We start from the raw sequence: 72,089 nt of genomic DNA, 5'->3' as shown, positions 1-72,089 counted from the left end.
TTCTGTAAATGGAGCTACTTTGGCTTCTGCTCTTATATCCTCATTTCTTCATTTGTCCCACAGTGTGTATCCTACAACCCATCTCAGGCACTTTATCTTCATCACCTCTAGCTTTCTCAATTGCTCTACCTTTACAGACCAGGTTTCTGTACCATACAGTAGTACTGTTTGCAGTACTGCTTTGTACACCTTATTTTTCAGCTTATATGGCATTCTTCTGGCACATATTACACTTGACACTTTGTGCCAGGTGGCTGTAGCAGTTTTAATTCTAGCTTTGACCTCCTCATTCAAACTTCCCTTCTTCCCAACCACCCCTCCCAGATATATGAAGCTGTTAACCTGCTCCACTATTTTCTATCTCAATTCTCAGTTTTGTCTTAATTCCACCATTTGCTGCCATTAAAACTGTCTTATCTGTACTCAGTTTCATCCCATATGCCTTCTGTTTTGCATTCCATTTCCCTATCCTTTAATAAATTTCTTGCTCAGAGTCTGCCTGTAATGCCACATTGTCTGCATATAGTAACTTTGTTGATTTGTCCCCTCCGGCCTGTTTGATAATGTAGTCCATCACCAGTATGAACAGCAGTGGGATCAGAGCTGAACCCTGGTGCACACCCACTCCCACTGGGAACTCCTCTGTGAGACCAAACACTGTTCGTACTTGAGTTATTGGGTCCTTGTACATAGCCTGCACTAATTCTACCAATGTTTCTGGGACTTCAAACCACCACAGGACTGCCCAAATCAGCTTTCTTGGGACCTTGTCATATGCTTTCTCCAAGTCTAGGAATGTCCATTTGGACTCTATCCTCATCTCTAGCTTCTTCTCAACTGTCTGTCTCACTGCAAACATCGGGTCAGTTGTGTTTTATCCTGATATGAATCTGAACTGCTCACCTCCTGCCTTACTTTCTACAACTCTGAGTATTCATTTGTCATCCTCTTCAGAACTTTCATGCAATGTGACAGGAGTTTAATACCTCTGTACTGCCTGCAGTTGTGAATGTCCCCTCTATTCTTGAACATTGGCACTAGTATGCTTATTCTCCAGTCATCTGGGATATGTCTTTCTCTCCACACTGTTATGAATATCCTCAGGAGCCATTTTCCCCTATCTCACCCAGCATCTTTATTATATCTGCTATGACCCCATCTTATCCTGCTGCTTTCCCTAACTTCATTTTCATTGGTGCTATTCTTACTTCTTCTATGGTGGGCTCCTCCTCTTCTCTTATTGTCAGCTGTGTCTGGGGCAGTACAGCTTCTGTGGGGTTTTCTTCATTCAGATGCTGCTGAAAGTATTCCTTCCATTTGCCTTTGATGTCCTGTGGATTGGTGAGCAGGTTGTTGCTGCCATCTTTTATGAAGGATGCCAGACTATCTTCTTTATCTTTTTGTCTTTCTATTGCAACCTAATATAGTTTCTTTGTGAAATCTGTTGACTTACTTTCCAGAAGCTGGTAGAGTGCCTTTGATGCTTTGTTCTTTGCTATTGCAGCTGTCCTCTTAGCCTCTTTGTTAGCTAACCATTATTCCTCCTAGCCTGGTCCATCCTTTCTACCATTCTTCCTGTACACCTTCTTTCTTTTGATGACTTCCTGGACTTCTGCATTCCACCACCAGCTTTCCTTATTTTATTTATTTATTTATTGGCATTTGATTACCAGGAAAGTCCACTGGGCCAAGGTAAGCCCATTTTCAGTGTAGGCCCAGGAAAAAAGCTCCAGGTTATAATCAGACTTACATAACAGTTTCCAGAAAAGAAGTTTCAAGGGAAAATCAAGAACATTACAAGAAGGAAAAAGAAAATAAAACTTACAAAATGAACGTACGTGAAAATTATACAAAAATAGATAAAGGTGATAAAACATTAAACTAACAGCAAATTTAAATATGGTCAAAGTACAGACAATAATATCATGACACAATACAAGCAAGACAAAATGGTTAAATATTATACACATTAAAGCACCAAGGTGTGCATATAATTCATGGCATTGCATAGGATAAAAAATAAAAACATATATAAGTAACACATAGATATGAAGGCATAAGAGGAAATGTTCAACACATAGTAGAGAAGGATGGAAGAAAGAAAAAGAGAAAAAAGGGAAGAAGAGAGGCAGGAGAGGGGAATAGAAGTGGGATGGACAGTAAAAAATGAGAAAGAGGCAGGAGAGAAGGAAGAAGAATGAAATAAAATGAAAGCAAAAGAGGGGGGGGAAAGGGAAAAGGGATTAGGGAGTTAAGAGAAAGCAGGAGGTGGAATTAAGTAGTTAAAGTTCATTAGAAATTATCAAGAAAACATAGTAATGGAGCAGGAGCTAGAATATAAACAGATTTGGGTTCATTTAGTAGATTATGTAATGGCAGAGGAAGGAACTGAGCAGTTACACATCCAATTGGAGAGGAGATGATTATGCAGCACAGTTTTGAAGTTGTAAGCACTTTGTTGTAAGTGGATAAAGGAAGACAGGTTATTCCATTTTCTGGCATTGTTCCAAGAGTATAACAACTGCCTGCAGATAATTTAGGTTTATGAACTTGAAGATGTTGTTGATTCCAGAGGTCTAATGGGGTTGTAAAGGGTGAGTAAGAAGTGAAGTGCAGGGCAGTCCTGTGGTTTATAAATAAGTTTAGGAGTAACTGTGAGCTGAAGGTGTAATAGTTGGGGAATTCAAGCCACTGTAATTTTTTAGGGCAATACAGTGGTGAGTAGAATGGCGACTGTGGCAAATTTAGCAATCTTGTTATAGCATGTTTCTAATTTTGATTTCAAGGAAGACTGCAAGTTGGTTAGTAAAGGCACACCATATGTTAGACAGTGTAATAGGTAATACAGTGTTAATAATTGTTTAGTAGGGAAAAAGAGGAACTTCTTGTGTCTATAGAGCAACACTAGTGTTTTATGGGTCTTACTTATAATATTTTGAATGTGCAGATCTAATTTGAGGTTTTCATCAATTATTAGCCCCTAACAATTTAGTGTGGGTTACTAGCTCAATTTTTGTAGAGTTAAGAGAGAGACTATATCAAGGTCAGCTTTATTGATAGGAGAATTTCTCTTAGGTGGGAAGATAATATGTTTAGTTTTTTGGAATTTAAAGAAAGGTGGTTATTGTGAAGCCAAGTCTTCACAGTGGAAAATGCTGCTTGAGTATTTTTCTGTAATAATTTTGTATTGGCTTCTGAGCAGACTATAGTGGAGTTCAATTGTCTGCATACTGGTCTAGGGAGCCCTGCAGGATAGCTTGGTGGAAATTGTTGATAAAAATGCTAAACAGTAGAGGGCCTAAAACTGAACCTTGAGATACACCTGTAGGGATGTGAAAGTAAGGGAAAATGGAATTTTGCCATTTAACATCATGCTCTCGGTTCAAGGGATAGCTTTTAAACCAATTAAGTGACTGGGGAGCTAGTCCTATGGTTGAGAGCTGAGAGAGGAGGATAGAGTGAGAGATGGTATCAAATGCTTTTGATAGGTCTAAGAAAAGGGCAGATACAACGTGTCCTGAGTCTCAGGTTTGTTGATCATGTCTAAGAAGTATATTAGTGCAGTGGATGTGCTGTGACCTGGGCGGAACCCATGATGTGTTGGGGAGAAGATTTTGTTTTTTAGAAGGCAGCCTAAGAGTTGATTTTGCACACATTTGTCAAGGATTTTCGAGATGGGGGAAGTATAGCAATGGGTTGGAAGTTGGAGATATCAGTTGATGGACCACCTTTATAAAGAGGAAGGATGATTGCTTTTTTCCAAAGGCAAGGGGCATAGGATTCTTGGATAGATCTGTTAATCAGAATGCTAATGGGATAGGCCACTGCATCAACAGTGATTTTAAGAAACTTAGCAGGAATTCTATTGGCTGAGTTTGGGCAGGGTTGTAATTTCTGAATGAGTTTTTTGATGAAAGTGGTGGAGATGGGAGAGAGATTGAATTCTGACTGGGAAGATTGTTGTGCATAGTTAGGAGGAGGAGTGTTGATGCTTGGAGTAGCATGATTCAAACTATTTGAGGTATTATGGAAGTTCTGCAGTAAGGAGTGTTGCAAGGAAGAGGGAGAATAAAAGCTTGTAGGAATAGTATTATTTGGGAGAAGTAAAGAAAAAGTAGCAGTAATGTTAGCAACGGTGTCAATAAAGTTGGAGATAAAGATGCTAGTTACTTGTTCAGGAGGCATGTCAGGGTGTGGTCAAGGACTGGGTTTGGTGCCAGGGTTTAACAGATTATTGATGGAAGACCAGAGCATTTTATGGTTATTTTTCTGTTTGTTTGCTGGTTCCAGAAGTACCACTGTTTGTCTTTAGAGATGAGTTTTTTAGCTGGGTTTTGGAGCTGTTTGTAATGAATGAGGTCAGATGGATTATTAGATTTAAGCCAAAGTTTCCATACTTTGTCCGTATTAGTCATAATTTCTTTGGTGGCTTTTGTTAACCAGAGGGCATGATTGATTTTGATTCTTTTGGTTCTAGTAGGAGCTAGACTATCCAAGATATTTAGAAAGGTATTATTAAAGTATAGCAGAACATCATCCAATGGAAGAGTTTTAAGACTATTCCAGTTAAAATTTTCAGGAGGCTAATAAATGTGTGGGGGTTGAATTTTGAAATATTTTGGACAAGTTTAATATTGTGGACTTTAGAGATGGATAAACAGGCATGGATAGCATATGCAGGAAGATCGTCCCTAGTGGAGTTGGACATGGTGCCGGAAGCTATGTACTTGGAGGGTCTGAGACTAGAATCCAGTCTAAGATGGCTCCTTCATTGGTTCTGTTGTTGTACCTAGTAGCAGTAGTGATAAGTTGGGTGAAGTGAAACAAATTTATTCTGGAGAGTGCTTGTTTGGAGGAAATGGAAGCCCAATCAATATTCATGTCACTAAGGATAATTGTTTCATTTTTCTATAGTATAAGAAAAACAAGATATCTACTAAAACTGCTTTGTTATCTCCAGGAGGGAGGGGGCATCTATAAGACAAAGTTTTTTTAGAGCAACTGATTTCCAGAAAGGAGATCAGAATCTCAGCATTTTGGAATTGAGGGATAAAATCTTTAAATCACGAGATGTTGAAGGCATTGGGGTAGATGATGGCAACACCACCTTCTTTTTTATTATGGCTATCTGCCCAAATTACTCTAAAGTTTAGTGGGAGAAACTCAGACTCTTGTATAGAGGATTTTATCCAGGTTTCTGTGGCAGCTAGGGTATTGGTTTTGTTTTGAGAGAGTCAGGCATGCAACTCAGAGGTTTTATTGCAGATACTTTGAAAATTTAGAGTAGTTATGTGAAGTGTTTTAGAACATTTAGGGGAGTTAACATTTTGAGGGGAAGAAAGTGCTGGAGGGCCCAGGGTTAGAGTGGATGTCTTCAGAACAGATAAGGGAAGAAAGGGTATGGAAAAGATGGAGTATGATATGTGAAAGTTTAGAGATTATACAGTAGAGAAAGAGTAATGAGAGTTGGGTGTATAATGTAAGGAATAGTTTGTGGAGAGAATATGTGTTTTTGCACAAAGAAGATAATTTGTATGCTATAGGTTAGGGCTAATGTTGGAGTAGAAATCATGTGGGGAAAATGTAAAGCTAGTTAAATAGTTTGTTTTGGGAATTAAAGAATGAGGGTTTAGTCAAGTTGTTTGTAAAAGATGTAGGAGCAATACAGAGAGAAGAAATAGGAGTAATGTTTGTGGAAAGAGGGTAGACATTATGAGAGAGAGAAAGGTGTAAGGGCAGGAAGTGAAGATTGTCTGTTAGAAAGGAAGTGTAGAGGAAGAAGTGGAGGAAGGTGATTCGCTGATGAGCATACATGAGGTAGTGGTTAACAGAGTATAAATGTAATGAAAGAGGGTGCGGGTAGGAATGAGGGTAGGGTAGGGGAAAGGAGTGAGCCTGAGTGTAGAGAGGGAGAATGGAGTGGGTTGAACTCACCTTGAACAGAGTGAATGCAAACACAGTCTAAAAGCAGTTATAAAAATCCACAGAAGCTAATGTCTGCAGTAGTAGCTCTAACTGTGAAAGTTTGACTAGCTATTACACCTAAAATAGTTATGCAACAACTTGGTGGTTATACAGTTTATGAACTGCAGATAATAAGAAAAAAACAACTGCTGTGTACTTAAGCAAAATACTGCCCTGTGTAAAATAGGGAAGCCTGAGCTGGTTTAGGGAGAGGAATCCAATTTAAAGGAATGCTAACAGCTGTCATTCTGGGGTTGTGCACACCAATACTGTCTAAACAAATGTAACACAGGTACAGAACAGATAATATTATGGCACCTACACTTTAATTACACAGTACAGCACTTTTCAGATTAAATATTTTAAGGTTATTGAGTTTTAGTTTACTGTGGTTTGCTGTATCTGTGAGATGATCCCTTAGCTGTGCATGCAAGTAGGAAAAGAGAGCATGGGAGTGGGCTTAAGTGAAATGAAAAAGAGGTTAGATAGATGGAAGTGTTAATGAGAAGACAAAACACTAAATTCATACACAATTCAATCCAACAGATAATGCACCGTAAACATAGGTAACATATGCAGTACACAAATCAAATGTAAGAGTAGTAAACTGTGTAATACTACCTAATAAACATTAGTAATACTACCTAATAAACATTATAAAATAAATACAGTATAGGGTATAGTGAAAACAGAACTAGAATCAATACTAGTTACTAACAAATTACAGAGTGAAATATTTGCCCTAGGTATCAATATTATGTATCGAAAATATGTACCTTTTTTCCATAACCGGCTTGGCCAGACATCTGTTCTGTAGTCTTCACACAAGTTTTGAGGTGCGGCCTTTCTTTATCAACTCCACCTATTTCCTCCTCTTCTTGAGGTGCTATAGCCATGAGTAATTCCTTGAACTGCTGTGCTTTCACTCCAGTCAGTTTCCAGGTCATCAGCCTGATCTCTGTTGAACTTAGGGCCTTCTCTGACCACTGCTTGCAGCTGATTGTGGCAACCAGTGGCTTCAATGGGGATGACTTTGCAATCACTGATTCTACCTCAGTGCTCTTTCCTTACTAGGAGGAAGTCTACATGAGCTACATGTTGGCCACTCTTATATGTGACCTTGTGACTGTCTCTCTTTCTGAATCATGTCTTGCCTACCATCTGGCCATTTGCCAGACAAAAGTCTAGAATGGCCTCTCCTTCTTTATTCCTGTTGTCCCACCCATGTGAACCCAGGTAGTCCTCATATCCTGTTGTGTCTGTCCCAGTGTATGCATTCAGGTCACCCATTAACACCAGTTCATGCTGTCATGCTTTATCTAGTAGGTCCTGCAACTGCTGTCTGAATGCACTGTTTTCTTCACTATCATAACCTTGCTGTGGGGCATATGCTAAGATTATGAATACTGCCCTATCATTAGGCTGGAGTCTGATTTTCATGAGTATGTTACTAATTCTGACATTCCTTCACAGCCTTCTGAAGCCTCTCCCTCACTAGAATTACCATACAACTTTAAATCTCTGCACAAGAAATGATCTTTGTTGTCTGTTGATCTGTTGTCCATTTGGCAAATAGGCTAAATTAAGGGACACAATTTGTATAGACATATTAGTAAGAAAACAGACTTCTAGCATGTGTACTATCATCATCAGCTAATTCCATAGCATAGTATCATAGTTTCTGGTATTTTAAGTAAACATTTTGACATATATGAAGCTTATGAATTAAAATGTAATCCACAAAGTATCTAATGTTGGAATGCAAGTCTATAGTTAACTTCCCACCATCCCAAACTATCAATGCAGATACAAATCTTACTGAAATTTATGTCTAAAGAAATTGAAGTCTTTGCACATACTGTATAACCATGCTGGATACAGAAGGCTGAAGTGGTTCTTGCGATGGTAAAGACTCTTTGCAAGTGTGGTGATGGAGTCACCTCCTTAGTGTCAACTACATATAAGATTTGACAGACAATTGTCCCTTCAATAAATCCAACAAGTACCGTTTGTTGAAATAGATTCATATATTCATGGGTCTATGCTAAGGGTGTAGTCTAAATGGCCATGGGGAAGGCTAGTCATGTCATACAACAAATAACAGTCTGTTAATTCCTGCTAATGAGTAAATTATTACCACTATTCTAGGCACAAAATTAAGATCTCCATCCATTCATTAACTCTGCTTTAGAAGAAAGTAAGGAACCTGCAATGAAAGTTTATACCAAAACTGGGGATAAGTTGAGTCAAGTACCTGTCAAGACAGCAAGTACTGTTGAGACAGGGTGGAGGTTAAGTTCTTTGGAGTGAGCGTTAATTATACTGCTGGCTTTATGGAAGTGGATGAGATTGAAAAGAACACATGTGTGCATTGTCTAGAAGCCTAAGCACAGATCTCCCACATATAAGCCTATATGAAACTGAATTTAGGGAGAGGTTTTTCAGTCATTTAGGATAACTTAGGTCACTTATGCCAATAACATTCTTGGTTAGGTATCTTTGAAGCCTTTCAAGTGAGATTACGTAATTACTAAGGTAAGTGATAAATGAGGTGTATACTCGGTGATGGTTCTGATAAGGGAAGAATAAAGCAGGATGATGGCATCTCTGGATCCTGAAGAGGCACCTCAAAAAATAAGTTAGGCCCGATAGAAGGATTTCCTAATTATAGATGAGATGCAGTGATAAAAGAGAGTTTTTATCCACAAAGGTATGAAGATGTCTAATAACAATCAGTTTTGAGGGGAGGGGTGTCAGTTATATGATATGGAAATATTATGTTTTCCAAAGGAAACCATGCTGCATTTTTTGGCATTCAGGCTGAGACCATGACAGGCACACCAGTCATTAAGTAGACCAAGCTCTCTCTGGAAGATTTGAGAATCCTTGCAGAAATTGATAGCTACACACAGTTTGCAATCATCAGCACACTTGATTAAAAACAGCCCCTTGACTATTGCCTTCACATTTAAGAAGTAGATGGCAAAAAATAAGAGGATTCCATGACTGAATCCTGTAAGATGCTGCTAGGGACATTCTTTTGGTATTACAAAGAATCACCAACCATAATTACATGCTTCTATTAGTGAGACAGTTGTCTATTCCATAGACTTCATAGGGGTAAATTTTGAGTTGGCAGGATTTATCAATTACACCACTGTGAGAGATAGTATCAAAGGCTTTTGCATAATCATTTTATGCCATGCAGGTGGACCGATCTTCAGCCAGGGGTCTTGGTAACCTTTTAAAATAAGGTAACACGTTTGAGAAGACATGATCTGTGTTTCCATGATCTGTGTTTCATGAACTTAAACAGTTCTGAGTGAAACAAGGACTACCAATGTCATTTTTAATTAGTTCAACAATTATTCATTCAGTGGTTTGATTTTAATGCAGCTTGTTCGATTTTAAAATTGTTCCTTTACTTTAAATTTGTGTTTTGATGGAGTTAGAAAAATGCTTTCTTAGGGCCAACAGACATTTGTGTTATATTCTTTGACTGCAAAGGGACTAACTCTAGAATTGTTTAATGAGCTGAGAAGTAGCATTTTGTTTTTAAGGTAAATAGAACAAGGTAAGGGTTATTCTGTTAAAGATGTTCTGTGACTATTTTGGATTTCTTGGTTTATGGTTTGTATGTCTGTTTCTTGTCACTTTCTTTTTTTTTGTGGTTTGATTATTTTAAATTTATGGTTTTGCTTTAAATTTTATCTTATCCTAGCACTAAAAAATGTTCCTGATTTGGGTTAGTTAGCAAACATTTGTGTTGCTTTCTTCAGCTGAAAAAAGGGTTAACTAATTTTTCCAAACTGTCTGCTCTGTTCCTGTTATGCTTTGAAACCCAGTGACTCATGAGTTGCATACCTTCTAAGTAAATCTCAGTTTTAAAACCTCGTCCCCATCTTATGTCATATGCATGTAATGGTCAGTGCTACAAGATAAAATTGGGACTGATTAAATGTCAGTTACCTTCCCTTTCATAGTCTGGAAATTGCTGCAGAGGGTTAAGGTGTTGTGAAAAGTGACTCCTGTGGTACAGGGTTTGTTTCCCTCAGCCCTCATGTGCCTACTGTGTGACCTTGTTGCTCCAAGACTGCCCCTGAAAAAGGACTGTGTCCATTGGGCCTATCTGGTTAACAAATTGATACAATTATTATTATATCTTCCCACATACTAGGTGCTCACGTCATACACACTTCAATTGTTACAGCATTAACCCCCTCCACACCCTTTCCTACTTACTTTTTAAATCTGTAACAACCGGGATGAGACTACGAATTACTGGAGACTATGTAAACCACATCTCAGGCACCAGATTCAGATTAGTACTACTGTTTTACTCATGGTGAGAGGAGAAAAAGCACAGGAGTATTGATTTATAACTGTTATGGACTGGTGTGCTGTTTGTGCAAGAGAACCCTGATTAGTCTGGCTCCCATTACAATGGAAGCCTCTACTATTTAAATTTGTGATTGTTGCACAGCTTGGCACTTCATTGTGCTGAGATGCTGAACAGAAAACACATACATCTAACAAAGGAAGACTACAACAAGACTCCAGCCACCCTACAACATTTGGGACAAGTGCATTTATCACCAGAGAGACTGTGACCTGCTACTCAGGAACACACTTGCAATCAGTGCTACAGTTTTGCTTCTAGAGAGAAGAGCAGCAGAGCGACACTGATTCCTAGCTGTGCATAGCTTCTGTGAGACCGTTAATAATACATAGCAGGCAATAGGGAAATCACTACTGTTGCTTATTCTTGGCAATCCTTGCTTAATTTCCTCAATAATTCCACCAAATGAAGCCAGTTCTGCTCCTATCATCATGGACTCACAGTTTACCTATATTTCTTCCCTTGAAAATCTGCTGGCTGTAAAAGTCTTGTGTTTTCTGACAACTGTTTACTTTTGCACCACTCTGACTCTATATTTGAGAGATGTAAATACTTATTTAAATGGGTTAAATAAGGAACAAATAAACTCACTGAAAACAAAAACGGAACACCACTGCAGCCAGAACGATGTAAAAGAAAAGAAACGCAATTTATTTCAAGACCAAAACAGCGTTTTCGCTTCCAGAAAGCCAGAAGCTTCATCAGCAGTTGAAAGGATTAAAACCAAATGCATTTAAAACAAAGTAACTGGCGCTTGTTGACGACATCACCACAAGCGCCACAATGTTGCTTAAAGGGGCAACGATGAAACTTAAAAGGGCAACAATAACAAGGAGAGCGGGTGAAAACGAATACATAGTATGCCCTGTAAAACTTATATAAAAGAATAAAAACATTCTAAATGAAATGTGAAGCTAAAAAGTTGTATATAGTAAATATCAATAAACAAGAGCAACTAAATGTACTACTGCATCGGGTCACCTAACAGGAGCAAGCAATATGAAAAAAGCTACATATCAAAGGAAATCAATATGTTAAGGTTGCTATTACTTTAAACTATAGATGGAATAGAACATTCAATGGGCTTAACCCTAGCAAAGCAATATATGCAACATTATTCACTGTCCTTGGAGTTGACCAATGGGATAGGTTGGTACGCCACTAAGAGTAAAAAAGTATTATCTAAGGTAGCTCTTATATTTAAAAATAGCAGCAATATTACAGTTTTCGTTTAGCCCAGGAAATGAAAAGGCGTCCAGTTGGAGTTGCCATTCGAGCTCACGAGTTTCAACAATGAGAGATTGTGGGCCACCTCTGATATCCATGCTGATATGGTCAATGCCCATGAACAGGAAGCTGTGGCCGCTGTTATTAAGAATATGTTTTGACAATGCGTTGTCGCTTTTCTTATTGTTGATAGCATAGATGTGTTGGTATATACGGTCACAGAAGCGTCTATCCGTTTTACCAACATAGAAAGCTGCGCAGCATTGGCAAAAATCTACTTCTACTATGGCCTTCGTTTTACAATTAATTTTGTGATTGATGAAATATTTCCTCTCCCCAATGATGAAAGAGTTACCTACTCGAAGGTATCTGCACCATTTGCAACACCCACAAGTAGATGTGCCCTTTATTCTCGTCAAGTGATCACATTTCGTGTTTCTCTGTACAATATCTTTAAGGTTATTACCCCTCCTATACGTGAAGATAGGAGATAAACCTAGCCTATCGTGTAGCCCCGAATTCATGATGAAAAACCAGTTCTTCCTCATAATGGAACAAATATGCCTTGAGTTTGTGTTGAAGGCAGTAATAAAACTGGCCGAGAAGTCAGGGTCCTTATTGGTGTCCACAACAATAGTATCCTGCCCACAAGATGGGTCCAAAGGCAATGGATCCAATGTGTCTAATGGTCTTCCACTTGGCGAGGGGGGAGATCTAGAGGAGAGAAGAGGTGTAAGAAAACCCTCCAAGCGTTTAGAGGAGACTTCCACAGTCAAATCAATGACCAAGTCTACCGGGTATCCTCTGTTTAAGAAGAAGTCTTTAAGTAAGGCACATTCTTTTTTGAAGGCTTCATCGGTGCTGCACATACGGGCTGCCCTCACTAGTTGTCCCTTCACGATCGACCTCTTCTGTTTCCAAGGGTGACAACTTGAAAAATGCAAGAAGGAATTGCAGTAGGTGGTTTTCCTAAAAATGGAAGAACAAAAATTGTTGTTGAAATTGTCCTTTACCAGTTGTACATCCAAGTAGTCGATGACAGAGGAAGAGAAATGGTGTGTGAATCTTAAAAATTCAGTTGTGGAATTCATATATGAAATGAGTTCCAGAGCTTCCTCTTCACCTCCTTCAAAAGGATGAAAATGTCGTCCAAAAATCGTGTGTAGATTTTTGAACAACTGAGAAAAATAGGAGAATTAAATAGGAAAAATTTCTCCCAGTAGGCTACAAATAGATTCACAACACAACTGCCACACGGGGAACCCATTGCAATTCCTTTCTTTTGCAAGAAGTATTGATTGTTGAAAATGAAGAAATTAGAGGATAAGACAATGTCAAGCAAGACAGTGACAATATGAATGTCATTACTGGGAGCCCCAAGTTCCTGTAGCATGAGTTCAATCCATTCAACCGCTTCTACGTGAGGGATGGAGGTGTACAAATCCACCACGTCTATAGTCAGGAAATTAAGATCAGCGTTGAATTGCACATCATTAATCGAGTTGAGGAATGCCCAAGAGTCTTTACAAATCTGCGGGATAGATTTCAAATATCTACCAATGATGTTATCAATGATACGGGCACAGGGGTGCGTGATAGAACTTCTTCCGTCAACTAGTGCCCGCATAGGTGGATCTGAAAGGCTCTTGTGAATTTTGGGGATCCCAAACATAACTGGTACTTTAGGCATGGTGATGTCAACAAAATTGTAAGTATCAATGTCAATTCTGCCTTCCAGGAAAAGATCCCTGAAATACCCTCTAATTCTTTTATATGCAGTGGACAGCTCGTTCAAGGATGAAGTGGCATAGGCAGGGGAATCGAGTACCCTCAGCATTCTCCTGGTGTAATCTTCCTTGTCGAAGATAACTAGACCACCTCCCTTATCTGGTTTAATGACTCGGACAGCTTTATCGCAGAGATTGTTCAAGCTTGCGACTTGATCCTGGGATATATTCCTTGTTGAACTTGAGTTGCGATTGTGGAAAAATAAGTGTCTCAGGTCAAGTTCACAGGCGCTTTCAAAGATGTGAAGACCAGGATGTAAAGGAGGGTTGAATTAACTAGTTAATTTCAATTTGTTGTCCAGTGCAGAAGATTCACTATTGAAAAAAACTTTTAAGTTTAATTTCCGCATAAAATTTAAGATCCACCAGTGTTTTAGCTAATTTAAATTGGTGGTCGGGTACAAAATTTAACCCTTTTGCCAAAAGTTCAACCAGTTCTTGGTCAATCAAGGTATTAGAGAAATTGTAAATGTGGAAGTCGCCTTTAAGATTAGAAATGACATGAGGCAGGTTGTCGTCACCAGAAATGCAGCCTATGTGGGGTGGAATTTCATCAATTAATTCCACCTCTTGTACCTCTGGTTCCAGTTGCCCTTCTTCCCTAAAAAAGGCCTCTGTTGATTATTGTAGTTGTGTGCTTTATTTTGGTTTTTAAGCCTATTACTTCTTCTAGGCCCTTGCACAGGACTAGCCGGACTATTAGTGTCTGTGATGTCCTCATCACAGAGAGGCTCTTCCAGCATTTCGTTATCACATCTGTTATGTGCTGGGTCATCCCTTTCTGCATAGATATTTTATCTAGTAACCTTTTTTACCAGATTCGGGTATGCACAGTGCGTCTGGTAAGCCAACCTGTCTCTTGTTAACTTTTTGCCCTTGTTAACTTTAAGTTTGGACAGTAGGGCATCAATGCTGGTAAAAATATGGCCATAGTCATATTTATACCTAACAAAGTTAATATCAACTTTAATCGCGTTGTCCAAGTTGGATGTTTCTTCCAATAAAATTGTAATTTGTTTGGAATAGTTTTTAATCATTAATTCTAGGAGTTCTGCGCCCTGTCTATTGAACAGAGACTCCAATTCGGAAACAAAAGCAGCATCCGAAAAAAGGCCAGTAGGAGAAAAAGAACTCCTTAATCCTTTAGGAATAACAGCTTCAGCCAAACATTGTTTAAAATATGCAACTTCTAATTGCAATTTTTTCAGTTTCAGTAGTTTACCATCTAGAAATCTCAGCTTCTCTGCTATGTTATCAGAAATGTTACCTGAGTCAGATGGGTCCGTCACCGATGGCCCTGCTCCAGAAAAATCACCAAAAGAAAGAGGTGCTAAGTTGTTGGCCCATTCGGACAATGAGGGCACATCCATGAGTGGTCCGTGACCCGAAATCTGTTGACTGCTAGGCATAGCAGGTAGCTGTCTAGGCGCTGGATTCGTAGAATTGCTGCCATTTCCTGCAGGCATGGAAGGCAAAGCAGCATTGTTAGCAAGCACTTATTTAAATGGGGAACTCATTTCTTAACAACATCCAGTGTCCATAAACAACAGTAAAATAACCTACTAATATATACTGACATTATAAAACAACCTCTGCCTAAACTTTCCAAGGTCTTAGATAGCAAATGTCAACACTCCAGGGACTCATGCATACCTCTAGCCACGACTGCTCTCACATGCAGCTCTAATCAGCAAAACTGCAAGCATGCTCTTCTATGGACTTATAATCCTATGAAAAGTCACAAGGTGCGTGTTACTGTCAATTTCACAGAGACCAGCACTGCACTCACCACACTGGACAAGGCTAGTGTTACAGTAAGGTAGCCTCCTGGTACTAGCATTAAAAATAACAACAGGATATAATCTCAGATAATCTCAGTGTAATTGTAAAATTGTAAAAGCACATTCTCAAAGTCAGTAATAGTTTAATAAGTGAAAAAGTAGCCTTAAATTTAGGATAGTGTTAAAACAGGTTTGATAAGTGCTTTCCCCTCAAATGAGACTTTATGAGACAAAATTCAAACTTGCCAATGTGGCTATATATATGGGTTACCAGTGAACTGAGCATAGGGAAGGAGGTGGTTCTGATCGGGGTTTGCTGATTGTTAATGAAACTTTATTAGATCTAATTTCAAACTAGGCAATGTGCCTATTTTACATTAGTTAAAAATGAATTATAAGAGCAACTGTTTGATATTTTGAGGCCTTCTTCTACTTTGGAATCATACATATTTGTATAGTTATGGAAATATGATTCCAGTACAGATATAGCTCTCCATCCGTGTCACAGTTCAGCACCTATCATGCATTCAGATCAACTGGGAATTGTAGGGGTATATCCATGTTTGTCAGTGAAGCTATTGCTTCTTGCCAAATCATGCATTATATCATAGTAGAAATTAGAGAGGTCCATGTAAGTCTCAATAAAACTGCCTATATACCATATCTTATCTAGACATCCCCTTCTATGTCCTTCTCTGAATACGGGCCTCCACTGTAAATGGGCTCCTGAGCCCAGTGGACCCCCCCGGTCATCAAACTGAAATAAATAAATAAATAAATAAGTCAGAACAAAAGCTTTGGGTCAGACTGAATACACTTACTGTGAGTGACATTAACAACCCACTATAAACTGTCATGCCTATACAACTAGCAACAAAGACACTTAAAGATGCCTCAGTTGTTTTAATTCTAATTCCCTTGATCAAATTGTCCTGCTCCTCACCCGGGATGATAATCTTCCTGGCCTTGTCCCTATCAACTTCTCTCCTTCCTTTACTGCTCATAATATCACTACCTCTTTAATAAAATCTAACCACCTAGCAGTAATCTTCTCACTTGAAACACTCCTTGAAACCAAAATAACCACAGAGTACTTTGCCATTACTCTAGACCAAAACATCCTACTATTTAGAGACTACCTTGATGACTAAAACAGTGCAATACTCCTAATGAAACAGTACGAAATGGACATATGTGTCAAGGAGTCTGTTCCATCTGCCATAAGAATAATGTCAATTAAAAAAAAAAGTCCACATGACAGAATCAGAACTCTCTACTATCCAGATCTTTGCCTCATATTTTTGGTCTGTTCCTTATAAAATGTGTGGTTTTCTGGAAAATCACTGAGGATTGAAGGCATTGAATGACATTTATGTTTCAGACTACATATTCTTCAGAAAATACATACCTCACAAAATTATTTTGGATCAGGTTATATCTGCGCTGTCCAAAAGGAAAAATACTAGATCTGTGGAACCTGATAATCTCCCTAGATTTTCCTAACAGGTGTCACTCACAGCTAAACCAAACTCATCTTAAACCTTCTCCTTTTAACTATTTCCATTGGGTATATCCCTGAAGCATAGAGAATGGCTATAGCAGTACAATTACATCAAGATGGTTGTACAAGAAACTACAGAAGCTATAAAACCATTAACATCAGTAGTATCATCTATAAAATGTTGGAAGGCAAAATGACAAGCAGATAAATAATGGTCTAAGATGACTTACAAACCCAGGTCCTAAACTAATTTGGATTTTTAAAACATAGATCATGCCTAGAAAACCTACCTAATTTCTTTAAAGTTGTCAGTAAGCCCTCAGTGAGATCCTGGCAGTTCGTACAGTTTCCTTGACATTACCAAGGCCTTTGGCACATAGCTAAACTATCCCAACTTAACACAAACTCATATTTAGTCTGGGAATAGCCAATTGTCTCTCCAAAAGAATCCATGCTGTTGACATAGGGATACTTCCTCTAGCCAGAGGAATGTCACCAGCAAAGGTCCACAGGACTCTGTCCTGGATCCCCTTGTTTTTGGTGAATACTTCTCAGAAGTGAAGGCAGATGTCAAGGAACTGTGTTTATCAATGTTTGTTAGTGATTCCAAACTAGATGCAATTGTCAGATCCATCTCAAAAACCCAAGTACTTCATTAAGGCCAGGACTATACCTGTTCATGATGTATCAGTAATGGGATCACCTCAAGTGTAAAAACATGCAATTTAGATACCTTGGGGAAATATACCACCACCACCACCACCACCTCTTACCACATTACTGGATACCTACTTTGATAATAATTATTCTTATAATAACTGCAACTCAGTTATGGTTATTACCTTGTCCAGATGATTGGTAGGGATATCTCCTCTAGGTCCTATGCAGTCTTGGTCCTTCTGTACTCATCCATTATTTGTACTTGAATACAGTGTCCCTTTGAAATATAGAGTGTCAGTGGCACAAAAGGTAGCATACTCACCTTTGGTGCAGAAGGTTGTGTGTTCATTTCCCACACCAGGTAAATTAATTGCTGACATTGTAGTACAGCATAAGGAAGGGTGATGCACTCCTAACTTTGACGTCCTTCAGATGAGATGTTAAACCAAGGCCCCATCAGCCTGAGTTGGTGGTAATTCAGGGGATGTAAAAGATCCTACAGCAATCAAAAATAATGTACATTCTATATACAAAATACACAACTTATTTATAAGTGATTCATATGTTTTCAGCAACAAATATTTTTAGACTTTCAACTCCCCCCACTCTTTCTTCCATAAGCAAAATCATATTCTTTTTCAAAATTTCTGAAAATACCCATTTTCCATTATATTTTATCTCATTCATTCATACCATATAATCCTTATTATACAAAACAATTTCTCATCTAATCTATCTACATATTTTTATTTCATATTTTCATAATATCCATATTCTATTGTGTACATATCTATACAATTAACATTTTCAGTCCTTTTAAACAGTCTTTCTCACATATTTCTTTTCACAACTGATTCACTCTTTCACATTTCAGAAAAACATGTTCACTAGTCTCTAGTTCTCCACAATGCATACAAATTTTATCTTTTTTGATTCATATGGCATATTTGTTTTTACCAGTAGCTTATTTATACAAAGCCTTCGTAATAAATCTGTACATTCTACATATTTTACATATTTTTGCATCTTTTCATTCTTGCTTGTACTGCTTTCACTTCTTTATCTACTGTTTCCAGGGATACACATAATAACATTTTCCATTATATTTTCATATCATGTTTTCCTATTCTTGTCTCTGTTTCCTAAATCATTCTTTCAGAGTAATATTTTTCCTGATATAATTTCCTTTCCATACAAGTGATCCCTTTACTTCAAATATTGATTTATATTTTTCCTTTATAATCTTTATAACAAATTTCCTTTTTCTTGTATTTCTATTAATGCTTTATATAAATTTAATGACACTATATATATTATATATATATATATATATATATATATATATATATATGTGTGTGTGTGTGTGTGTGTGTGTGTGTGTGTGTGTGTGTATATATATATATATATATATATATATATATATATATATATATATATATATATATATATATATATACATACTCAATTGGGATTACTAAACCCAAACCTCCTTTTCTGATAAAATATAGAATTCCTCTTTTCAACCTAGATCCCCATATGAATGTAGATAACACATTAATAATTATTTTTCACATTCTGTTGATATCATAAAAACACTTGCAAGTTGGGTCATCTTAGCTAATATCACAGAATTAATTAAATATACTTTTTCTTGTATGAAAGTTTAAAAGTTCTCCAGAATATACACATACTTTTTATTTTAAGTATGATATCATTCCACTGTGTGACTCTCTGTTATTCACTACCAAACTTTATTCCCAAAAGTTCGACTTGTTTTTTATTAAATTGAATACCTTTTATTTTTCCAGAGAACCCCAGTCCTTTACTTTTTTTTCCATTAATACTTAGAACTGTAGTTCTTTGTTAAGTGTCTGAATAGCTATACTCATCCATTTTTGTTTTTATTTTTCACAACTAATACTAAATTGTCTGTATAAGAGAACATCACTGGAATCTGAATTCCCTCTGGCAAACAATATTTACTTTCCTCTAATGTCCAATTTAGCTCAGAAACTACCACATTCATAATCAATGCAAATAGCATACTGCTTACTGGATACCCTTGCTTAATACCACTCTGTTTCTATTTCTATGGTCTCACTTAACCAACCATTTACCATTATTCTGATTTTATTTTTGCTATATACAGAATTCAACACATTGATTATTTTTTCACTTATGTTATTTTCTGTCAAGATGTTCCATAATGCTTCATGCTGGATCTTATCAAATGATTTACTTATGTCACCTACTAGTATTTTCAATTCTGTTTCCCTGTTCATTACATCATCAACCAGTTCTCTTATTAACATTAACAGTTCTTGACCTCCTTTTTCTTTTATTCCAACTATTGCTTCAGTCAGTAATTTGTTAACCTTATTTATTATTCTGCTTTTATTATTTTCATAAAGCTCTTATAATCCACATTATTTAATACTAAAGGTCTCCAATTTGTATGTCTGTTTTTCTCCCTTTTTCTATAGAAATTTCACTGCACCTATACATATTATTTCATCATTTACACCCTTTTCCAACCATGCATTCAATATCTGTAAAAAATACTCCTTTTGCCATTCTTGCATGTCCTTATACGTTACATATTCAAGTCCAGCTAAATCTGTGGCTGCTTCTACATTTACTGTTTTCAATACATTTTTAAATTCTGTCATTGTAATCTTTTCTTCCATTCTCATATTACTTCCCTCAGTTAATTTCATAGTGTCACCTATGGAAAATGTTTTAAGAATATGTCTTTTAATTGTCTGCTTCATTTTTTGTGTGTATTCACTATACATAATTCATAATTCCTTAAATCTCTTATTATTCTTATTTTTTCTTTAACCATTTTACTTGCATATGGTGCTACTTTTTCCTTTCTTCCTTGTAGAAATATATTTGTTTAAATAACATTTTTTTATTTTTTTCTTGGTTCATTTCATATAATATTCTTTCTTTTTCTAGAAACTCTTCTTTATTGTCTACTATACATCTAAAGACTTGATTACTAATTTCTTTACATTTGTCACTATCTTGTATTCTTTTTTACCTCTGCCATTCTGATATCTCTTTTTTATATTTTATTTTAAACGGATCTACCAGTTAGTCTAGTCTTTATAAAATCCTTTCATGTTTATAAGATCCAGCCATAACTGATGAATTATTTCCTTCACTGGCTCATTTAGGTCTGATTTGTTAATTCTTTTTATCCCTCTGCCTATTCTTATGTAACCTATTATTTCTTGAATTTCTATCCAGACTGCTGCATGATCTGAGGAACTTGTAATTTTTAACTCCTTGATGTAATATATTTAAGGTCTCTGGTAATATAAAATAATCAGTTTCAGTTCTCACATTACTCCTTCTTTATGTCCAGTGTTTACTTTTCCATAAAAACATTTTACAGCTTTTGATCATATCAGAAATAATTTTTACATCCCCGTTTTCTGCCTATGTCTTAGATCACAATTAAAGACTCCCACTAGTATTACTTGCATATTTACACTCACATAATCAAGTATTTTCTTAAACATGATCGCTCTCTTTGTTTTGGTATAGTTTATGCATAGAGTCCAATTATCCTATATAGTTAATTCCTCCATCTTATATCTAATATTACTATTCTTCCTAATACTACTAGAGTATAATCCAGAATCTCTATGCATTCTTTACATTCTTTACATAGAATGGTTATACCTGAACATTTTTCATCTCCTATGTTCCATATAACCTTGCCTTCCCATAACCCATTAACTTGCATTCTTTCTTCTTCTGTTGTTATTCTTATATTTATTAGTAATATGATGTCTAACCTTCTGCACCATTCCAAAATTCCTAGTCTCCATTGAACATTCTTTAAATTATTTATATTAATGGCTAGGATTCTCACCTTGTGAAAAAGTGTTTGTTAATTTTATCCTTTCCCTTTCTTATTTCCTGTAATATCTGTATTTTTGAATTTGCATTTTCTGTCTTTCACTCTTTTTCCAATATAACTTCTTTTACTTTTGACTTTTATCCATTTATCATCTTCTTCATCACTTGAATTACTTACTTCTTCCTCTATCTCCCCATCTTTATTTTTCATTTCCTTTATATTTTCATTTACTTCCATTCCTATATCAATCTCAATCATTTTTTTTTCTTGTTGTTTCCTTTTGTATTATCTAGTAACACATCCTCCCTATTTTGTTCTGCTATTGTTACCTGTATATCCTTTTCTGTAGCATTAAAGCCCATCCATGAATTCCCTATTTTTTCACACTTTATACATTTTTTATCACAGTTTTTGCTTCATGACCTATTTTACCACTAATTAAATACTTCCTTTTATCTTTACCAAACAAAAAAACATGTCATTGGTTGTCTCCAGTATCCAACCAATTCCTTATTCCCTTCCACATTAATTATACTCAGCAAATGCATTATTTTGTCATTTTGCATTTTCAATATAACACCACATTCCCAACTCCAAGTCCATAAACCTCTGTTATCATATATTTTTGTAATGTCCAAAACATCTCTACACACAGTTCTCAAATAGTCTTTTAACTTATCTCTTTCAATTTCAGTTCAAAATTGTATAAATATTCTTTTTTTTTGGCTTCTCTGTTAAATGCCTGCACCCCATACATGTTCCAAGGATTTTCATCCATTCTTTTTTCACACAGTTTTAATAATTTCTCTATATATTATGCCTCTTCAAAGAAAATGTCACAAAAAGTATCTTTATTAATACATATAAAAGCTCTTATCTGTCTGCTTGACACCCAGTGGTGAAATGAGTGTCCCAAACTTCATACCTATCCAGTTCCTTCTCTCTCTTACCACTTATTCTTACCCAATGTTTTCTTCTTACTTCTGCCTTTTTCTATTCTCATCTTTCACCTTCTTTCACTGTCTGTGCATAGGATTACTTCCTGCACTTGTTCTTCTTGGATTTTCATCTCTCCACACAGTGCTGCCTTCTTGCTCTCTGGCTCACTCTGTTCAAATAATTCTTTTAAGTAGGCATTCTGCAATTCTCCCAACTGGAGGGTTGTAACAATATGCTTCAGTGTTGCAGACTTGCATACAAACAAATTTTGTTAAAAAAGCACTTCCAAATCTGACATGTCTACCTCAATTCCCTCATTTTACCTCTTAATGAATATTGCAGTACTCTCTTTACTCTCCTCTCCATCCACCTCACTCTGTTTCACTTTTGACTCCTCCTCCACCACATTTAACATCTCAGCTGTTCAATTAACAGCTTCTTTCACCTTACGCACACAAAAAACACTTGCATTTTCCTCCATCTTCAGATGTTCTGCTTCTCCAAGTCGCTTCTGTGCCCGGACCGGAAGGCAGGAAGTGTAACACAGAATTGTGTCCCCATATGCTCTGAAAAGAATAGGGGAAGTTCCTTGATGCCATGGCCAAATTTCCCCTAGTAGTATAAATACCACCTCAGGTCTCCCCTGAAAAGAGGTTACTAGTCTAATACAACTAACCTGGTCAACAAAGGATAAATATATAAAATATTTCATAGAACGTCTTGATGAGCATGAAAGAATCCAAAGGGTTTAGACCAGCAAGATTTCTAGACTACACAATTTAAGTTACTCCAAAAGACTAAAACTCTACTGTCTCATATGGACTCTTAAGGTATAATCTCTGTTTAGTCTTTCAGTCAGTGAAGTCCTTACCCTTTTCGACCACCTTTGCAGAACCAACAGTCTGTCTAGCACTGTTGTTTGTCTTTCGGCTTTTTTCCAGTAAGGGGTCGCCACAGCGGAACTCTGGTCCGCTAATGATTGGCAGTAGATTTTTACGAAACACCGAGGTGCCAGCTCGACGCCCAACCTTCAACAAAGGCACGCCCATTTATGCAGGCATGCCTTTCGAACACTACCCAACCATGGGGAGAACATGCAGACTCCACACAGAAGGCACTCCCAAGCCACACCGAGAATCGAATGGGAGAACCTCTTGCTGTGAGGTAACAATGCTACTGCCGTACCACCATGGCATCTGTCTAGCACTAATAACTGTAAAACCAATAACACCTGCTGTTGTGACAGATTCATAACCCAACATATTGAATAAACTCATGATGATAGGGCGTGGCTAGGATGCTGAACTGATAGCTGCACTTCATTTCAGCTCTCTTACCTCAATACAATTCCTGACAGGAATTTTACAAAATAATATTTAATTTGAAGAAATTTTTATTACTAACTTATTTCTAATAACTCTGAGCATCTATAAGAAAAATGTTATTGTCAGAACTTGAATAATTCCTGTCAAATTAATTACTGGAAAATCAGCACCAATATCAACTTTACAGCATGAGTCATCTAAGGAATACAGCACAAGACTCTTCTCTCAAAAAAGACCTGCAGTCTCTCATTACAAATATACAGGATCTTACAATAAAATCGACAAGATGGACAATAAAATAGATACTTTTAAAGAAAAGTGCTCACAACAACTGGAACAGCTTCAAGAAATGTTTAAACAGCAGAAAGGACAGATATCACTTCTTGAACAGTCATTAAGTGACATTGACACTAGAGTCCAAATAGAAGAACAACAAACTGAATTCTTACTTCAACAGAATAAATATTTACTAGAAAAGCTTGATGATATGGAAAATCTAACAAGAAGAAATAATATTAGAATATATGGTCTACCAGAAAAATCTGAAGGGGACAATATGATAAACTTTCTTACCACCTGGATACCAGATGTAACAAAATTACCTGAAGCTCTTTCATATGGTATAGAACGGGCGCATAGATCACTAGCAGCTTCTGGAAATGCTTCTTCTCCGGGTAAGAACAAGCCGAGATCTATAATTGTGAGACTTTTTTCTACACAAGATAAAGATCTTATATTAAGAAATGCTTGGGCAAATTCTCCCATCAAATACAATGATTCATTAATAAGATTTGACAATGATTATTCTACAAAGGTGGTTTCAAAAAGAAAATAATTTCTACCAATAAAAAAAAACTTGAAGAAAAAGCAACTGAAAGTCCATCTTTTATTCCCAGCAAGACTGAAAGTTTTTCTACCAAATGGAATAAAAATCTTTGAAACAGTAGATACAGCAATAAAATACCTTACCAACAACATCCTAACACATGAAGAATCTATGGACTGGACAATAAGTACACCGAAGAGAAATGCTGAAGTAAATAATTGGAAAACTGTTGAGCAAAAGAAAAAAAAACTAAAGGACAAATAATCTTACATATGTTATATTCTGTAAAAATCTAAATAATAATACTAACAACAAAAGAAAAGTTCTTACTGTCTTCAAGTTACACCAAAACAGGTACTGTTTTCAATTATATTTTAAATGTCAAAATTAGCATAAATGTAAATACATTTATCTCAAATCACATCAATATACTAAGCATAATTTAAACATTACTCTATTTTTCATTATGATACATCTATTATTTTCATATTCTTAATCAGAGTAATCAATGCATAATAATGTTCCCAAATAGTTATTTATTTATTTATTTATTTATTTTCTCTCTTTGTGTTTTGTTGTTTTTATTTTTTCTCTTCTTTTTATAAAATCTTCATTAACTTATAATATTTTAATCAGTATATGGTTATATTGCTTAATAGGTATAGCAATGGCTGCTATATAACTTATTATCAGTTACATCCCTGACAGCATTACTTTTTATAAGTTAAAAGTGTCCCTGTTTGGATAAACGCTAATGCTGGGCAGAAATGTGTTGCTTTTGAAATGAAGTATTTCAGTTAGGATGTATCATAAGACTACTTTAAATAATCTTAAAAGATGTTCTGCCTTTGACCCATATGCACATACTGATATAGTTCACTGAAAAAATATGTTTTAAGTGATATTTTGAGGCCATAAGTCAGGTGTGTTGTGGCTCCGGACATCCAGAGTTGAAAGATGCTTGTGACTAGCTTAGATATCCTGTTGTCTTTTCTTTTGTAGAGAAATAAGGCATAGTATGTTTAAAATGCAAAGTTTGATAGTTGTGAACACTACTCCGTAAACTAGAGTGCTCGCATGCACACTACAAGAGTTTGTCACCAAGTAAAAGAAGGGAAAAGAAAAAAGAAAAAACACATACCTTTTCCCACTTGGTTCTCGAGACAATTGAACAGCCACAAACATCACTAGAAACTTGAGTTACTTATTGCTTGTCGCATTTACTTGTGTACGCCATCCCCTGACTCTTTCTAATTGATGTCTAGTCAGAAAATAAGCTAGGATCACATTTAAAGATACAGAAACCTAAATTCCTTCTAAGGAAATGTAAATAATATAAAAGGTTCATATAAATATACACAGATATATATTTTTGAAGCACTTTCAGTTTATGGCTACTGATGTCTTCTAGCACCTTGATAGATAAGGATATATATCTGCTTGTCTTTCTGTCAGTTTAGATTTCCAGACATTTTAGCTATCCCTTACTATGTTTTATACAGCAGAGTTTAAAGAGCAGAAATTAATCATCAGCAAATAAAATCACTGCTGTTTTACAAATTCTCTAAAGAAACTAGTAAATGTCAAGCAAATGACAGGTTTATTTTAAGGAAAATTGCCATTTCCCACACTGGTGCTCCTACAAAATACTACTAATGTCCTGCTACCAAAATATGCCCTCACGTGGACAAATGGGATGCAACAAGAAGGTTAAATGTACATTTAGCAAATCAAACATTTAAATAACAGTATAATATACTAGATAGAGAAAGTAAAAGCAATAATTATATAAACAACTATAATAAGTAACATAACAACAGTGGATTTAACCCAATGTGTCAATTATACAATATTTATATCCCATCAAATCTAATTTGAGTAGAAGAGGGAGAGGCTTAGCCCACACCCTAATTTATTACTAAGTTACCATGCGTTATGAACATACATTGTGGCAGGTACTCAACGAGCTATCCATCCTTAGATGGCTCATGCTGTTCCTGTTTGATCATCTGAATAATGACTGCGGTTGTACTCTTCTTATTATATTACCTAGCTGTGGCTTCACCCTTCTTATAATATTACCTGGCTTTTTACATTATCAAGAATGACACAATACTAGTGTATGCGGGTATATCATGTTACTGTTAGTGTAAACAAAAATGCTTGACAATGCAACTGTAATTCTTAAACCTTTCTGCAGACAAATGTATTGTCTAGCAGTTGAGAGCCTGATTGTTCCTAATCAGCAGACCTGTATTTTCATGTTCCAATATGACTACATGAAAAGATGCCAATATTAGTCTGCAAGTTTAGTAAGCAGTAAATTCATTGGGGATTAATTTGAGGGGACACTTATATTATAGCTAAAGCACTTGACATTTGATAAATGTATCCTCTCAATGATGTGTTCTATCTAGTCATTAACTATAAAACAACTTTTCTGAGAAATATTGTTGTAATGCCAGTTAATGATTTTAATTAAATATTTCTATATACAGTCATAAAGCAATTACCAGGATAAATAATACTCTTGCAGTGCATGGATCTCCATAGCTATCATCTGATGTTAGAGGAAAAACAAGCTTCTTAAACACCTTTTTGACATAATAAAGGTGTTACCCCATAGTTTAAATACATTTTGTCTATTTACTGCAAAATGGGTTAGGAATTTTAACCTGTAACATTTTCATACATAATAGTTTAAATCTTAGCAGCTTCCATTATTTTGATATGTTCTCCAGTATACTTTTATTCAGTCATAAGATTAAATTACTGGTGTTAAGTAAGTCAAAATTATATCTCCAGCACTTATTGTCAGCAGATAAACTCACTGGTTAAGTGTCAGTCTAAGCTGTAAGAGTTAATATGTGATATACATAGATGTTTGCTTTAAAAATGTGGTCAAGTGCACTGCAGTTTTACCTCTGTACTGTGTCAGTTTTGATTATACAAAGTCCCTCTGAAAGTTGATAGAAGTGTTAACAACAAAACACTCAATCAAGTAACAACATTATAAGTAGTCTCTTGGATAAGGGAGATGTCTAAATTGTGATCTTGTTGTCTCCAGCCATGGGAATTGTCTTTGAAAAGCTGAAAAATGCAATCAGAGGAACATATTTAATGTCTACTAAAGAAATATTAATATACTTGTACATTGTATTGCATTTCAGTTTATGTTAAACATGAAATATGATGTGGTTTCAGAACTATTCATGTTTTTATTCCAATATGACTTTGCAAATATTAATTTAAACACTGGTTTCGGACTTGAGTAGTCTAAAACAATTGCACAACAATGGTATTTTATTATACAGTAATGTCAGTAAATAGTTTTCAACAGATGTATGAAATATACAGTTATAGATTTTAAAATGATGTTTATTAATACCCTAAATTATTTTGAAATGATACTACCTTAATCTAAATATTTGTACCTTTTGAAACCTGATTAGAAATAAGTATTATTGAATTACAATAAGATGAGTAAAGAATATATGTATATATTTTAGCTGATTAGATTATCTTAATATATTATTCAATTATCTTTATTTAAAAACTAAGAGGATAAGAGAAACTGATCCAAATATTATTTGTGAGGGTAGAAAGTTTGTTTGGTTAGATTCACTAACCAAACAGAGGTATATTACCTCATAGCGATAGGGAATGGTTTTTAAGGTTAAGAATTACAAGTTTGGAAGTTCTTTGTTTTTTTTTTTATTCTATCGCTTTGGTGCCACTCAGAAACATGCAAAAATCATACAAGAAAAACTTTTTGAATTCTGTATCCAAGATGGAACTAAGAATAAACAATATTTACATAAACTCACACATAAAACAAACTCAAAACTAGGAAATGAAATGTTTATCCATAAATGTTAATGGTCTTAATAATATTAATAAAAGGAGAAGCCTATTCAAGTACATAAACTTACATAAACCACAAATAGTCTTTTTACAAGAGACACACTTATTAGATAGAGATATAAACAACTTAAATATTAATAATTACACAGTACTAATAAACTCTCAATACAAAACAAAAAAAAAGAGGAGTAGGTATACTACTTTGCAACTCAACTATAACACCTAAAATAATTACTACTCATCAAGATACATCAGGTATGTTTTGTCTAGTTTAAATAGAGTTAAATAAGAGAATCTATACATTAGTAAATCTATATTGGATCCCAGGACTATGATTAAAAATAGTTAAACAGCATTTTGAAGAGATAATTCATTTAACTAAGGGTAGCTTGATATTGGCAGGAGACTTCAACTGTATAATGAATGAAAAAGATACAGATTCTAAATCCAAAAGAAGAAAACAACCTATCTCTAAAGCACTATCAAAATTTATAGATACATTGTATTTAAAAGATATAAATGAATTTGCAGAACCAGACTCACTAATCTTCACATTTTATTCTCATAGATATAAAACTAACTCTAGAATTGATAGAATATATGTTGCCAATGACCTAATAACAAAAATTGACAAAGTCAAAATCATAAATTGTCCCTTATCTGATCATAATGCTGTAGTCTTTGAGATAGAGCTTACACCATTTTATTCAAATCCCATTACTAGGATACCTTCCTATATCACAAAATTGACAGATTTCAAAGAATTTTATGAAGAAACAATCAAAGACTTTCTAGAAATAAATTACACAGAAGAAATTTCAGAAATATACGTCTGGGATTCATTAAAAGCAGTTACATATGGGAAGATATTATCCTGGTACATAAATAAAAGGAAGTTATGGAATAAAGATATGCTAGACTTACAAAACAAAGCAGATAAATTGAAACTGGAAATACAAAAGGGTAATGCTACTCAAGTTCAATAACTTACACAAATCAATAAGAAGTATACAGAATTGCTACATCATAAGATTATGATTAACTTAGAAAAGATAAAAATAAACTCATACTCTACTAATTCAGCACACCTGAGATACTTAACTAATAGAACAAAAAAAATAATTAAATCTAAGCAAATAAAATAAATATTTATTCCTAATACTAACAAAAGAGTTACGGAACTAAATGATATTTTAGAAGCATTCAGACTCCAATTTAACATTGATAATTCCATAAATACTCAAGATACCCCTACTAAGGATATAAAAAATACTTAGAAAACAATATTCATATTAAATTAACACAAGAACAAATAGACATTATAAACAAACCAATCAATATGACAGAATTAAAATCACAAATTAAAAAGCTCAAGACAAATAAAGCACCTGGCCCAGACAATATGCTACCAGAAATGTATAAATTAATACCCAATCAAGCCATATCTTTATTATTAAAAGTATATGATATAGCCAATAAAGATTTGAATATACCACCCTCTTGGAAATATTCATTGATATCCCCAATTATCAAACCAGATAAAGATGAGAAGCAGTGTTCCTCATATAGGCCAATATCATTACTCAATATAGACTATAAGATGTTTATGGCTATATACGCAGATAGGATCAAACACTTTCTTCCTTTCTTAATTCACAAAGATCAAACAGGTTTTATTAAAGAAAGAAATACTTCAGATAATATTAAAAGAATACTAACATTAATAGATTATAGCAAACATAAAGTCCTAGATTTAAATGTAATCTCATTAGATATTAATAAAGCTTTTGATTCGGTTAACTGGAACTTTCTTTCACTAGTTTTAAAAGAATATAACTTTCCTTCTAATTTTAATAATCTTATCCAAATACTATATGAAAAATCTACTGCATATGTTAAACTGGGATCATATAGATCAGGCCCTATAACAATCAAAAGGGAACTAAACAAGGTTGCCCTTTATCACCATTGTTATTTGCATTACTCATAGAACCCTTTGCAAATCAAATCAGATCAAACAATAACATAAAGGGCATTTGTATTAATAAAATGTTAAACCTTAAAATCCAACTCTTTGCTGATGACATACTATTAACTCTCTCAGATGCAAATGAGTCTTTGAATGCTCTATTTAACTCCATGAATAAATTTCAAAATATTTCAGGCTTAAAATTTAATGAAAACAAAACTAAAATTATGCCCTGTAATTGTAAAAAAAATAATAATATAAACAAAAGATTTTCCAAATATATAGTAACAGAAAGTAAATTATTATATCTGGGAATAAATCTACTCAATGAATTAACAGATTCTCTAATATTTAACTATAATAAAATACTAGACAAAATAGAACAAACAATTGGTTACTGGAATAAATATATCTTTTCAACAGCAGACAGATTATATCTTATTAAAATAATCATATTTCCCAAAATATTATACTTAATACAAAATTTTTCATTGCCACCTCCCAAATATATTATTCAAAGATACAATAAACTAATTTTAAATTTTCTATGGTTTCCAAATAAACCCCGTATAGCCTTAAATAAACATTTGCCAGATTGGGAAGATGGTGGAATTAATTTACCGGATATTGATTTATATATTACCTCATCTGTTATTAAAAACATAACACTATGGTTAAATAATTCATACACACCTATATGGAAACAAGCCCATGAGCAGATTTACATAGAAATCAATTATAATCACATACAAGACAACTTAACAGTAATACCATCACCCCTTATATGGATGTTAAAAGATTATTTTTTTAGGGAAAAGGAATAATATCAATAAATTTCCATCAAACTATGTAAGCTCTACACTTTCAGTGTTCAAAACATATATAAACAAAATACCAAATATTAATTATTGGATTTTTCTTATTTTCCCTATAGCTTTTACACCAAATATTCTAGATACATTCCAAATATCTAAAATAAATATACTTAAAGAAGAAACATTACTCTTCTGGCATCAACTTATAGAGAAAGGGAAAATTCTAACAAAGGAACAGATAATTTATAATTATAATTATAATATAAATAAAGACAATTGGCTATTTTTACAAAATCTAAGGCATTTTCTTATAAATAAAATAGAACAAATGCAACCTTCAGTTAGACATGAAGCTCCAAAACTCATTGAATACCTTATTCTTATCACAAAACAGCCTTATCAGGGTACAGGTTATTTGTCTAATATCTATAAAATTGTTAAAAAAACTATCATGAAAAATCATACTGGGATTATTATATTTAATAAACAACCATCCTCCAGTTGAAGAAGAAAAAAGTAATATTCTAAAATCTTCCAAATTTTCTACGTTATCAAAATACTGGCAATTATTCACTTGGAGATATCTACACAGAAGTTTCTATATACCACATAGGTTAGCCAAAATGTATTCTATTGAAGATCAATGTTGGAGATGCCATACTAAGATAAAAGCAGATTGGCAGCATGTTTTTTTATGAATGTATATGTCTCAATATGTACTGGAAATCCATTAACTATTTTTTTCAGACTGTTTATAATGATAATTTTCAATTAACAAAGTCTTTAATTTTATTCAACTCTCCTATTCCAAACTGTGTACCAAAAAAAGACACTAAAATCCTATGGTCACTATTGACAATTTCATGTAAAATCATAACTATACACTGGAAAAATGAGGCTTCGCCTACGTTCAAGGAATTTGAGACTTTAACAACAACAGTTGCTCACATGGAAATATTAACAGTGAAAAACAGAACTAAAAGATCTGCTTCTTACTATTACTCTTGGATGAAAGTACTGGAAATACTCGAAAAGATCGAAGACAATATATCATCTTATGTTTCTAACTTTATATAATATAGAATTTCAATGTTATTTGCATAGACACCAATGTAAATAGTTATATAATGGTTTGAAGTTAGTAATGTTTTAGAATTGTAAATATGTTATTTATCTTTATTTCATGTAATGTTTAAGACATCTGATTTGAAATAATAAAAAAAATATTTAGTGAAAAAAAATAAACTCATGATGCACAGCAAACAAAGTACCACCCTATCTAATTTGAAAAACAAGGCTTGGCGATTGGAAGGTAGACCATAAATTCATGCTTTGGGTATGTTGAAATAACTTCTATACCAAAGTTAACTAATATAGTCTAAATGACAAGATGTGCCATGGCTAACTTTTATAGTAGTCATTTAGCTGTAAGCGTATCATGAATATATGAGACTATGAACCCATGTTAGGTGACGCTACTGAGGCCAATGTATCTATAACTTACAGGATCAGTAGTAGGGCCACCTTTATGCAGTGTACCACACTATTTGTCCACTCATCAGGGACATAACCAAAGGGCAGATACAAATTATACAGGTTAAGGGACACCTTTATGCATTGTACCACAACGTTTGTTCTCCAGTCAATAGGGACATAACCAAAGGGGAGATATAAATTAAACAGGTTAAGGGCCACCTTTATACAGTGTACCGCAACATTCATTCTCCACTCATCAGGGAGATAGCCAAAGGGCAGATACAAATTAAACAGGTTAAGGGGTGATCGGGTCAGGTCATTTGATATGCATGAAAGATATATGGGATTATTGTTCTCTGGACTCAGTGAACTAATGTTTTTGGACTTAGGACAGAAAAGGATAAGTCAATAGAGCTTTTAGGAGGGGTAGTATAACAGGGATGAGGAACACTATGCTTACTAGAAGCATTGAACTGATAACCGAATATTTTAGCTAGAATACTATCAATAGCCTCAGGAGTTACAGTAATAAATCCCATCTGTAGTTGGCTCCATATACCACTGCATATTATTTATAAGGCTTCTGATATAACCAAAGAAGGTTTTTTGTAATTATTTTTGGGGAAGATAGTGACCCTAAGTTCATATCTGACTTTGCACTACTTCATGGTACCTTTGAGGGGTTTGCTTACTTATTTTAATTCCCTTTGATACTGCATCATTGATGTTTTTGTAGCTAACTAAGAGGTTATTCCTCTTATTATAAAGCTTGTTTTTTTATATGATTTCCAGTATAATAATGTACTCTTGAATTTACCAGTATATTTATGCAGGTATGGACACTAAAATCTGCAAGTGCATGGAGAAAGATCAGTATGAGTGTTATACAATTCAGAGTTGTAATGGGGTCCTGCAAATCAAAGAATTGTGTGCTTCCCACTCAGAAGATGTCTGCTTTGGAAACAGCAGTAGCACTCATTAGAGGTATTCTGTTAGATCTGGTAAATAATGTTGAATGTTTACTTCACCAAAATAATCTTCAATGTGATTACTTGAAAGACTTATCAGGGCAAGGGAGGTGGGATAATATCCCTATATTGGGCTTTTCAGACAATGATAAGGGATAGGATACTGTGCATTTTTTGCAGGAAAAGATTCCAGACTTTCTGCAATCACCAGTACTGTAAGAATGAGTAATTATCTGGGCATCTAGGACTTGGAAAGTGAAAACTGGCTACATCTTAAGTGAAGCCATAATCCATAATGTTGAGATGTTTAAATTGCTATCACAAACAACAAGTACTGAGAGCCATTTGGTCACGGGCCCTATCACTTTTTTCAAAGAAGCACATGGATGATCAATATACTGTGGCAAACGAGTACTGAGTCTTTGTAGCATAACAGAAGGGTATCTATTTTCATTTACTGTACCCTGCATGGCTATGTCTTATTTCAGGAAGTCCACTATGAAGCACAGGGACAGTGACTCTGTTAAATTTGTTATAGCAGAAGAACTTGGTATCCCAGTCAGAGATGGAGTCTATGCAGCTTACAACCTAAAGGGAAACATCCAATATGACTTTGTAGAAACAAATATGCTGAGTTAGAGATATAAGTAGTGAAAGTTTCATAACCATCCTTCATGAAGGAAAGTATAGATTCTAAACACATTTCCATGTTGTCCTGCTTTGGATGCAGTAATGAGCTGTAGTTTTATACAGAGGTCCACCTCTCCCCTAAATATCTTATTTATGCAATTATTTGTTACAGAATCATGTTTTAAATATAAGTAGTTTTAAGCCACTCTTTTGTTGAAAGTGGTAAATCATGTGTAGGACCATTTGTCCAGATAATAGTAAGACTGACCAACTGCTGGTACTACTTAGATGGGAGATGTTGTTTATTAAAGTCTTGGTATCAAAAGGTCCTAATATATATCCTCATGATAACATTACATAGTTAGTGGAAATAATTTCTGTCCTTTCCTAACATAGCCATTCCAGGTGGACAATACACACAGCCATGACAAGGTGTCACATTTTTGTGGGCCTAGCAGCCCCCTCTCCTCATGAGGCTGAAGTTGCTGGGATCATAGGATCATAGGATCATAGGAAAGGACTTGGCTATTGGCCCTGGGGCCCTTACAAGCCTAGCCAAGATTAGTGCCCAAGTCAGCATCTGTTGCTTCTGTCCAGCAGGGATGCAACTGAGATACCAGGGGTGAATTTTCTGTCTCCCATTGATTCATCCAGGTTAAGCTTAAAAAGGAAAAATAAGCATCCCGCATTCATGGGTGATGCAGGCAGGTGCAAGGAGGTCCACTTGTACCACCCTGGATTTTGACTTTACTTGCTGAGGGACTGTCACATTTACTTTTTAATTAAAAAAATACTGTTTTTGTTTTTAAGGGTGCTCTTCTTTAAGAATGGTCTGGCTGCACACAGCTATCATGTCATGTCAGTGCATGTATTGACTTACAGATGTCCTGTTCTTCCTTTCTGCCCACGTGTGGAATTTTAAATACAAGAAGACGTTCAGCTCTTGTGTTGCTGCTTCCACATAAGCAACTAAAGATGCCCAATTTATGGTCCTGTTCTTCACTGGAGAATGATGGTGGATGGGGTGCACATGGAATTGCCATGCTGACCTCACCAATGACTCAAAGTTATGAAAAGTTAAGAAAGCGCTATTTTAATACACTGACATTTTCAACTAAGAAACTTGCAAATTTCTACTATACATTCTGTTGTACCCAAGAAGCGATTACATCGGCTGCTTAAGTTCATTTTCTCCATTCTGGTCTCTTAGACACCCATGTACTAATCAAGCCCAGGTCATATGAGCTGTACTCACCTGTTCAAAACTCTTTTATTTGGTAGAGGTACATCAGTAACCATTATGTTATTAAAGAAATTTTTAATAGCAAGTTCTGCTACATTTTTCACAGTTTCCAAGACAATACTTTCAGCCAAATCTAATTACTGTATTATTCACAAAACAACATTAAATACTCCCATAGAAATACATGCACACACACATAGATTCCAAAACAAATAGTGAATAATACACATGCAGTTACATGCTATGACGTATTTTAACAGTGCTGGTATGGTCAGTAATCAAATCAAACAGTCCCGACAGCAAATCTCAAAATGTTAATGGATGATCACATATACTGAGGATGTGTAAAAATATTTAAAACATGTCAGCAAAATGCATATGCATTGTTTTATTATAATATGTGCAGTCTACAAATGTAATGTTCTATTATAAGCCAGAAATGTTAAAAAGTATAAAATCTACAGAAAAGCTTTAAAAACAGTATAGCATCTCTCTCTCTCTCTCTCTCTCTCTCTCTCTCTCTCTCTCTCTCTCTATATATATATATATATATATATATATATATATATATATATATTTTGTAAATAAGTTGATATAATATACAGTTAGGATATTAGTTTGTACTTCTTTTCTCTTGCCTTGTTTTTGTTTGTCTTTTCTTTCTGTTATTTATGGGCTCCACATCGGTTTTATATCTCTTTGTTCTGTATGTGACATACTGTCATGTTTAGGCATATCCTTTATGCAAAGATACTTGGCATTTAAGCTATGCATCAGAACAAATTGTCTTGCTGGCATTAAGATATGCCGTGTAGTTTTTATTCAGTCTCACTGTGCAGAATTCAACAAATGTCAAGAATTCTGCAGAAAATAAAAGTGTAGTTTATGTGTGTTAATGACTTTTCAAAGGCTGATTGATCAGAAAGGAATGACAATGTAATATTGAACTGAAATGTAAATCATGCTATATGAAGCGCTCCATACCAAACAACAAAATGTATTCGTTGTGTCTCCTGAACAGAAACGTGATCCCTTTATAAGGCAATGACACCACAGAACTGGAAAGTAGAAAAGAAAGAAAGCAGAAACAGTAACATCATTACATTAGTAATCTGAACAACCACTGAGGTGACCTCTGTTTTAGAAGTGTAACAGCCTGCACTATCTATAGTAATATCTGACTTGGGCTGATTATAATGGTAAATGATTTGTAAAGAAAGGAAATTAAGGAGCACTGACTTAGAAGCTTAATAGCTCTTTCAATGATATTCACAGGGCAATCAAAGGCAAACTTCAGAAATGGTATGTCTCACTAAATGTTTGTATCCCAAGGTCATTCTCTTAAAAAGGTAAATAAAGGGCATTAAGTCAAACTGATCAAATTGAGATCAAATGTATGATCTTTGTTGATCTTTATGTTAACACCAGTTTGGTGTTGTCATTATGTGTACAGGGTTAGTAAATCTAACAAACACATGGGTGCATATTTTAGTATAGTATAATCTTTAGTCTTAATAACCATCCTTGCATAGAGAGTTTCAGTTATTTATTTTTATTTCATTACTTGTAGGCCCTATCCAATGTACAGTGGAAACTCAGGAAGAAATGCTGTAGAATCACAGCTATTGGAATAAAGACATTGGCATCATATAGAGACAGCATTTCTCTTCAGTCTAACAACCATAACTAATTAAACAGAGGGAAGCCAGGCACTTATGTGACTGACAAGTGCTCAGCACTGAATGTACAATCAAAAATGTGAGAAAACTAGCTTCTGCATCTCAATATTGAGATTACAGTGTCATGAGGATTGTTCCTTTCTCTAAAACATGGTAATCTCAGAGATGGTATCTATAAGTAACAGGAGTATGAGGGTACAACTTTCCCATGCTGAGCTGCAGCGGATTGCCCCCTTCAAAAATGCTTTTTTGACTGATTTGGGTTTTTTTTCAAGTATTGTTTGTGATAAGCTGTTTCCAACACTTTGTGATTGCAGTTTGAGAGTCAGTCATAAAACAGTATAAGTTTCATTAAGAAGTCTAAACAGAAACATCATATGCCAACACTATTATACAAAACAAATGAACAAGACTGATTAAGCGTACACATCCAATAGAGGAAAAGTCAGCATGAAAGCAGGTGCAGTCTGTACAGTGTGAAATATACAGATAGTCAGTAGAACTAAAGGTATGTGTCCATTAAATATACATTACTTATCATGTCGTGGACTTTACCTGTCTTAGTAATAATACAAACAAAGGAAGACAAATGAGGCGGAGAACAGGACTGAGAAGGCAAGGTGTAATAAAAGAGAAGGTTAGGAGTGAGGAAAGAGAAGATAAGATTACATTTGCACATCGAGGCTAGCATAGGTAAGTAAGAGGTACAGCACATAACAACTTTATGACCTTACTGGCTAAGTGGCATATGTGACCTGCTTAAAATCAGGTTTAGAAGCTTGGAAGTATTCTAATTAAGCTCCTTGGATCCCAAGTATAGAATCTTCTCATCTATTGTTAGTTTTCCTTTGCACAAAATAGTCATTTGTGGAGTAGTGAATTCTTGAAAAGAGTATATCATGTTAATATCCTGCTTAATGTAGGGCATTTTGTGACACATACAGAAATTTATGTGCCAGTTTGAGCCACTTCATATAAGATTATGCAGCTCCAACAAAACATATGCAAGGCCTCACAATGGCAGGACATAATAGGCCTGAGAAAAAATGAGCAATTTCTCAAGACAAGATTTTCTCAGCAAGTTGGTAGAAAAGCATTATTTATTTATTTATTTATTTGTTTATTTATATTTGTTGACCGGGAGTGTCCAACTGGACGTAGGTCCATTTTCAGCGGAGGCCCGGGGAAAAAAGCTCCACAGTTAAAATAAACAGACAGTAGTTACATTGGATTACATAGCGATTAACAATTTACATAGCAATTACTTACAACATATTTACAGATGAAGAACATAGTACATCAGTAGGCAACTAGAATCTTTATCTGTGAAGTACATAACAGACATTAACAAATGTTACAAGAAGAAGTTCCTGCTGTATAATAAGTACTGGCTTATGAGCATCTGAGCTTGCTATAATCAAGGTAGTTAGTGGGGTGGAAAGAAAGGTAGTGGTTGGATGGGGAGGGTGATATTAGAGTGTTTCTACTCAACTGAGATGAGTCATAGGCAGTTAGTAGGCTTACAGTTTAGGGGTCCATTGAGGAACAAAGCCCAAATTCCCTATTGTTTCAAAGCACTGTATGGTTAATCACACAGCATGCAAATGAGAATGTCAAACCCTGTACCACAGGAACTACAGCTCACAGCCTTCACCCTCTTTGTCAACTGCCAGGATATGAGGGATCTCACACCTTACAGAATGCAAAGTTTTTGATAAAGTTTGGCAACGTTTACCTTAAGCTATAGATCATATGAAAGCTCATGTGTCATATTAAGTTGCAGTAGTATGGGAAATGTTACCAATTCTATCACAGAATTAATTATTAGGGTAAGTGAGTAGGAAAACTGGAGGTGGTATAGTAGAAGGGGACCTCTGCTCCAAAAATCACACATTTGTTTTTTTTATTTTTGCATTTAAATACAGGCTAGATATTGACAGCAAACTTCAACAGCACTTAAACTGTTCTGAAGCTCCATGTGTAACAAATGAAGCCAATCACAGTGAAGTAGAATCATTAGTGTATGAAGTGAATTTTGGTACCACCATAGTCTGGTAGCAGCACTCTGATTTAAATATATATATATATATATATATATATATATATATATATATATATATATATATATTTATATATATTTTATATATATATATAAAAATATATATTATATATAAATATATATATATATATATATATATATATATATATATATATATATATATATCCATTGAATCACAGCAGCTACACTTCTATCGGTAAATACTGCGCTGAGTAAAACGGTAAATAAAACAATAAAAATGAAAACTTCAACGTCAGTAACCATGCGAGTTAGCAAAATCACTCAAAAAGAATAATCCAAGATGAACATCGTTAACAAACAAAACATAAATCGTTTATTGTTAACAACGTTCATCTTGGATTATTCTTTTTGAGTGATTTTGCTAACTCACATGGTTACTGACGCTGAAGTTTTCATTTTTATTGTTTTATATATATATATATATATATATATATACACACACACACACATATATATATATATATATATATATATATATGAGTCTACGTCAACCCACCAAAATTAAGTTTCTCCGAAATATAATTTCACAACCCCATTTTTCTGAAAGTGCATTTATCCAAAAATGCACTTCTGGGAAAAACCAGCTCAACGAAAACTAACCAAAGTTGTTGTAGATTGCAACACAGTGGGGATAAGGGAATATTCCCTTTTCCTCACTGTAGTGTGATCTCAGAGTGAGAATATATAAGTAGTGGGAGTGTGGGGGGGTACAAGTGGGCTTGCCCCCTGTATAACTGTGTTTAATGCTGTCATGTGTTTTTTTTATTTTTTTTTATGGTTTTTATTGATCCTTTTTTTGTGAAAGTGCATTTTCAGATAAATGCACTTTCAGAAAAATGGCGTCACGAAATTACATTTTGGAGAAACATAATTTCGATGGGTCGAGGTAGACCCATATATATATATATATATATATATATATATATATATATATATATATATATATATATATATATAGTTCTACTTTCAAATCTCAAAATACTGAAATATTGAATTTCAGCATCTTTAGACAACAATCACAAAAATTCAGTTGTTTGCAACTGCAAAATAAAATGAATCTGGGAATTTCAACTGTGTAGTAATTGTGGTGCAGTCTTTTGCAAATTTTATGTTGTACCTTTAAGGTGCACTTGTTTCTGAGATGTAGGTATGGCGGCTGATGTATTATGTGCGGAGGCTTCAGGTAGGGTTTTGGATAGAAATGTTTTATGTTTTAATTTGTTGGGTAGTGTTGGGAGTAGTTTGAGATAGGTAGGTGAAAGTTTGTATATGTTAATTTTGAAAGTGGTGACTTTTGTAGATGTGTAGTGTGTGTGTGTGTTTCTCGTGGGTATGGCTTTGAATGTTTGTAATGAATGGGGCATTATGGTAGTTTTTTGTGTTTTTTTTATGGTAGTATAACCTCAGAATTAATATATATACTTTTTGGGGGGTGCAAGGGAACCTTGCCCCCCTGCTTACACGTAGATTTCTAGGGTTTTGTTAGTGAGTGTGTTGTTTTGTTTTGCAATGGTGTAGGGAAGATGGTTGTGTTTGTATTTTATTTCTATGTTGGAGGGTACAAGTGAAAACAGAACATGTTATACTGAAAATTCTGTATATGAACTTTCATTATAGTGACGATAGAGTTTCTAGTGTTTGGCTATAGTGGATTCTCGTAATTGTCGTCTCGAGATACTGAAATTCGGTATTTCATTATTTCGAGATTTGAAAGTAGAATTTTATATATACATATATATATATATATATATATATATATATATATATATATATATATTTACAAACATGAAGAGTAAGAAACACAGGAACTTTGTCATTTTCCTATCTGCCCACTTTAATTCTGCCACTAGATAATTTTTAGTGATATGCTGACTTTAAATAGATGGCCGAGAGGGAGGTGAGGATTGATTGTGTCAAAGACCTTGGGCCAACCAAGAAATGCACAGAAACTTTGCCAGACAGAGTTCAGTGAGTAATAATTCTGTATCAGTAAAAAAGCAAGTGTTTATAATTCCAATAAACTTGGCCAAACCCATGCTGGGAGTTACCAAAAACAGTCAAGTTACCATGTTGAAAGGCCTGCAGGTGTCCATGCTTGTAGCAGTTTGGAGATTCGCATACAGAATTTATGAGAATACATTTGTTCATAACAGCTAAAGATCTACTTTTGCACACAGGAATAATTAGTGATATGTCATCGTATTTGTCAAGTTTGCCTCCACCAAAGTAACACATCCTAAAGTTCTGTGCAGTCTCCTGACTTCCTGTTATCGTATCCCATCTATTGAAGGAGCTGTAATCTAAAGAAAGTGAGGTGCAGATTATCATCTGTAAGAGAGCATGGTCTTAACTTTAGTAACAACTTTCTAATGTACATCAAACACAATCACCAGTTCATGAACCCAGAAAGATGTAAACCTTTATTTCACAATATAATACAGGCTTATACAAAATAAAATGCATTTCAGTAAATATAATTCCACAAGCTTTCATGCATATGTCACCTTTTCAAGTAGTTCAAGCAGAGCTACACTCCTAGAATCTCTTTATAAATGACTAGCAAGCCACAACATCTACAAAATGAATGGAGGTCCTAACAGTAATAGGGCTTCATCATCATGTATAGAAAGGGTTTTTAGGGTCTTTCTGTGCTTTTATTTTTATTTTATTTTGTTTTATTTTATATGTGCATTGTTTCAGGATATAAAGATTTTTTTGGCTGTGGGGGGGTCTGAACCGACCTTTGTGTTTGTTATATCTTGGTGTAAGCACTGGTCATGGTTTTACTCTTGCTAAGGCCAAGTCTTCTTTTTAACTAACTTTCTAATGTAACCAGCCCAGATTAAGATGAATGCTAAGCAAGAGGATTTCTGATTTGCAGACTGACTATACTGCAACAGTTAACGAGTACAGTGTCTGACCTGGGAATGATTCTGTTAAACTACTGACTATGCAGTTTACCACTCTCAGCCAGCTCTATGTTGAGATAGACCTTACATTCTGACAAAATGAAATAACTAATTGGTACTAGGATACTAAAACAACACTGACTCTATGGGATTTAGAAGCATACCTATCACAATCATGCTAAGGTTACCTTGGTTATGGCTTATACAGCAATGGGGCCTTAAGGTAATTATCAATTAGCTAGCTGAAATATTGTGGCCAAGCCAATAATAATTTGAAAACCCACCCATGGAAATTGCAGGCCCAGTGGAGATGGATAGACTATCACAAATACAGCTAGGAATTGCGCAAAGAGAAGTAGCAAACAAGTGGCAGAGATACACCTAAATGCATGTACTTGCACTACAAATAAATGGTACAAGAATGCCTAGAAGCAAAATGAAATGGTCTACATCAATATTTATGTCTATTTTTATTACTTTAAATGGGGTATGGCAGAGAGGGATAAGGCTGCGAGCTGTTGTTCCTGTTGCAAAAGGTTTGATTCCCTCATCACTCATTTGCCTACTGTATGACCTTGAGCAAGTCACTTAACCAATTGTGTCCAGTGGGTTTATCTGGCTTATCTGGTCAACAAATGAGGTTTATTATTATAAACATAATTATAAAGGGCTATCTAAGAAAGTAGGATTAGGAGTACCACGAACATGTAAAAACAAACATTAAACTGTAGCTTCCATCTGTCTGAGTTGATGAAAGCACGAAAACCACCAAAAAAGAGAGCAGGAACTGGATGCACACCGGTTTATTCTGGTACCTCGGCTTCCACAGCCTTCAAAGGAATAACCATTTCCCAACACATGCATCATTATATACAAATTTTCTTAATTAATTAATTGGATAATCATACAATGCATCATTCACAAAAATAAAAGGGCCATACAAGGAGATGTTAAGACACAAGCACTAGGGAATATTTTAACATAATAAAATATATGGTGCATAGTACAAAATTTAACATTTTTAGTACTACATCATATCTCAAATAGTCAAGTTATTTTCCAAATTTAAACCTTTAGGTTTCAAGGTACCAAAATTTAGAATAAACATACTTTCCAATTTTAACAACTTACATAGAAAATTCCCAGTATTATAACTATCAGGTCTAGCCAATGCACAAAAAAACAAGGAATCCAGCTTCCCATTGTGTAATTTATTAAAATGTTCGGAAACTGGACTTTCCATCCTGCCATTTCTAATGTCACCCATGTGTTCCATAATTCTTAACTTAAGCTGGCGTTTGGTTTGCCCTATATAATATTTAGGTGGAGTGCACCCACAGCCCACTATATAAACCACCCCACAAGATCTGCAATTGAAAGTATCCAAAGCTTGATATTTTATGCCATTAATGCAACTCCCTCTTAAATTCATTACCTTTGGACAAATTCTACATTTTCCACATTTGAACATACCTTTAATAGATGGGAGCCCACTCAACATATTTGGCCTAATTTTAGATTTAAATTTTAACTTTTCTTTTAAATTTGCATATCTACCATATGAAAAACATACTCTATTTGGAAACAAATGGCCAATTTCGTCATTATGACAAACGATAGGCCAAAGAAAATCTACTATGTCCTTTAGAATAGGAGAAAAAGAAGAATACTTATTAACCAAAAAAATTCTATTCTCTTCATTCAAAATGAGTTTATTCTCCCTAAAGTCATAGATTGTATCCGTCTTTCTTATGACAGAGTCAGGATTAAGCAATCTATTACTACTATTCTTTATAGAAACCTCAGAATAGCCTCTTTCCAAAAGCCTATTTGCAACCATCCTAAATTCAAAGTTTAACAAATTAGTCTCAGAAGTGTGCTCCAAAGTGCGTTTAAACTCACCATAAGGTAGTGCTTCAATCAGATGTCTTGGATGCGCACTATTGGCATGCAAAAAATTATTAGTTGCAGTAACTTTCCTGTATGGTCTATATTGCACTCTATTATTAGAATCCACATATAAAGAAATGTCTAAAAACTGAATAGTACTTTTATTCAGAACATAAGTGAATTCAAGACCAAATCTGTTCTTATGTAAACTCGCAATAAAACCTTCAAATTCAGTAATACTGCCAGTGCACACAAAAATCAAATCGTCAATATATCTATAGTAGAGTGCAACATTATTCTGAAAGAACTCCAGCCTATACAGAAAAGTAATCTCAAAAAAGGACATAAATAATATCGCATAGCTAGGAGCAAAATTCGCACCCATTGCGGTGCCTTCTTTTTGCAGAAATATCTTGTCTTCACAACAAAAATAGTTGTGGGTTAATGCATATTCTAACAAAGAAATAATAAATGAAGTACGTGGGCCCTCCCCCAATATACTATAAATATTTATTAATTCTGAGTTGATGAAAGCTCAGGTGGATGTAAAAGGTCCCACAAAACCTACTGGAAAGTGTAGGGGGTCCTTTATTTACATACAAAAATAACTCTTATTTTCAAAATAATTACATATTTACAAATATTTATGAGTGTACAAATATATATATATATATATACACACACACACACATATATATATATATATATATATGTATATATATATATATATATATATATATATATATATATATATATATATATATATATATATACACATATACAAATCTGTTTACAAAATCATCATTTTTCATCAAAAAGTTTCATCCCTGTTAGAACCCCTGTCCTTTTTTCATAACCTCCATCTGATTTTTACTTAATATTGCTGCTAACATCCATTTACCATTAAGCAAAATTTCATTTACTCTTTTATTCCATGTAAGCCATATAACATAAAAAAATCTATTCGTATAACATATTATTTACAGCTATTCTTTTAATATATATATTTAATTATATCCATGTTTATTTTATCCATGTCTTTTATATCTTCAGAAAATCTTATTTACATAGTTTTCTCCATAACTTTTTTACTCTTTTACATTTCAAAAACACATGATCCATGGTTTCTTCTTCTTGACAATGTAATCATATTCTACCACTTTTCTTCTTACATGGCATATTTCTAAATTCTTCTCTTTCTTCTTCTTTTTCTTTACTCATTTTTGCAATCCCTCCATAAACATCCAGTTTTTGTTACATTTATACCATTTCAATTCACATTTTTTTGCATCATGTCTCATTTCCCCACATATATAAAATGTTCTTTTGTCACACATGTTTTGGGTTGTCCACAGTATTTTACAACACCCTTATTCCCCTCCACATTTATCATGTTTGGTATATGTATATTTTTCCCTTCCTATTTTTAACACAATATTACTGTCCCAGCCAGCAGTCCATACACCCCTTTTGTCATCATCTTTTGCAATGTCCAGTATTTCTTTACATAAATTATTTAAATGCCTTTCAAAGTCTCCCTTTCTACCTCTGTTCAAAATTGTACATGAATTTTCTTTTTTGATTCTCTGTTAAATGTTCTTATTGCATAAAGATTCCATGGGTTACAGTCTTTCTCTTTTCATATTCTCCGAGAAAAATTTCCATTGAAAAACAGTCTCAGATATAATGTCACAAAATGTCTCTTTGTTATAAGAGTAAATGCTCTTACATCATGTGATTTTATACTCAAAGGAGCTATTAAATTTTCCCACACTTCATAACTGTCCATTTTTTTGTCTTCTTTACTTTAAATCCTTAGCACATTCTTCCGTTTTTCATTTTCTTCTGCCTTCTTTTCTGCTACTCCACTTTTGCCTTCTTTTAGTTTCTCTGCATATCTTTTCTTTTCCATCTCACCACTATTCTTCAGGAGTCTCTCTGCATCCTCCTTTTGTATTTTCTCATTAATGTCTACCAAGGAAACATCTCCTTTCTGGCTCACTCTGCACCGCCATTTCTTTAAGTAGATCATCTCACAGCCTTCCCAGCTGGAGGACTGTAATTATGCATCCATCATTTGCTGACTCATCTCCATCAAACAGGTTTCTTTGAAATATGTCCTCAGAATCCTGTATATATTCTCCAGTCTCAATATTTGTTTTCTCCTTCATTTCTTTCATCACTCTATCATCTCCTCCTTTCTTCATCTGCCTCCCTGTTTCTCCAAGCCGACACTGTTCCTGGAATACAAACAGGACATGCTCATCCAAAATGGGTCCCACTAGCAGCAATGAGAAGTAGCGGAAGTTCCATAATACCTGGACCAAATTTCCCCTAGTAGTATACATATCATTTCACATCTCCCCTGAAAAGAGACTACTACCCTAGTGAGACTAACTTGGTCAACAAAGGATAAATAAAATAAATAATATTAAGAAACAGACAAGAACCCAATAATGTAAAATTATTTTATACAACAAATATCAGATGAGTCAGAGGGATAAAAAACAGCTGTGAGGGACTTCTAAAACTGTTCTAGTAATGACTTAAAAACAAAATTGACAAGGTAGTGAATGTCAAGAGATAGGAAGCACGAAAGATGGAATTTTGCTCTAAATACTCCAAATGAAGCTACAGAATTGTTTGTTTGTTTGTTTGTTTATTTACTTAACTTTATTAATCAGGTAAATAGACTAGTCAAAAGACTATTTTCAGCCACAATTCTTTCCAAGGCATAGTAACAACTTTTCAAAACAACATTTACAAACAGATTTCCTTCTAATTTACACTTCAAACCAACATTTAGATTCAGGTTAAAGTATAAATGTCACAATACACACCTCTGTTTACCTAGTCATGGAGGACGGCTGTATCAATAATGTCAGGATACACAAGCATGTGCAGTAAAACAGCAGCTTTAATATAGAACAACATGGTGGCAAGGAATGATATTAACAGTTCACTCACACCAAGTGCACTGGCAACTGGCAAACCAGATTCAGGTCTATGTCATACAACTGAATGTTCAATTCCGCAAAACTCTGTTTGTTGAGATGAAAAGAGCAAACATTCAGTTAAGTGACCAGTAACATCAACAAATGTCTTAAACAGGGAATGGAATTAGTTGACCAGCATCACGACGGTCACACACACCACAGTATGTCAAACATATCCAGGTGGGGGGCTGCAACCCCCATACCCCCTACATATATGTGCCAACTCCGAGATCGCACTACAGTGGGGAAGAAGGGAAATTTCCTGATATTGGCCATCTAACTCAATTCCTTGTTTAAAATGTTTGCTGATGTGAACATTTGCTTAAGTCAACATTTGCCCTTTTTAGTTCAATGAACAGAGGTTCACTGAGTTAAACCTTTGATTATATGACATAGACCCCAACTGGCAAACCAGATTCAATGCATTATGAGAAACAATACTTCTTAAAACTGTGATGATATACATTCATCTTAAAGTAGCAATGCTGTCGTCATACATAACCACAAGTTATAAAAGCACATAACAGCTCTACAAGTCTTATCACCCCATCTCCCACTAAGGAGAGAAAAAGGTCCCTATGAAACTATAAAGTTCAAATAGGTGCACAACCAGTGCACATATTAACATTGTGGAATGGCATTTGACTTCTCTGGTGCTCTAAAGTTCAATAATTGCTACATTTACTATTGTTTACAAAAGAACAGCAGCTGAGGTAGATATAACTTGCACCAGAAATGTTTTCTATATGAGATAAGATCTGAGGCAGTGACTTTTCTGTTTAAATTACTCAGTTGCAATCTCAATATCTGGTCAAAGTTCTGACGTCTCTTCTGCTATGAGCCCTAAGAATGGAGCTGTAGCCTGTGCAAGAAAAAATGTTATACAAACAACATTAATGAATGTTATCTTGCAGTGTCAGCAAAATTAGGAACAGTCACCTTAGGTTCAAGAGTACATAGACTGTCGTCACACATTTTGAATTATGAACTTCTACCCATTTCACGGATAGTGGAGTGTGATAATGATTCCGAGGAAACAGGAACAGTCTCATTAGCAGAGGACCTGGTTATCCTTGGCTCAAACACTTGAGCTTGGTGCATTGCTTGATGAAGCACTTTATTGCATGAACGCTAACAAGTATTTATTACTTTTAAATTACTTCTGTGATCTTTGAACCAGAATTTCTTTGTTTTATACTGGCTGTCAGAAGCACAGCATTCATCTTGAGCTCATCTGGAATTGCTTGAATATGCATCTGATTCCATCTAACTATGATCACTAATCATTGGCCCATCTATAAAAATAGAATTAATATGATCTGTTTCATTCCTGAAGAAGTTGACATTTTTATAAAATTTCTTTGAGTTTGTGTGATCATTTGCAAACAAATTTTCATATTTTATTTTTTGTTTCCAATACTTAGAAATAGTTCATTGCTTGTTAACCTTAACTTCTTTTTATAAAACCTATTTGGAAATTTAAGAAAACACAAGAAGCCTTCTTTTTCTTAATATAAAATCTGTTCAAGTTAATATTCTTCCATATCAGGAATTTATTTTTGGAATTTACCATTCTATAGCAAGTGGTCCTAACTACAATGTAATACGATAGACATTCTATATTATCATAACCCCCACTAACTGACTCATCCATCTCTACCACAATCCAAAGATAGTAAGTTATTCTTTAACTGGTAATAATCAATCAGACCATAATAATAATGTTTGCATTATAGTAGAAACATTTTAAAGATCTAATAAATTTCTATTGCACAAATGGATCCACTCATGTGAGGCCCTAAAAATATTTCAACACAATTTCTAAACAAGCCTGACAGAACCTTCGATCCATAGTAATTAGGGTAAATTCCATCCCCTGAAAATCTTTTTGTAAGTTACAGGCATAGTTTCTCAAAGTTTTATTAATTTAATACTGTTGACAAAACAAAGTTGTCTTAGCCAATTATTAAATAATTTTACCTTTGACCACTGGTAATCCAATAAGCACAAGCTAGGAAGGATTTCATAGAATGCAAACACTAGATTTAAAGTTTTAAAATATTCAGTTATATTAAGGATTGCATTTTTCATCTTATTTAATGGTGTATACCTTAAATCATTAGTATTCCCTGAAAAATAAATTTAGTATATATAATTTTACCCTAATTTACCTTAGTGACATATCTAAATAATTGATTAACTTAACTCATTCCATCCAGTACAGCTGTTTTTAGTGTGTACCTTTAACTCCCATCGGGAGTGGCTTGAGCCTTTAAAAAAGGAATTTGTCACCTTACACTTGTAGCAAATACTCATCGACAGTTGTGTTTGCCATCATGTATGCTTCAAGATAAAATATTCTGATATCTTATATGCAGCGTGGTTGTGGAATTATTAATGCAAATACGAATAAGCAATATTTCATGCCTCTGAGGATGCAGTAGGCGGTAACTGCAGGAACACCTAGAGGAGCACTTGGCTGTAATGCGTTAAGCCCTGGTAAAGAGGAAACTGTAACATACTCTTTTTTCATTGGTGTTATTTGACTCGTAATGCATTTTACATCTGAGTCCCCAATTACCAGTAGTTCAAAATAACAGTATTTTCCACTGTTATCTGTTACAGAAATAAAACCAGTGTCTTCATAAGTTTTTGTACACGTGAGATATCTTGTCATCCTCCATTCTGCCCATTAATATAATTATTTATATCATTAGACCAAAGGTTATATGAAATACTACCAGTTAAAGAAGAAGAAATATTTTCCTATAAACTGTCTGTGGTCAAAACAACATCCTGTTTACTAGAATGAATCAAACATTAATGTTTACTAGCATTAGCTAAACTATATTCAGTTACAGTCTCATTTAATACCTTCTTAGAATTGGGAGATAGAGAATCCTCTAATGGTGTAACCCTCTTATACTCCAAGCTATACCCTTCAACTAAGAAATCCCTCAAATTATTATCTTCTCCTTGATCTAAATTTATTTTGTTATTTCTGATATCAGTGTCAAATTTGTAGCAAAAAAATCAGAAAACTTTTCCTCAGTAGCTGAACTTTTACTATCATAGTTTTAGTTATTTTTATATTTTGAAACATTAGAATAAATAGATTTGTTAGTACAAGAGCTCTCTACACCCTTTATTACAGCATGTTCTGAGTCACCTGCTCATATCACTGAAAGAGAGGGCATAACCAATGAGTTATCCACAAAAACTTTAGACTCAACCAAATCTTTCTTAGTTTGTTCACATTGTTCTATTAACAGATAAAACAGTCTCATTTGAAATAACACTTGATGAACTAGATGAAATTTCTTCCACTGAATTTGGCAATGTGGAAGATTTATGAACATTCTTCTTTTTCACTACTGTAGTAGTATTCCAAACTTTTTTCCTCTTAACTGGAGTTTTAACTGACTGAAAAAGTAAACATTTCCCAGCTCACATTCAACCTTGATCCTTATTTAACTTCTGACCGATCAATCTTACCTCCCTCGTTTGCATCTTTACTTTCTCGATATCATTTACTTTCTTAACATCTGAATGTTCAGACTGCTAATTTTTAACAAATTCAGAGACAAACCTTTTACTGCATATCCATTCAGTTTGAGAATGAAAACAATTTACTTTTTAAATTAAACTTAAATCATCCAAAGATTTACAAGTAATGCACTTTTGGTCTAAATCAGAATTTATTAGCAATACCCCACAAGTTTTATTTTGGGTCTAAGCCAGGTGATCAACTTTTCGGAAACTCGAAAAACATATTGAAGAGCCCATATGATCGAGTTTCCAAAAATTTAAACATCAAAAACAAAAATCAACCTTTTTTTACATTTTTGCAGGGAGGCAAGCCCTCTGTGCCCCCCACACCCCCTGCAAATTATATATACTAACTCTGAGATCACACTACAAGGAGAAAATGATAAATTTCCCAGTCCTCTTTGTACCGCAAACTCCATTCAAAAGCTTTGAGCTTTCAAAAACTTGATCATATGGTCTTGACCATATGGAATTCGAGTTTCTGAAAACTTGATCAACTGATAGGGCCTGTTTTGCTTTTACCCAAATATTTCTGAATAATCAAATTTTCAAGAACAATTGAATTTAAAGAATCCATAACAATCAGTTGGAATCTCCTAATTAAATTGTTATACTTTAATCTATCTACCAACTAAATAATTTATTAACCTATAACTACTTAAATGGAACAATAATCAAGTACCACCAAACAACAAAATTTAGTGTCCTCTCATGAGTGGAATGGTTATATTTGAGAACACAGCCCCAAATATGAAGACCCCCACCATTAAACAGCAGGTAGTCTCAGTGCTTTACAACTAAATAAAATAATAAAATTAAATATTCTTCACCTGTGTGTCCCTAAAAGGACATCCATGGAAGGGTTTACAGCACACCAAGTACCACCAAACAACAGATTATAGTGTCTGCTCAACACCAGAGCAGTTATGGTTCAACCCACAGCCCTAAATAAGAAAACACACCTCCCATTAAATCCTGCATAATTTTAGTGCCATACAACTAAATAAAATAACAAAATCAAGGCTATGTCATTAAAGGGGAAGACAGGGAAGAGTTCACATCAGAACAAGCACCACCAATCAGCAAAATATACTGTCTGTTCAAGACAGGATGAGTTACAGTTGTGCTCTGGTGGTGTAGCACTTGTACATCATGTGCTTTGTCTGTGTCGGGGCTGTTTCCCTTCGACATTTCTTCTAACAGTCTGAAATCCATGGTAATGCTTAGTCATTTATTTTAACATTTAGTCTCTCAGTAATCACTGTACCTGTTGCTATAATGCTTTGCACATAAGTGGCAACATTTTCTTTGGTTTCTGGCTGCATTTGGTCACATACAGGATTAGTAAATAATATAGCAGCCATGATCACATGTTTTCCAGATACATGTATTTCCCTGGCATAGAATCATTTTGATCTTATGAGTAGTCTTTGACATCTGTGTAGCACATTGTCTAGATCACAGGAACTGATCAGTGAAACCAGTGGTTTATAGTCCTTCTGGTGTTGGAAGCTCTGTAACCCTCAAAGGTACCTGGAGAACCATTGACATGCCCAGACATTTTCAAGGAACTCCTTTTTTATCTGTGAGTACCTCTGCTCAGTATCTGTTAGCATTTTGGATCAATAAGCAACAGGACATGACAATTGTTCAGCCATTTGGAGTAATGCAGCAGGTAGGCAGTAGCCACTAACATTTCAGTCATAGTAAGCTAGCACTGGAGCTGTTGTTACTATTTCCATTACACTGCTGAAGGTTTGGAATTGAGCATTTCTCCATGCCCAGGGTACATTTTTCTTTAACAAGTCTATCACCCGATGTACCACAATACACAGATCTGGCACAAACTTGCCCAAAAAGTTAGTCATGCTAGGATTTGTTGTAATTTAGTCAAACAAGTTGGACTCTTTAGCTCCACTATTACTCTGGCCTTGCCTGCATCTGGTTTGATTCCTCTAGCTCTTACACTGTGACCAAAATATTAAAGCTCAGTCTTTCCAAAGCAGCATTTGCCTCAGTTTAGTTTTAAACCCAAATATTTAATGGTTTGCAGCACTGCTTCTAATTTTAAACCATGTGTCTTTTCATCACATCCAAACACTAGCATGTCACCACTGAGAACAGGAACACCTTCATATGCTCTATTAGCAAATCACTCATTTTATATCAAAATCTATTTGGTGCTGAAGTTATACAAAGCAGCAAGCTTTTAAAACAGAACCTTCCATTTGGTGCAATAAAGGTTGGCAGCTTTTGGTTATTTTCCTCTAGAGATATTTGGTAAAACCCACTGGAAGAAGCTAATATGAGAAACATACTTTTCTTATCAAGCCAGAGAGTCTATCTGATATGAAACAAACCAGACAGGCCTAGATATTGGTTCATGACAGAAATATGTTTGAAACAGGCATTACAACCAAAAAGAGACATGAAGAGCCCCGTGAATCTTATTTTATTTTCTTGGCATATTGGAATATTGGTTTAAAATGTGAGTTTTAAATTCATTACACGTTATCCTGTAGCAACAGCTTTCATAACAGCAAACAGGGACACATTTAGCTTAATCTTAAATTTGTCAAGGTCCAGATAAATTCTAATGTATGACAGCAGGCTGTCTATGTATGTAAACTATTTCCCTTTTAAGGTACAGAAAACAAGTGATCATATTTGTTGAAATTATTTCCTTTGAGAATAGGTAACAGGCACTCACCAACACTAAGAATGGCAAGAATATTGTTTAAGCACCAGTGGCCTGTTTAGTTTTGGTTACTACATAAAAAAAAAAATGAGGGTTTCTTAATATAGCATTTGGCACTCTCTTTTCTTATTTAGAAGACCAAATCTCAATGCATACCAAGCTGGCAAGTCTTGTTGCATTGTTTAGAACAGGGAATTATTGTGAAGAACTAACCAACACCTATAAAAACATCATTTTGCCATGATTACAATACAACTCACTCATACTATTGTGTTCATATGTAAATGTTAAAGCGATCTTTAGCAAGCCACTATAACCTAAATTATTAACATATTTTAATGCAAAAGGAATGTTTTCCCATATGCTACATCAAGTAGCATCTAGGTATATAGTTAAGGGTTTGAATGACAGAATTCAAATACTGCACAATGAGTAATAGCTTCAGGTACTTTCCAACAGAATATTTTCTTATTTTAACTAGTGGATTAGAATGATAGTTCAGCAGTGCTAATATACTTCATGGGCATCAGGAGATAACAATCACTTGTATTTTTCACTTTATATGCTTACATACATAGCCTTCTTTAGCTATGTTAAGAATCTAAGTGGCAACTCACAGATATGCACTGAACTAGTGCAAAATAGCACAAAATATACTGAACCTACTGATATTGCCAACATCCTGGCAGATAGATTCAGTGCAAACTTCACTCCCCTCTCTCACCCCCAAAAACAGCCCACAACAATACCAGAAAAGTGTAGTATCCTGGAAATCACAGATGCACAGGTGAAAATAGCCCTTTAAAAAGCCAAAAATACAGCATCAATGGGGCCAGATGGTGTCCCAGGCTGCGTCTTACATGAACTACAGAACGAACTAACCCCCCCACCTAAACATGCTATTCAACCTCAGCCTCTCCACAGGCTACATGCCCATAGAATGCTGCACAGCAATGGTTATTCCATTCTACAAAGGAGGGACCACAACTGACCCTGGTAACTATCGCCCCACAACAAACACTTGACCTGACCCAGTTTGGCTTTGTTAAGGGCAGATCATGCCTACTAAACCTGATTGACTTCTTTGAGACAGTCACCAAGACCATAGATGAGGGAAAGGTTGTTCACACAGCCTATCTTGACCTCACCAAGTTTTTTGACACCATTCCCCACTCGGTTATTACAGAAAAACTCACCAGCCTGAACATAAACCCCTACATCACAAGATGGGTTGCCAACTGGCTTACAGACAGAACTCACATGGTAATAGCGGGCTCCAGGTCCAACTCTAAACCAATCACAAGGGGTGTCCCACAAGGCTCAGTCCTGGGATCCCTACTGTTCAGCATATACTTCTCAGAAGTACAGGCAAACACAGGAGGACTACGGCTAACCAAGTTCGCCAATGACTGCAAACTAGGAGCCATAATTGACTCTCCGGCTGACATGGACATCCTCCAAAAGGGCCTTACTGAGACGGACACCTGGTGTCAAAGTCATGGCCTTAAGCTAAATGCCAAAAAATGCATAGTCATCCCATTTAGGAAAAAAACAAAACACCCATGAATTACCACAAAGGTGGCAGCCCCCTTAATACAGAAGAGGTAATGAGAGATCTGGGGACCCAGGTAGATAGTAATCTCTCCTTTGACAATCATATTGCCAAAGTAGTTAGGAAATTCTTCTATGTGGCCTATCTAATTACTAAAGGGTTCACATCTAGAAATAAAGAGGTTATAGTGCCCCTCTACTCATCACTCATCAGACCCATCATAGAGTACAATGCCCCATTTGAGATGTACCTTACAAGAGACTTCCAACAGCTGGAGAGACCAGAAAAGTACCTCACCAAGAGGATTACTGGCCCCAAACATATGTCCTATGCAGCCCGACTAAAAAAACTCTGGCTGTACTCAGTGGCATATCGCTTACTCAAAGGTGATCTCTACCTGACTTACAAAGCCATGTTCAACTCAGAATTGATGGACATGCTCCACCTAAAGAAATCCAAGTCACTGCGAGCCATGCGGTCTAGTGAGCTAAACCTCACCACAACAATAAATAGAACATGCTGGAGGGATAGATTCCTGTCACAGAGACTCCCCATGCTTTGGAACAAAATTCCAAACTACATTAGGCAGAGCCCCTCACTAACACTCTTCAAGACTGGATGGGTAACAGAAAATGCACCCCTGGGATCACTTCATTGGCTCTGCTTGACAGAGGATCAGTTAATTAATCAATGGGGCGGTGAAAGCCGACACACTCTGGCTAGGCTTATAAATGCCCTCGGGCAGATAGCCTAGTATCTACCTATGAACCTAAAATGTTGTTGTTCCCTGACAAAGTTTAGTGACCAGTTTCAGACACAGCCCTGGTTGTAGAAAAACAATTGTTAGAAGAATAGAGTTGGTACAACATATTGAAGGCAAGTGATACAATCAATAATATTTTGAGTATAATATTTCAATATAAAGAGCAGTAAATGTAATAAAATATATACATGTATAAAAAGGGAGGTAAATGAGAATGTAACAGGGCAAAAGAAGTTTAATGAAAAAGTGTGCATATTTAGTAATTAAGACTGAAAGAAGAAGTTGTAGCTTGGAAGAAGCAGAATAGATCTCTATTGTGTTTGAGATATGTCTGAGGGAATGGATACTGTGAGTTTTTGGGTCAACATTCATAAAAAGTACAATAGTTTGCAACTAAGAGGTTTATTTAAGCATATCAGTTTGCAAATAACACATTATTTAACCATATGGTGGTTCATAACATATACATTTAGACAATAGGGCATAAACAGACACATCTAAATCCTAAATACTGACTGAAAAAAGAAAGAAAGAAGCAAAGAATTAAGCTTTATCAAACACTTTAGTTCTGTATATTCCCTTTTCAGTAAAATATAAGTTTGAAATAGCTGTAAATTACATACCCAGAGATGAATTGGTTTAGTAATATCCATATTTATGGAGACATGATAAAATGAAGTACTTAGGGCTATGGATTAAAAAGGATTCTGGTGTGGCGGCTAAGGATATGTGGGAAGAGACTAAACAGAAGGTAATACAAAAACTGGGAGATGGGAAGCTCTGTTATATGGATATGGGTAGAAAGGTACAAGCAGTTACAATGTTTTTAGTCCCTTTAGCTTTATACACAGCTTGGGCATATTTTTAGCAACCAGAGGAGAAGTTGTGGATAGCAATTAATTAGGATCTGAAGGATTTTGGAGGCTAAGATGGGAAGAGTAAAGCAGAATAAGCTGATTCTTCAAGTTGAACAAGGAATGTGACTTATTAAAGGAAATGTACCTGAAGAGAGGATATCCCTTGACATTGAGAAAATTATGGGTGAGGTTAAGGTCAAAAGAAGGACAGGACATTTCTCACTTATTTTAGGACCTAAAACTAATGTTAGACAAGATAATATTATTCCCACAATAACAGTTGCAGCTGAGAGTGAAATGAACTATGGTTTAACCATATATCCTAATAATGTACCAAATAATGATATAGATATTGCTAGACAGGAAATCACCCCACATCAAGTCTAGCTTTTTGACATCCTTTTTGAAAGGATGCATTTCTCGTTCAGAATATATTAGTAAAGAATTGGGATTTATTGAGAGACAAAAAAGATTTAAGGGATTTGATAGGAGAAAACCCTATTTGTGTATTCAGAAAGGGATCTTCCCTAAAAAAAAATCTGTTTGAGCAGAAGAAATATAAGCAATAACAATGGATACATGTATAAATGTGAGGCATGTAAGTTTTGCGCTAATATATTAGAGACTAATGATTTAGTGATTAATGGGGTGAAAATAAAAATTACAGAAAGATACTGTTGTAGTAGTGAAAGAGTAGTGTATTATGTACTATGTTCCAATTGCCCATGTTTCAACGTGGGTAAAAGTGAACGTAGATTAATGCACAGAACTGGTAAACATCTAAGAAACATCAGGGATGGTTGTGAATTTAATGCCCTGATTAAGCATGTTTCAGCAAATTTTGGGCACCAGTTTAAATACACTATCTTGGATTCAATAAACTTATTAGATAGGGGTGGAGCTTGGCCGTATTTATTAGAGAAATTAGAACTTATGTGGCAATTGCACCCGAACTCTTTACACTGGCCAGGATTAAATGACAGTTTATCCATCAGTTTATTGAAATGGAAAGCACTAAAGAGATGACGGTAATGTACCACCTCACTTTATATTATATTATATTATATCATATCACATCATATCATATTATATTATATTATTTCATCCTGTGGTAGTTTTATATGTATAGCCCCTTGAGTGTGTTTACAGGTATAGATAATCCATAGTTTAAGGCAGATTAAATGGACTAAAGGGGTACCGAAACAAGATATTTCATATAAATGTATTTTATGGAAGCCTAGGAATTTAAGCTATTATTACTATAATTATTTTTTATGGGGTTCCTAAAATGAAAATGGCTTTTAAGTTAAAGGTAGTAGGATGCATTAGCTCTGAATGTTGCTATTTTTATGCTTTTTTGTATGATATTTTTGATACTTTTTTTAATACTTGCCTTTTAAAAAGTAAAGGAAGTGATGTCATGATTTTAATATGTTTAAATGGGGAGTTTAGGAAGTTAGATGTATCTGATGAAGCTCCTGTTAAATGATTATCAGGACAAAAGTGCTTATTTATTTTTATAATAAAAGTGTGTGACTTGCCATGGATCATTCACATATTTTTTTGGATTGATACATATTTTCAGTTGTAAACATTATACATTACATATGATCTTCCATACTGTCATCGTCAATCGAACATTATATAGCTTCATTCAATTCCTGCCTCCCATGTATAATCAAGTTTGTCCACTATAACCATCCCCCCACCTTTATCAGGTTTCATCACTCTAATAGTAGAATTGGTTCTAAGATCATCCATAACCTCTTTTTCCTGCTTCATGAGTTTGTAATAACGAGGGAGTATAGAATGTTTCAAAGTGTACAGTTCTCTCTCACAGACTTTACCAAAAACTGTTACAGTGGGGTTAAAAAGAGGACTGCACAAACTCTTTTTCTTAACCAAACACCTAGTATTATTGCCCCGTTAACAATTATCTCTTTTGTCATCTTTGTGCAACATAAAATTAAGCTTACAACTGTACAATTTCAACTTAATAATCATGTCTGCTATATCAAACCTAGGTTAGGATACAAACTTAATAAACCCTTTGTTAAAAAAGATAGAAATGTAAAGGAGTGATAACTAAGTCTGTGTAGTTAAAAACCTTAAATCCCTGGTGTGACAATATAACACCTCCATCTGAACTTAAAATTCCTATCAAGTCGTTAGGAAGGGAATTATCATGGAATGTTGGGTAACTGTCTGATTCCTCCATTTATTTTTCTTCTTCACCTTTCCCCTGTCCCATCCTCTGTAACTTGGTCTGAACTGATTTGGGGAGTTCTATAAAAAAGCCCTGTCTCTGTTTTGGCTCTCTATCCTTTCAGCTTTCCTTATGGGGGGAAATTCAGGTTCTATATCAAGTCTGGAACTGTTATCTCAGTGTGCAAGTATATACTGTACATGTACAATTTATAACATGATACAAGACACTAAAAATATGAAACAGTGTCTAGAAATGAGATGTTTATTGCATATAAGAAAATAGATTTGGTCTTAGATGGTGCACTCTTTCACGGAATTATTGATCTTGACACACACACAGGTTTTTGGTCAATAAATCCCCCTATATCCCCACAGTATTTGGTATACCTAAAGTACATAAAGATATAAGATGTCCACCTTATTGTTTGATTGCAGAAGCAAACAACTCTTAAAACCTACCCCTTAGCTGTACATTTTGACTGGATATTAAAGGAGTTGGTTACGTCAGTGGAACATATTGTTAAAGACTCCTGGGACTTTTTGGCTAAGATTAGATAGGATATTTTCGGCAACTCCACTAGTTTTTCTGCAGTGGACATTGTAGATCTTTTTACATCCATACCTCATCACATTGGTTTAAAACTGTTTCATGAGGCCATCACTGATTTAATCCCACTGGATGGCCCAACTGTTAACTTTATTACGGAATTGATGGAACTTATTTTATCAAACAACAGTTGTCATCCCATGCATACAAAGCAAAATGTGTTTAAAGGCCAACTTGTCAGGGCTTCTCGTATGTGCTCCAATTTTGATCACTTTGAGAAGGAAGTAGATTTTTTAACTAATATGCTTTTAGAAAGAGGCTTCCCATCTGAAATGTTAAAACATATTAGTTGGGAAGTTAAACAAAATTTACACCATTGCTGGGAGAAGGTACCCCTATACAAATAGGCATAGACAATGGGCTTGTTTGTCCCAAAAAGCACATAGCCCCATTTTATCACATTCACAAGCTATCACATACAGTGGACTTGTGAAAAATATTAAAGACATCATTATTGGAAACTGGATCATTTTTAAGACCGATGACTCCATCTCTATAACACCTTGGGGATGACTCCTTCATTTGTGTTCAAAAAGGGTAAAAATTTAAAATAGTTGTTTGAAAGTCAACCTTTCATTTCAAAGGAAATACAAAAGAACACTAGAAAGTGTGGTTCCTGTCACCAGTGTAGCTACATTTTAGAAAAAAATGGAAGAAATGGTGGTGAACCCTCCACACAGAATAAAAACTGGGTGATGGTAACTGTACCACTAACTAAAGGGATGATCTACATAGCTATATGTCAAAACTAATCTTGTTTCCTATATAGGGAAAACTGAGCAACATTTAAAAAATATATATATCAGCATTTATATGCCATTACTAAAGCGAACAAAAATAATTCTTTATGCACACATGCCCAAATATGTGTTAACTTTATAAAGTTCCATTCTGGTATCATTGAAACTGCGCCAGTGGACATTAAATGAGGCTCTTTGGAAATTAGAGAGAACTGCTATGGCAGTTAAAATTGAATGCCTTGAGTGATAAGGGATTGAATGAACACACTTCAATTGCACCAGTTTTAAAGTACAGAACTGCTCCACTTCAATGTATACATTTATACATACATTATATTTGTAACTATTTCATTCTATTGAAAAAAATGACAATATGTATTCAAACATATATATTTTTTAATGCATTATTTATAAGTTTTTAAACCATGGAGTATTTTTATGCCTACTTTGAACTGTGAGGGTTTTACTTAACATATGTTTGCACAATGATTTTTAAGGTATTTGGCTTTTAAATTCAATTGAACTACTTTTATCCTATTAATTTGATGGTAATCATGTGACCTTGTACTTGGTTATTTAAATGAGACTTGTGTTCTAACTAAATGGTTTTGAAGAAGTCCTGAGTACATAGGACAAAAGCTTTCAATCTTTTTATTGTTTTGTTATTCTAAATACATTAATTACTACATATACAGTATAATTTCCCTCGTGAGTAGTGCCTACTTTTGGATTTATTTTTATATACCTGTTTGGATAGTGATCAATAGTGGTTTACACGAGCCATTGGTGTGTTACAAAGATTTAAAATCTCTCCAACTTCCCCTCTGATCTGGCACATTATTCTGTACAGCTCTCAGTCTATCACATATAAACATATCCCCTTCTTTCCACTTGTGCTCTGACCTTTTGAGATTGCCAGCACAATGTATCATCACAAAATGTCTAATAACAATTCATCACTGTCAAGGAATTAGAAAGTTATGGTTTATTGACTTGCTCATACTTAACGATACTTACAAAAAGACATTTTCTGCTTCACTAATCATGGTTGACCATTGCCATAAAATGCTAAAAGAAAAATATATTTTTCATACTCAGATAACAGTCTTTCTTCATGTCCTAATCAGACCAAGTAAAACAACTTAATTATATAGTCAATATATACTCAATCATTTCAGACTACCTCCTGCATCTAAAACAATAACAAACTAATTTGTTTACATTCCAAATTGAGCAGCTATATTTGAGGTGCTGTTAAGTTTTGAAGCAGAGATTCAGAATAATTATCTTGGGGTCCCAGATCAAGAACTATAGTATATTCTATCCACCTCTTTATCCCAGAGGGAGGCTTCATTGTCAGAGTCTGAAAGCAACTTTGTAACAGAACTAGGCATGGCTAGTGGTAATGTTAATGGACTGCATTCAAAAAGAAGGCATGTTAAATGTCAAAAGTTAATGATTAGATTTTTAAAATTTTAATCATAGATGCCAGCCTGAATTATAGCTGTGTCATTTATAGCTCACATTTGAAGGAAGTCTCTATCTTTTACATCAACCCAACCATCTGCGAGCTTGAGCAAACCTCCCACAAATTAAGAGTATTTTAGTCTAAAGCTAAAAGAACTCTGTGTGTGAATTCCAGCCACACTCTGCATGTGTATGGCATCTGCCCCAGAATGAAACACTTCAACTGTGGGAGATGTATTCCTGTGTCAGTATAAAAGTAGCGGGATCAGACACTACACTACATTTCCCACTGCACATTGTGCATGAGGAAGTTTAAAGATTGGCAGTGGAACCTGTGCAGACTGAGACAATTAGGACTTTCTGTGAAGTAAGAACTCTAACACAGCTATGAATACAGAAATTCCTAATCGTACTTAAATCACTTGACTGATAAACAGATACGCAGAGTAGTAGAATGTAAGATGGGAGATGAACAGTTCAGATTCAAATCAGGATGCAGTACAATTGGCCTGACGTTTGCAGTGAGACAGATACTTGAGAAGAAGCTAGAGATGAGGAGAGAGTCCAACTGGGCGTTCCTAGAATTAGGGAAAGCATATGACAAGGTCCCAAGAAAGCTGATCTGGGCAGTACTTCAGTGGTTTGAAGTCCCAGAAACATTGTTAGAATTAGTGCAGCCTATGTACAAGGCCCCAGTGACTCAAGTACAAACAGTGTTCGGCCTCACAGAGGGGTTCCCAGTGGGAGTGGGTATACACCAGGGTTCAGCTCTGAGCCCACTGCTGTTCATACTGGTAATGAACTACATTAGCAAACAGGTCAAGTGGACAGATCAACAAAGTTGCTCTATGCAGACAATGTGGCATTACATAAAGATACTGAGCTAGAACTTCAGCAAAGGATAGGAGAATGGAATGCAAACCTGAAGACACATTGGATAAAACTAAGCACAGATAAGATGGTGATAATGGCAGCAAATTAGGGAAATCAGAAGCTGACAATAGAGATAGAAGGGAAGATAGTGGAACAGGTAAACAGCTTCAAGTATCTGGAAGGAGTGGTTGAAGAGAAGGGAAGTCTGAATGAAGAGGTCAATGCTACAATCACAGGGGTTGCAGCCAACTCGCATAGAGTGTCAGGTGTCGTCTATGACAGAAGAATGCCAAAGAAGCTGAAAAGTAGAGTATACAAAACAGTGGTGTGACTATTACTACTGTATAGTACAGAAACCTGGACAGTAAAGGCAGAACAGTTGAAGAAGCGAGAAGTGATTGAAATGAAGTGCCTGAGCAGGGTGATAGGATACGCACAGTGGAGCAGATGAAGAAAATAGGACATAAGAGCAGAAGCCAAAGTAGCTCCAATTGCAGAAACAATCAAAAAGAACAGATTACTGTGGTTTGGACACATATGCGGAAAAGCAGAAGACAATCTGGTGAGGAAGATTTGGGACAGACAGGAAGAAGGTAAGAGGAAGCGAGGATGTCCAGCAAAGAGATGGATGGATTGCGTGAAAGAAGATCTGTGACAGTCAGGCATGAAAGTTGAAGAAGGCAGGCATGGGGCACTGAATCAAGAGACTTGGTGACTAACAGTTAACATGATACCCCGACACCATGTAGGAAAAATGGGAAAAAGGGGGCTGATGATGATAATGATGGCTTAAATCACTGATAGCATCTTCAGTATATTTATCCGGGCCACTGAGGATCATTTTATGTGTTTTAGAAAAAAAGCCAATACATCATAGCTTTCACAGGTAAAGTCTAAGAAATATACCATTAATCATGACTATTACTTTACTCTTAGGAAAAGATAATGGAAAGAAATTACATTATGTATAAGCATGGGTAGACAGCAAAAAAAATCCTATATTTATCAAGATGATTTACAGATAATGCAAACACTCATTGGATTTCCTGTCATTTTTTTTATTTGTTCCAAGCTGTTATTTAAGACATCCAATTAATACGTTGGTGTACTCATTTCATGTAGAGTAGTTAAGCAGTCAAAAGTCTGAATTATTTAACTCTTCCCCTAAGAAGTCATTGCATTTTCACTGATGAAGGTAATATACATCATGTACAGTAGGTTGTTAAGCTATATTTAATATCACTGATAAATATTATAATACAGTTTGCAGGAATTGTATGAGCACTGTGTGTGTGTGTGTGTGTGTGTGTGTATGTGTGTGTGTGTGTGTGTGTGTGTGTGTGTGTGTGTGTGTGTGTGTGTGTGTGTGTGTGTGTGTGTGTGTTTTCACCCTTTGGGGTGGTGATCTCATGTATGCATCTGACAGCATCAAGATGAAATGCTTCACTGCAGCCAATTTTTAACTTGGATTACTAAATCGCAATCAGACATCAGAGATCTGCACAGTCAAATAGTGATTATGTATGTGTGTGTGTGTGTGTGTGTGTGTGTGTGTGTGTGTGTGTGTGTGTGTATGTGTGTAGATATATATATATATATATATATGTACATTGAATGAGAGATATGTGGGGTATGACCAACACTGAGCAGTTAACAGCACTGAAACTTTGCTCTGCTTCTTTTAAATACTCTGACAGGATTTTATATTAAAAAAAAACAATTAATAGTCATATTTGACTGGGAATTTAATATATAAGTTGTTATATAAATAAGATTTTTATAGAAAAATCAAGCTGGTGATTCTTCTGTTATATTTTCCTGACAGAACAACTTTTTTAATTCATTGTTAAAATGAGCCACTCTAAAGGAAGTACTCAAGAAACTATAATGAAGAAAGACATGCAGTCTATTCTAACTGGTATTCAGGATCTTTCATTGAAAATGGGCAAACTAGAGATGAAAATGGACAATATAAAGGAATATAAGAACAAGTGGCTTTATTGAATGATGTTGTTAAGCAACAGTTACTGCAAATAACAATAGAATAAGCAGTTAATGACATGGGTGGGAGAGTGGCTAAAATGAGAATCACACTGAATTTGTTCTCAAACAAAATTCTTTACTTATAGAAAAAATAGAAGACTTGGCAGATCTAGAAGAAATAACATCAAAATGTATAGAATTCCAGAGAGAGAAGAAGGAGACAACATGATTCTATTTTTAAATAACTGGATACCTATATCTCTAAACTTACCTGAAGCTCTCCCATTTGGCCTTGAGAGAGCACACAGATCTTTTTTTGAACATTTCTTTAAAAAGTAATTCACCTTCTCCAAGATCAGTTATAGTTAGATTTCTATCAAGTTAAGATAAAATGTGATTTGAAGACAGCATAGGCAAATTCAGCTATACAAATAAGAGGAAACACCATAAGATCCTATAATGACTACTCATCTATTATGACTAAAAGAAAGGCTTGTGCTCCATTCAAAAAAAAAAAAGAAAGTAAACATTAAATCACAAATCGTGTTTCTAGTTAAACTTAGGATTTTTTTACATGAGGGGCAAAAAAACTTTATATACATTAGGTGATGCTATAGATCTCACACTGAATAAGAAACTTTTACACAAACCAGAAGATATGAACTGATCCCTGATAAAGCTGAAGAGACAAGCCACAAGAAATGGATGGACATTAAAAGAAAAACATATTTAAAAAAAATAGAGACAAATGATTGAATATATATTGAACAAGCTGCAAGTTTTTGATATACACATGTTCTATTAAACATATTATTATGAGTGTCACCTGAAATAAGGTAAATGTTTTTATTTGTTTTGACAGACATTGATTTAGAGTTAGATATTTAGTTGTTATATTTATCATTTAGCATCTTAATGATAGGGATGAATGTTAAGGGGCTAGATCATTTGGAATTATTAGCAATTTTTTATTAAATAGCAGCTTCAAAAACTTGTAATGCTAGAGAATAGTAAAATGTTATCCACTTAAAGTAATACAAGAAGATTAGTTAAACGTTATTCATTTAAAACAATGCAAGAAAATATAATAACGTTGTGTGTGTCTGTGTGTGTGTGTGTGTGTGTGTGTGTGTGTGTGTGTGTGTGTGTGTGTGTGTGTGTGTGTATCTTTCCTTCTTAGTGTATTGCTAATAAAAGAGTTTGTGACTTGGTTGGTCTGGTAGAGGGACTTTTTTGAGTGATATGGGTTCCTCTTTGTGCTGTATACTAATATATTCTGTAAAAGTCCTAGCGTTTAATTTATTTAGCCAAGCCCATTTAAAACAGCTTTTTTAAACTGGTATAGCTTGTCTGGTGTAGTGACTTTCACTTTACATCAAAAACAATTCTTTGAATATCCCAAAAGTGATTGATTCTTATGCAGATAAAAATGGGATGTTAGAATTGCTTGTAATACAAATAAACAAAAAATACTACACATTTATTAATACATACTGGATTCCTTGGATTGGAGCAAAAGTTTCTAAAAAGTATTTAGATATTATAACTTTTTATATGAAAGGTGAGCTGATTATAGCAGTAGATTTTAATTGTATATTACTGGAGAATGATACTATTGCTAATAGAAACCTAAACTTTCACCAGTTGCAAAGCATTTAATTCACTTTATTAAATACAATGAAATTGAGAGACATATATGATTTAAGACTAAGTCTCTTAACTATACTCATTACTAATTTAAATTTGGTACCCAAGCTATTATAGACAAGGATTTTACATCTAATGGTTTATACTCTAAACTTGAAGATGTGTTAATAATTTCATGTCCTTTAACTGATCACAACACTATTAGTTTTAATCTCATATTGAAAACAAATAATTTAATACTATGTAAGAGACTTCCTCCATATATATTCAAAACTAATGGTTTTAGGGACAAGTTTATAAATGAAATTAAGGCCCTTTTAGAGTTTAATAACTATGGAGAAGTTACTGAGATTGTGTTATGGGATACATTGAAAGCTTACTTGAATGGCAAAATTAAAAAAATGGTATGCATGCAAAAGAAGAGAAAGGGATAGAAAATTAACGGAGTTACAATCCAAGATAGGGGATTTAAAGTTAAAGATAAAAATCAAATGATAAATCTACAATTTAAGATGAAAAATATTGAATAAAATATGTGGACATTCATAATCATGAGAGTTCAACAAACTTAGAAAAAATTAAATTACAATCTTATTCATTAAACCCTATAAGTTTACAAAGACTAGCCACCAGATCGAAGAAAATTAATAATTTAAATCATAATAAAGAGATTTCAATTAAATATGGTAGTAAAAATAAAGCAGTAACAGATTTAGCAGACATATTTGAATGTTTTAGGGATCATTATGAGCAAATAATAATAGTAATAATAATAATTTAAAAAGTATTAACATAGTTATAAATTTTATAAAAGATAATATAAACTATAAGCTAACTAAAGAGCAAAGAAATAATACTGACAAGCCTTTTTCACTTAAGGAAGTAAAAGATCAAATTAAAAATCTTAAAAATAATAAAGCCCCGGGTTTGGATGGAAGAATTCCAGAGCTTTATAAATTAATTTTTGATAATATATTATATTACTGAAATCATTTAATGACATTAAATATACTTCTAGTATATACCCATCTTGGAGATTTTTTCTTGTATCATCTATACATTGTTCTTCGTACCATCCTATTTCACTTCTAAATGTAGATTGCAAAATGTTTATGCCAATACTGGCAAACAAATGAAATATTATTTTGGCAGGAATCATAAATAATGATCAGACATGATTTGTTCTAAATAGAAGGGTTCATACCAACATTATTAGACCAATACTTTATTAGATTTTGCAAATAAAACATAACTTTCACTCATAAGTTTGGATTTAGACAAAGCTTTAGACTCTGTAAATTGGAATTACTAGTTTAAAGTTCTTGAAGAATATAACTTTTCTTCAGAGTTTATTAATTTACTTACAGTGCTTTATAACAACTCATCTGCATTTATTAAAATAGGTTATTTTCTTTCTAAGACATTTAAAATTTTAAAAGGCACAAAGCAAAAAAGTCCATTATTCCCTTTGTTATTTGCATTAAGTATAGAACCAATTCTATCATATTACATCAAATAAAAATATAATAGGCTTTTCAATAGGTGACAATTACTCCTCTAAAATGCAACCATGTGTGGATGATGTATCGCTTACTATTGATAATACAGAATCATCATTGTTTCATATAGTTAATCTTATGGAATGTTTTGAAGACATTTCAAGACTGAAATTTAATCACAGTAAAACTAACATTGTTAATTCATAACATTTTAATAAAATTTAAATTCAGATTGAAAAGGTATAACACTTTTAACTGGGATAATATACAAATTAAATATTTCAGAATTACTATAACATCAAGTTACAAAGAGTATTAATAAATTATAAAAATATAATTAATACAATTTCTTAATTTCAAGATGTAATAAATTTTATTTCACTATAGAAGATAGTAATAAAAATGATAATTCTACCTAAAATCTTGCTTTATACTCAGTCTTTAATCTTATCCCCTTAAAATAAGTTCCATTGTACTTAATTTTTATGGTAGCCTAATAAACCAAGGATTTCTTTGGAATGGCATTTGAAAAGCTAGGAAGAAGAAGATATAGCCTTTCCCAATATTGAACTGTATGTAAAGCCAGGTAGCATTCAAATTATAGCTCAGTGGTTAGATACTACATATGATTCTAAATGTAAATCAGTACTGGAAAGAATAATACTTGCTAATAATAAAATATTAGTAGAACCACATACTCAAATTGTATTTAATAAATTTTATTGGCTCCTAAAATATTAATATATGAGTAGTAGTAGTAACTGTATCACCATTCATTTTATTAATTATATTCTATCCACATTTAGGGGGTATTTAAATAATAATTATAAGGCCAAACATCTTTTTTTATTATTTCCTATAGCTTTTACTAATGAATGTTTTACAAATATATAATATAGGTAAAATGTTAGATTTTAAAGATAGTAACTTAATTTTTTGGTATCAGTTCTTAAATGGTAACAAAATATATTCAGGAGATTATTTATGAGCTAGATAAAGTTTAGGACAAAATAATTGTTTGAGTTTACAAAGTTGTAAAGAGTTTGTAAATGATAAAGTTAAACTGTTGTTAGATTCACTTATGAAAAATGATCCAGAAATGTTAGATTTTTTATTTAATATTTATTGTAATTTAATTAATAATAAGTCATATTTATCTAAAATATACAGAATTCAAAGAATAGATTATTACTTTTTAAAAATGACTTTTTGGAATTATCGAACAAAAATTAAAAATTAAGTGTTTTAAATGTGAATAAAAATTATTACTTGAATTGATGGGCAAAGCTTCATCTTTGTCTTATTGGAAACTGTTTACTTGGAAATATTTTCAAAATGCATTTATAACTCCTCATAAGGTTGCAGTAATACACAAAATATCAAACTTTAACTTTTGGAAATGTGGTGATAGTTCAGATGCAGATTGGTAACACATAGTGTTAGACTGCAAAATGATATCTCTTTTTTGGAATGAGTTAAAACGTTTCTTTCATGTTTTGTGGTCGGATAAATGCATAAAACAAAGTTATGTCTTACCATAACATTTCATCTGTCTTGTTGATCTTCTTTCATTCATCACTGATGGGTTCGGTTCGGAGTCCACGGAACCGATTTAGCCTATTACCAAGCTCGCGCCAGCCAAAAAACTCTTGTGCTAAGATTCTACCCAGAATGCCCTTCTGCCTGTTATCTCAGATCGAGTTTGTTCAAGTTAGACAAGTAAAGCAGAGGCCACTTCTGTGCAAATACCCTAAGACACCACTTAGACCCAAAGCATCCCCCAGGAGCCTTTGGTGGGGGAAGGAGGGTGGGATGAGATGAATGGAAGAAGATCAACAGCACAGATGGAATGTTATGGTAAGACATAACTTCTTTATCTGATGTTGTTAATCTTCTTCCCATTCATCACTGATGGGACAGAATCCCAAGCTACCTTGAAGTCCATGGCCAGCCCTTATGAAAAAACGTTCCTGAGTACCATTGAGCCAAAAGCAGCTCTCCGTCTGGAGACTGAATCCAATTTGTAATGATTGATGAAAGGTTAGGGTTTAGCCCAAGTGGCTGCTGCGGAAATGTCATTCATAGAAGCCCTGAAATGGAAAGCTACAGATGTTGCCATTGATCTAGTGGAATGAGCTTTAACATGAGGCATAGGTTCTTTTGTGAGAAAGTAAATGAAGTGTATATAAATGAAGAGGAACAAAGCTGGAACACCACTGGCAGGACAAAACTTCTTTAATAATAATACACATTCTGGTACCTTGGCTTCTTGCCTTCTGTTGGTTCCAACATTTTGGATATGTGTTCCTGTTCATTTATATAGTTTGGAAGTCAATTTTTATTTATGTTTGGATGTACAGTAAATGAAGTGTATGCAGTCCTTTGGCCATTTTGATAACATGACCTTGGAGACAGAATTTCCCATTCTAGGCACAGAAAAGGAAATGGAAAGTTGGTCAGACCTACACATAGATTTGGTCCTGTCTAAGTAGAATCTCAGTTGTCTGTGTACATCTAGGGAATGTAGGCAGTGCTCCCCTTTATTAGAAAAATTTGGGAAGAACATTGGTAGGTCAATGGACTGGTTAATGGAAAAATCAGAAACAACTTTGGGGAGAAAGGATGGATTCGTCCAGAGTGATACTGTAAACTTGTAGAAGATCAGATAGGGTCTTTTGATGCATAATGCCTGCAGTTCTGAAACCTGTCTGGTTGACGTAATGGCTACTAAGAACAAGGATTTCCAGGATAAGAATTTTATGTCACACTTCACTGCAGGTTCAAAGGGGTGTTGAGGCAAAAACTGAAGGACTAACGTGAGGTTCCATGGTTCTAAAGGCTGTCTGACTGGGGGCCTGATGTGAGAGGTTCCCTTGAGAAAGGCTTTACACAGACATAAGGAAATGAGAGGAGTACCATCTAGTCCATTGTGGAAGTTTGAAATTGCCACCAGATGTACTCATGTGGTAGAGGCAGATGCTCCATCATCAAAAAACTTAGACAGGTACTGCAGAACTGCAGTCACAGGAGCTGAGTAGGGATCTAGCATGTTATCTTTTGACCAGGTAAAGAACCTTTTCCATTTATCCTGATATACTCTTCTGGTGGATGGTTTATGAGAAGCTAGAATGATGTCCCGAAGAGGTTAGGTGAGATTAGCTTGCCTGGCAACTAATGGAAGTGGAGAAACCAAGCTGTCAGCTTGGGAATGGACAGATTTGGGTGGCTCAGCACTTGGGGGTGAGTAATTAGATCTGGAAGAGGATCCAGAATCCACAGCAGGAATACTAGATGAGGCTGAAGGAAGGGGAACCAAACCAAACTTGTTGAGGCCAAAAGGGGGCTATGAGGATCACTTTGCATCTCAACCGAACAGCTTTCTTTAAGAACTATGGAATCAGTGGGATGGGGGGATATGCATAAAGGAGTCCCAATGGGCCAACCATGAATCAGTGTCCCTCGGGGACTTCCCCTCTTGGGGAAATAGGGTGAAATAGCTGCTGCACATGTTGTTTGATGGAGAGGCGAAAAGGTCGCAGCAAGGCTGGTCCCAATGGCTGAAGATTTCTCTCACCACCTCAGGATTGAGGGACCACTTATGAGGCAGGAGGATGCATTGGCTCAACTTGTCTGCAATCACATTGGAGCTCCCTGGGATATGCATTGCTATCAGAAAGTGGTTGGAAGCTGTCGCCCACTGCCAAATTCTCATTGCCTCTTGACACAGGGGGGAAGGACTTGGTTCCTCTTTGCTTGTTGATATACCAGCCTACTGACATATTGTTTGATAGAATTGCAATCATCCCAAAAGGAAGAACCAGGTGAAATGCCTGCAACACTAACAGCACCACTCTCAGTTCTAGAATGTTGATATGCAGGTTGGCCTGTAATATGGACCATGTGCCTTGGATTGTCTTTCCCTGGATATCTCCCCCCCCCACCCAATCAGGAAAGCATCCATGGTCACAATGGCCTTGGGCTGAGGAGACTGGAATGGACGGCTCTAAATTTCTCTGTCTAGTCTCATCCACCAAAGAAGATCCTGCTTACAAGAGTTGGTTATGTGTATCTGGAAACATAGTGGGTGATGGTTTGGGAACCATTGAGAAAGAAGAAGCCATTGTAGAATACACATGTGCAGTTTTGCAAGAGGTACTATCAGGATTGAAGCTGCCATGGATCCTAGGGCTTGAAGAACCTCTCTTGCTGAGACATTAGTTTGACAGAATATCACCCAGAGCTGAAACCTCAATCTCTGGAGTCTGTGAGCTGGGAGCGATACTAGACAGGATCGGGTATTGAAAACTGCTCCAATTAATTCTATCTGCTGCGTAGGAGCAAGGTGGGACTTCTCCCAGTGCACTGTTATCCCCAAAATTTTGCCACAGATAGTGTGTAATGCAGGGCTGTTACCAGAAGACGCTTAGTGGAGGTGATGAGGAGCCAATCGTCCAAATATGGAAACACCCAGAATCCTTGCAGTCTCAAGGAAGCTGTGACCACTGCCATGCACTTCGTGAACACTCTGGGGGCTGCAGAGAGACTGAACGGCAGGGCATGAAACTGGTAATGATTGGCTCCTAGCCAGAAGCAAAGCAGAGCATTTGTCTATTTTGATGTGGTAATACACATCCCAGAGATCTATTGAGCACATCCAATCACCTTCCCCTAGAAAAGGGAGAATGGACTGAACCGTGACCATCTGGAATTTGGTTTGGGTGACAGACTTGTTCAATTTGTTGAGATCCAGAATGGGTCACCAGTCCCCTGTATTTTTTGGCATCAAAAAGAATTATGAGTAAAAAACGGATCTGCATTGGTCTAGTGGGACTGGTTGGATGACT

This window comes from Protopterus annectens, chromosome 6.part0 (assembly GCF_019279795.1).
Source record: "Protopterus annectens isolate FY-2018-M chromosome 6.part0, PAN1.0, whole genome shotgun sequence".
In the NCBI taxonomy this organism is placed as follows: Eukaryota; Metazoa; Chordata; order Ceratodontiformes; family Protopteridae; genus Protopterus; species Protopterus annectens.
Note: the sequence above shows the minus strand (reverse complement) of the source record.